This window comes from Hordeum vulgare, chromosome 3H, assembly GCF_904849725.1.
Source record: "Hordeum vulgare subsp. vulgare chromosome 3H, MorexV3_pseudomolecules_assembly, whole genome shotgun sequence".
Taxonomy (NCBI): domain Eukaryota; kingdom Viridiplantae; phylum Streptophyta; class Magnoliopsida; order Poales; family Poaceae; genus Hordeum; species Hordeum vulgare.
The window spans coordinates 349,516,435-349,588,523 of NC_058520.1; the positions used below are offsets into that span (position 1 = coordinate 349,516,435).

Here is a 72,089-nt window from a genome sequence, read left to right on the forward strand (position 1 = left end):
GAAATAGGTATACGGATACTGACGATCGAATCTCGGGCAAGTAACATACCGAAGGACAAAGGGAATGACATACGGGATTATATGAATCCTTGGCACTGAGGTTCAAACGATAAGATCTTCGTAGAATATGTAGGATCCAATATGGGCATCCAGGTCCCGCTATTGGATATTGACCGAGGAGTCTCTCGGGTCATGTCTACATAGTTCTCGAACCCGCAGGGTCTGCACACTTAAGGTTCGACGTTGTTTTATGCGTATTTGAGTTATATGGTTGGTTACCGAATGTTGTTCGGAGTCCCGGATGAGATCACGTATGTCACGAGGGTTTCCGGAATGGTCCGTAAACGAAGATTGATATATAGGATGACCTCATTTGGTTACCGGAAGGTTTTCGTGCATTACCGGAAAAGTTTCGGGCTCATCGGTAGTGTACCGGGAGTGCCGGGAGGGGTGCCGGGGACCATCGGGAGGGGTGTCACGCCCCAAGGGGTCTCATGGGCTATGGGAAGAGATAAACCAGCCCCTAGTGGGCTGGAATAAGTTCCCACTAAGGCCCATAAGGTTTGAGAAGGAAAAAACACAAGGTGGAAAGAGTTTCCAAGTGGGAAGGTGGAATCCTACTCCAAGTAGGATTGGAGTAGGACTCCTTCACCTCCAATTTCGGCCAAACCTTTAGGTTTTGAGGCTGCCTCCTCCCCTCCCTCCCTCCTATATATACTGAGGTATTAGGGCTGATTTGAGACAACTTTTGCCACGGCAGCCCGACCACATATCTCCACGGTTTCACCTCTAGATCGCGTTTCTGCGGAGCTCGGGCGGAGCCCTGCTGAGACAAGGTCATCACCAACCTCCGGAGCGCCGTCACGCTGCCGGAGAACTCTTCTACCTCTCCGTCTCTCTTGCTGGATCAAGAAGGCCGAGATCATCGTCGAGCTGTACGTGTGCTGAACGCGGAGGTGCCGTCCGTTCGGTACTAGATCGTGGGACTGATCGCGGGATTGTTCGCGGGGCGGATCGAGGGACGTGAGGACGTTCCACTACATCAACCGCGTTCTCTAACGCTTCTGCTGTACGGTCTACAAGGGTACGTAGATCACTCATCCCCTCTCGTAGATGGACATCACCATGATAGGTCTTCGTGCGCGTAGGAAAATTTTTGTTTCCCATGCGACGTTCCCCAACAGTGGCATCATGAGCTAGGTTCATGCGTAGATGTCTTCTCGAGTAGAACACAAAAGTTTTTGTGGGCGGTGATGTGCGTTTTGCTGCCCTCCTTAGTCTTTTCTTGATTCCGCGGTATTGTTGGATTGAAGCGGCTTGGACCGACATTACTCGTACGCTTACGAGAGACTGGTTTCATCGTTACGAGTAACCCCCTTTGCTCAAAGATGACTGGCAAGTGACTGTTTCTCCAACTTTAGTTGAATCGGATTTGACCGAGGAGGTCCTTGGATGAGGTTAAATAGCAACTCATATATCTCCGTTGTGGTGTTTGCGTAAGTAAGATGCGATCCTACTAGATACCCTCGGTCACCACGTAAAACATGCAACAACAAAATTAGAGGACGTCTAACTTGTTTTTGCAGGGTATGATTGTGATGTGATATGGCCAACGATGTGATGTGATATATTGGATGTATGAGATGATCATGTTGTAATAGAAATATCGACTTGCACGTCGATGGTACGGCAACCGGCAGGAGCCATAGGGTTGTCTTTATACTAACATATGTGCTTGCAGATGCGTTTACTATTTTGCTAGGCTGTAGCTTTAGTAGTGATAGCATAAGTAGCACGACAACCACGATGGCAACACGTTGATGGATGATCATGGTGTGGCGCCGGTGACAAGAAGATTGTGCCGGTGCTTTGGCGATGGAGATCAAGAAGCACGTGATGATGGCCATATCATGTCACTTATGAATTGCATGTGATGTTAATCCTTTTATGCACCTTATTTTGCTTAGTACGATGGTAGCATTATGAGGTGATCTCTCACTAAAATTTCAAGACGAAATTGTGTTCTCCCCGACTGTGCACCGTTGCGACAGTTCTTCGTTTCGAGACACCACGTGATGATCGGGTGTGATAGACTCAACGTTCACATACAACGGGTGCAAAACAGTTGCGCACGCGGAACACTCGGGTTAAGCTTGACGAGCCTAGCATGTGCAGACATGGCCTCGGAACACATGAGACCGAAAGGTCGAGCATGAATCGTATAGTTGATATGATTAGCATAGAGATGCTTACCACTGAAACTATTCTCGACCCACGTGATGATCGGACTTGAGATAGCGGATTTGGATCATGTACCACTCAAATGACTAGAGAGATGTACTTTTTGAGTGGGAGTTCTTAAGTAATATGATTAATTGAACTAATTGTCATGAACATAGTCTAATGGTCTTTGCGAATTACGATGTAGCTTGCGCTATAGCTCTACTGGTTTTATATGTTCCTAGAGTAAATTTAGTTGAAAGTTCATAGTAGCAAACTTTGCAGACTGAGTCTGTAAAACCGAGGATTGTCCTCGTTGCTGCGCAGAAGGCTTATGTCCTTAATGCACCACTCGGTGTGCTGCACCTCGAGCGTCGTCTGTGGATGTAGCGAACATCCGACATACACGTTTGTGATGACTACACGATAGTTCAGTGCAAAGTACTTAATGGCTTAGAAGCAAGGCACCGAAAACGTTTTAAAACGTCACGGAACATAAGTGATGTTCTAAAGAGATGAAATTGTGATTTCATGCTCGTGCCCTTTGTGAGAGGTAAGAGACCTCTGACAAGATTCTTCGTCCACAAAGTAAAGGAGAAAAGCTCAATCTTTGAGCGTGTGCTCAGATTGTCTGAGTACGACAATCACTTGAATCAAGTGGGAGTTAATCTTCCAGATGAGATAGTGATGGTTCTCCAAAGTCACTGCCACCAAGCTGTGAGAGCTTCGTGATGAACTATAACATATCAAGGATAGATACAATGATCCTTGAGCGTTTCGCAATGTTTGACACTGCGAAAGTAGAAATCACGAAGGAGCATCAATAGTTGATGGTTTGTAAAACCACTAAGTTTCAAGAAAGGCAAGGGCTAGAAGGGATACTTCGTGAAACGGCAAAACAGTTGCTGCACTAATGAAGAGACCCAAGATTAAACCCAAACCCGAGACTAAGTGCTTCTGTAATGAGGGGAACAGTCACTGAGGCGGAGCAACTCTAGATACTTGGTAGATAAGAAGGCTGGCAAAAGTCGAAAGAAGTATATTTGATATACATAATGTTGATGTGTACTTTACTAGTACTCCTAGTAGCATGAGGGTATTGGATACCGGTTCGGTTGCTAAGTGATTAGTAACGCGAAATGAAAGCTACGACATAAACGGAGACTAGCTAAAGGCGAGGTGACGATACGTGTTGGAAGTGTTTCCAAGGTTGATATGATCAAACGTCGCACGCTCCCTCTACCATCGGGATTGGTGTTGAACCTAAATAATTGTTATTTGGTGCTTGCGTTAGGCATGAACATGATTGGATCGTGTTTATTGCAATACGATTATTCATTCAAAGAGAATAATGGTTTCTCTATTTGCTTGAATAATCACCTTCAATGGTTTATTGAATCTCGATTGTAGTGTTACACATTGGTGCCAAAAGATACGAGTTAAATGATGATAGTACCACTTACTTGTGGCACTGCCGCTTGAGTCATGTTAGTATAAATTGCATGAAGAGGCTCCATGCTGATGGATCTTTACTCACCTGATTTCGAATCACTAGTGACATGCAAATCATACCACATGAGCAAGACCTTGTTTTCATTGAGATGAAATAAGATAGTAACTTGTTGGAAGTGATACATTTTGATGTATGCAGTCCAATGGGTGCTGAGGCACGCAGTGGATATCATTATGTTCTTACTTCAATGACGATTTGAGTAGATACTAGAGTATTTGCTTAATGAATCACAAGTCTGAAATATTGAAAAGTTCAATTTTGTTTCGGAGTGAAGTTCGTCGTAACAAGAGGATAAACTGTCTACGATATGATCACAGAAATGAGTATCTGAGTTACGAGTTTTGGTACGCAGTTAAGACAATGTGGAAATTGTTTCACGGTTCATGCCACCTAGAACATCATAGTGTGATGATGTGTCTGAACGTCATAGCTACACACTATTTGGTATGGTGCATGCTATGATGTCTCTTATCGGATTACCACTATCGTTTATGGGTTAAGCATTAGAGACAACCACATTCACTTTAAATAGGGCACCACGTATTTCCGTTGAGATGACACAGTATAGACTGAGGTTTAGAGAAATCTAAACTGTCGTTTCTTGAAAGTTTGGGGTTTCGACACTTATGTGAAAAAGTTTCAGTCTGATAAGCTCGAACCCAAAGCGGATAAATGCATCTTCATAGGATATCCAAAACAGTTGGGTACATCTCCTATCTCAGATCCGAAAGCAAGTGTTTGTTTCTAGAAACGGATCCTTTCTCGAGGAAAGGTTTCTCTCAAAAGAATTGAGTGGGAGGGTAGTAGAACTTGATGAGGTTATTGAACCATCACTTCAACCAGTGTGTAGCAGGGCGTTGGAAGTTGTTCCTGTGGCGCCTACACCAATTGAAGTGGAAGCTGATGATGGTGATCTTTGAGCTTCGAATCAAGTTACTACAAGCCTCGTAGGTTGACAAGGTCGCATACTACTACAGAGTGGTACGGTAACCCTGTCTTGGAGGTCATGTTGTTGAGCAACAGTGAACCTACGAGTTATGGAGAAAGCGATGGTGGGCCCAGATTCCGACAAATGGCTAGAAGCCATGAAATCCGAGAGAGGATCCATGTATGAAAACAAAGTGTAGACTTTGAAAGAACTACTTGATGGTCATAAGACTATTGAGTAAAGATGGATCTTTAAAAGAAGACAGATGATGATGGTGATAAATCACTATTAAGAAAAGCTCGACTTGTTGCAAAGAGGTTTTCGACAAGATCAAACAGTTGACTATGATGAGATTTTCTCACTCGTAGCGATGCTAAAGGTCTGTTAGAATTATGTTAGTTGTTGATGCATTATTTATGAAATATTGCACGTAGGATGTCAAAACATTGTTTTCTCAACGGTTTCCTTGAGCAAACATTGTATATGATACAACCAGAAGGTTTTGTCGATCCTAAAGATACTAGCAAGTATGCAAGCTCCAGCGATCCTTCAATGGACTGGTGCAAGCATCTCGGAGTTGGAATGTATATACTTTGATGAGATGATCAAAGATTTTGGGTTTGTACAAGGTTTATGAGAAACTTGAATTTCCAAAGAAGTGAGTGGGAGCACTATAGAATTTCTGATAGGTATATGTGGTTGACATATTGTGGATCAGAAGTAATGTAGAATTTCTGTAAAGCATACAAGGTTGTTTGAAAGAAGTTTTAAAAGGAGTACCTGGATTACGCTACTTGAACGTTGAGCATCAAAGATCTATGGAGATAGATCGAAAGCGCTTAATAGAAGTTTCAACAAGATGCATGCCTTGACAAGTTTTTGAAAGAGTTCAAAATAGACCAGCAAAGAAGGAGTTCTTGGTTGCGTTGTGAGGTGTGAATTTGAGTAAGACTCAAAACCCGACCACGGCAGAATAAAGAGAATAGACGAAGGTCGTCTTCTATGCCTTAGCCGTAGAATCTAAAGTATGCCATGCTGTGTACCGCACCTGAAGTGTGCCTTGACTCAAAGTATGTTGAGAGGTACAGAGAGTGATCCATGATTGAATCACTAGCAGCGGCCGAAATTTATCCTTAGTAACTAATGGACTAAGGAATTTTTCTCGATTATGGAGGTGGTTAAAGATTTTGTCGTAAAGGGTTACGTCAATGCAAGCTTTGACACTAATCCGGATAACTATGAGTAGTGAAACGGATTCGTATAGTAGAGTAGATATTTGGAGCATTTCCGAATAGCACGTAGTAGCAGCATCTATAAGATGACATAAAGATTTGGAAAGAACACACGAATCTGAAAGTTTCAGAACCGTTGACTAAAACCTCTCTCACGAGCAAGACGTGATCAGACCCCATAACTATATGGGTGTTGGATTCGTTGGAATCACATGGTGATGTGAACTAGATTATTGACTCTAGTGCAAGTGGGAGACTGTTGGAAATATGCCCTAGAGGCAATAATAAATTAGTTATTATTATATTTCTTAGTTCATGATAATCGTTTATTATCCATGCTATAATTGTATTGATTGGAAACACAATACTTGTGTGGATACATAGACAAAACACTGTCCCTAGTAAGCCTCTAGTTGACTAGCTCGTTAATCAAAGATGGTCAAGGTTTCCTGGCCATAGGCAAGTGTTGTCACTTGATAACGGGATCACATCATTAGGAGAATCATGTGATGGACTAGACCCAAACTAATAGACGTAGCATGTTGATCGTGTCATTTTGTTGCTACTGTTTTCTGCGTGTCAAGTATTTATTCCTATGACCATGAGATCATATAACTCACTGACACCGGAGGAATGCTTTGTGTGTATCAAACGTCGCAACGTAACTGGGTGACTATAAAGATGCTCTACAGGTATCTCCGAAGGTGTTAGTTGAGTTAGTATGGATCAAGACTGGGATTTGTCACTCCGTGTGAACGGAGAGGTATCTCGGGGCCCACTCGGTAATACAACATCACACACAAGCCTTGCAAGCAATGTAACTTAGTGTAAGTTGCGGGATCTTGTATTACGGAACGAGTAAAGAGACTTGCCAGTAAACGAGATTGAAATAGGTATACGGATACTGACGATCGAATCTCGGGCAAGTAACATACCGAAGGACAAAGGGAATGACATACGGGATTATATGAATCCTTGGCACTGAGATTCAAACGATAAGATCTTCGTAGAATATGTAGGATCCAATATGGGCATCCAGGTCCCGCTATTGGATATTGACCGAGGAGTCTCTCGGGTCATGTCTACATAGTTCTCGAACCCGCAGGGTCTGCACACTTAAGGTTCGACGTTGTTTTATGCGTATTTGAGTTATATGGTTGGTTACCGAATGTTGTTCGGAGTCCCGGATGAGATCACGGATGTCACGAGGGTTTCCGGAATGGTCCAGAAACGAAGATTGATATATAGGATGACCTCATTTGGTTACCGGAAGGTTTTCGTGCATTACCGGAAAAGTTTCGGGCTCATCGGTAGTGTACCGGGAGTGCCGGGAGGGGTGTCACGCCCCAAGGGGTCTCATGGGCTATGGGAAGAGATAAACCAGCCCCTAGTGGGCTGGAATAAGTTCCCACTAAGGCCCATAAGGTTTGAGAAGGAAAAAACACAAGGTGGAAAGAGTTTCCAAGTGGGAAGGTGGAATCCTACTCCAAGTAGGATTGGAGTAGGACTCCTCCACCTCCAATTTCGGCCAAACCTTTAGGTTTTGAGGCTGCCTCCTCCCCTCCCTCCCTCCTATATATACTGAGGTATTAGGGCTGATTTGAGACAACTTTTGCCACGGCAGCCCGACCACATATCTCCACGGTTTCACCTCTAGATCGCGTTTCTGCGGAGCTCGGGCGGAGCCCTGCTGAGACAAGGTCATCACCAACCTCCGGAGCGCCGTCACGCTGCCGGAGAACTCTTCTACCTCTCCGTCTCTCTTGCTGGATCAAGAAGGCCGAGATCATCGTCGAGCTGTACGTGTGCTGAACGCGGAGGTGCCGTCCGTTCGGTACTAGATCGTGGGACTGATCGCGGGATTGTTCGCGGGGCGGATCGAGGGACGTGAGGACGTTCCACTACATCAACCGCGTTCTCTAACGCTTCTGCTGTACGGTCTACAAGGGTACGTAGATCACTCATCCCCTCTCGTAGATGGACATCACCATGATAGGTCTTCGTGCGCGTAAGAAAATTTTTGTTTCCCATGCGACGTTCCCCAACAAGTGGTACTATCATTATCAACTCTACATCTTCTGGCATCAATGTTATGAACATGGGTGTCATCACTATCGAGATTCAATAAGAATAAACCCCTCACGTTAGGTGCATGACCATAAAATATATTACTCATATAAATAGAAGAACCATTATTCTCTGATTTAAATGAGTAATCGTCTCGCAATAAACAAGATCGAGTTATAATGTTCATGCTTAACGTTGGCACTAAATAACATTTATTCAGGTTCATCACTAATCCCGATGGTAATTGAAGTGACTGTGTGCCGACGGTGATCACATCAACCTTGGAACCATTTCCCATGCATATCATCACTTCATCCTTCGCCAACCTTCGCCTATTCCGTAGTTCCTGGTTTGAGTTGCAAATGTGAACAACCGAACCTGTATCAAATACCCACGCACTAGAACGAGAGTTGGTGAGGTACACATCAATAACATGTATATCAAATATACCTTGTTTGGTGTTGGCCGCCTTCTTGTCGGCCAGATACTTGGGGAAATTCCGCTTCTAGTGATCAGTCCCCTTGCAATGAAAGCACTCAGTTTCTAGCTGGGGTCCAGCCTTGGGTTTCTTCATGGGAGGGGCAATTGCTTTGCCACTCTTCTTGGAGTTACCCTTCTTCCCATTGCCATTTTTCTTGAAACTAGTGGTTTTTTTGACCATCAACACTTGATGTTCTTTCTGAATTTCCGACTCAACGACTTTCAACATCACAAGCAGCTTGGCGACTGATTTATTCATCCCTTGCATGTTGTAGTTCAACACAAAGCCTTTATATCTATGTGGTAGTGATTGAAGAACTCTGTCACTGATTGCTTGTGGTGGGAGAACAATTCCCAATTCAGCGAGACGGTTAGAATACCCAAACATTTTAAGTATGTATTCACTAACACACCCGTCCTCCTCCATTTTGCAAGCATGGAACTTTTCGGAGGTCTCATACCTCTCGATCTGGGCATTCTTTTAAAAATTAACTTCAACTCCTAGAACATCTCATATGCTCCATGACATTCAAAATGTCTTTGAAGTCACGGTTCTAAGCCATATAAAGTGCAGACTGAACTACTGAGTAGTCATCCAGCCGCGATTGCTAGATGTTCGCGACATCTTGAGTCGCTGGTTGGGGGACGCATCACCAAGAGGTGAATCAAGGACATAAGCCTTTTGGGAAACCATGAGGACAATCCTTAGATTTTGGGCCCAGTTTACAAAGTTACTTCCATCATCTTTCAACTTGGCTTTCTCTAGGAACGCACTAAAATTCAAGTGTGCTACTGCGCGAGCCATTGATCTACAACATAAATTTGCAAAGATTACTTAGACTATTGTTAAAGATAATGAGTTTAGTTAATCATATTACAAATAAACCCCCACTCAAATTGACATCCCTCTAGTCATTCAAGTGACACATGATCCATAATCACCAACCCAACTCCGATCATCACGTGAGATGAGTTGGCTTCAATGGTGAACATATCTATGTTGATCATATCTACTATATGACTCATGTTCGACCTTTCGGTCTCTTGTGTTCCGAGGCCATGTCTGTACATGCTAGGCTCGTTAAGTTTAACCCGAGTGTTTCGCTTGTGCAAAACTGTCTTGCACCTGTTGTATGTGAACGTAGAGTCTATCACACCCGATCATCACGTGGTGTCTCAAAACAACGAACTTTCACAACGGTGCACACTCGGTGAGAACACAATATTATCTTGAAATTTTAGTGAGGGATCACCTTATAATGCTACCGTCGTACTAAGCAAAACAAGGTGCATAAAAAGGATTAACATCACATGCAAATCATAAGTGACATGATATGGCCATGATCTTGTGCTTTCGATCTCCATCCCAAAGCATCGATATGATCTCCATCGTCACGGGCACAACACCATGATCTCCATCATTGTACTGCCATTGTGGTTGTCGCACAACTATGATTGTACTATTATAGCTACTCATTTAGCGATAAAGTAAAGCATCACCAAGCACCAAAATAAATTAAAGACAACCCTATGGCTCCTGCTGGTTGCCGTAGCATCGACATGCAAGTCGATATTTAACTATGACAACATGATCATCTCATACATCAAATACATAACATCATTTTCTTGGACATATCATATCACAACACACCCTGCAAAAACAAGTTAGACGTCCTCTAATTTGTTGTTGCATGTTTTATGTGGCTGCTATGGGTATCTAGCAAGAACGATTCTTACCGACGCAAAACCACAACGGTGATACACAAGTTGCTATTTAATCTTCTCCAAGGAGCGCCTCTGTCGAATCCGATTCAACTAAAGTAGGAGAAACAGACACCCGCCAGCCATCTTTATGCAACAAGTTGCATGTCAGTCGATGGAACCAGCCTCTCGTACGTGGACTAGTAAGGTTGGTCCGGGCCACTTCATCCAATAATACCGTCGAATCAAGAAAAAACTAAGGAGGGAAGCAATCTGAATACCAACGCCCACAAACTCCTTTGTGTTCTACTAGAGATGTCATCTACGCATAGACCTAGCTCATGATGCCACTGTTGGGGAACATTGCATGGGAAACAAAAAATTTCCTACGCACATACAAGACCTATCCATGGTGATCACCATCTATGAGAGGAGATATCAGATCAACATACCCTTGTAGATTGCTAAGCGGGAAGCGTTAAGAAACACAGTTTAGGTAGTCGAACGTCTTCGCGATCCAAATCGCAAGCCGTCCTGCGATCCAATCACGATCTAGTGCCGACCGGACGGCACCTCTACGTCCAGCACACGTACAGCTCAAAGACAGTCTCCGCCTTTTTGATCTAGCAAGAAGGGCAAAGAAGTAGATGAGTTCTCCGAGAGCACAACGGTGTGGTGGCGGTGTTGGAGGAGCTAATCCGACATGGCTGCACCATGCGTTGCCGAATCAATTCATGAGGTGGAACAAACTAGTGGAAGGAGAGGGAGCTGCGTCGTGGCATATGGTGCGGCTGCTCTCTCTCTTCTCCACTATATATAGGAGGGAGGGGAGGGGTGGCGCACTAGGGAAAACCCTAGGGTTGGTCGGCGGCTCCAAGGGGGAAAGAGTCCTTCTCCAATTCGGTTTGGTGGAGGAGGAGTCCTCCTCCTAGTAGGATTCCTCGCTACCTCCTCTATTCGGTGCATAGGCCCACGGGGCTTGCCGCCCATCCCACCAGGGGATGGTGCGCCACTTCTTGGGCCTATGTTGTCTCCTCCGGGTGGGTGTCCCCTCCCAGTGATCCCCCAGAACCCATTTGTCACTTCCGGTACTTTACCAACAATGCCCGAACTATTTTCGGAATACAAATACCTCTTTCCTATATATAAATCTTCATCTCCGGACCATTCCGGAACTCCTCGTGACATCAAGGATCTCATCCAGGACTTCGAACAACATTCGGTCACCAACATATATAACTCAACTATACCGAAACATCACCGAACCTTAAGTCTGTAGACCCTGCGAGTTCGAGAACTATGTAGAGATGACCGAGACACTCTTCGGTCAATAACCAATAGCGGGACCTAGATGCCCATATTTTCTCCTACATATTCTACGAAGATCTATATCAGTTGAACCTCTATGTCAAGGATTTAGTTAATCCCTTATGTTGTTCCCTTTGTCCATTGGTATGTTACTTGCCCGAGATTCTATCGTCGGTATCTTTATACCTAGTTCAATCTCGTTACCAGCAGATCTCTTTACTCATTCTGTAATACAAAATCCCGTGACTAACTCTTTAGTCACATTGCTTGCAAGGCTTGTTGTGATGTTCTATTACAGAGTGGGCCCTTAGATACCTCTCTGTCACACGGAGTGACAAATCCCAGTCTTGATCCATGCCAACTAAACGGACACCCTCGGAGATACCTGTAGTGCACCTTTATAGTCACCCAATGACGTTGCGACGTTTGATACACACAAGGTACTCCTCCGGTATTAGTGAGTTACATGATCTCTTGGTCATAGGAACAGATACTTGACACGCAGAAAAACAGTAGCAATAACCTGACACGATCACATGCTACATTCATATTTTGGGTCTCAGCCATCACATCATTCTCCTAATGACGTGATCTCGTTATCAAATGATAACTTTTCTCCATGGCCAGGAAACCTTGACCATCTTTGATTAACGAGGTAGTCTAGTTGAGGCTTACAAGGGACAGTGTGTTGTTTATGCATCCACACATGTATTTGAGTTCCCAATCAATACAATTCTATCATGGATAATAAACGATTATCTTGAACAACGAAATATAATAATAACTATTTTTTTATTGCCTATACGGCATATTTCCAACACCCCCGTCCATCAGTACCTTGTTGAGTGTGAAACCGTCGACTATGGGGGTTTAGGAGTAGGGCGGAAGGTGCTCGTCCTGTGCTGGTCGTCGGCTCGTCGTCCTCGTCGAATGTGATAGGTGTGTTCGACCATGGATTTGCCGCTGCTACGTGATGGATTTGATGGAGCTCCCTAAAGGCTCTCTTTCTCTTACCATTAGATGTGAACGTCTCTTAGATCGTTAAGATCTATTTGTTTGTATCCGGTGGTGACATTGACCGGCGCTCCGTGGGTGTCGCGATGAGGATAGTCTTTCCCCTTTTTGCGACCTTACTGAGGACCCAACATGCTCTAAGGGTGCATTTGGTTGCAGGGATAGCCTCCGAGGGACAGGGATATCCCTTCTATGCGAGAGATGCCACTTGTTTGGATGAGAGGCGAGGGAGGACAGGGGCAGCCAGATGCCAAGAATATTCCCTCAAAACGGGGATGGGGTCAATCGCCCAAAACAGGGGGGAGGGGTCACGACATCCACCCCGCGCGCTGTGTTCACTGGTCGGCCGCTCCTCTCCGCCCTCCACATCGCCGGCCGCTCCTCTCCTACCTCCGCGTCATCAGCCACTCATCTCCTTCCTCCGTGCCGCCGGCCACTCCTCTCATTCCTTCGCACCGTCGGCCACTCCTCTCTTACGTCCGCGCCGGCCGCCACTCCTCTCCTTCCTCTGTGCCGTCGGCCACTCCCGCACCGGCGGCGGCTCCTCTCCTTCCTCCGCACCACCGCTCCTCCCCTTCTGCTGTCACCAGTTGGTCGTCTCCTTCCTCCACGCTGTCGAGGTCGCACCCTTATCCTTCATTTATATCCCTCAAACCAAACAAAACATGGGATAACACCACCCTTTCAACTAAACAAAAAAATGGCTATCCCTAACCAGGTGGTCGGGGATGCCCTAAACCACCCTAGCATGTTCGTGCAACCAAACGCACCCTAAGGCTATGGGTGGAGCGTGACTCAGACAGGGCGGAATGTATGTGGCATGGCTCGTCCAGTAGTACGTCGAGGACCGACTTAGACTACGTCTGAGTTCTTTTTGCCGTGTTTCCAGTTATGACCGGCCTCGTAACCGAGGGTGTGCGTCTTGTCCAGATTGGTCTGGCGAGGCTAGGGTCGTTGCACATTTGCTGAATTTGTAAGGTACTTTCCCTGGTGCAGTATTTGAGCACTATGCTCAACAGATCGGAGAAGGATTGAATCTGGCGACGGGAAAAGGCGTTGAGGATGCCCTCATCATGGCAATGCTGCTGGAAAGCGTGAATAAGCTCCCGCTCGTCGCGGCCTCCGATCTTGTTGCCCAGGAGGAATGTGGCCCAAAAGTGGTGTATTGATTCACCTGGCTTCTGAGTGACTTCGTCCATGCACGGGGAGGTGTACTCTTCCGTTTTATTCTTGGTATGGGTGGTGGGTGGGGAAAGATTTTGGATTCCCGTGATTTTGCGGGCAGGAAACCTCAATAGATGTGCTCCCGACTAGGTCTCGTGTTGGGCCTGCCGCTGGCCCTAACGCGTTGTGAGGGCGTGATAGGTTTTCCGCACTTTGGGATGAGTCCGGAAGATCACTGGCCGGGACGTAGACATTCCTAAGCTCAGGCGATTGATGCGGGGAGCCCGTGCCCTGACACTCGACGATCTTTATCAAGTGCGTAATGGGTGGGTTATAAATTTCCCTGTCGTCGGGTCTAAGTCTAAGCTGGTCATAGACCGTAACTTGGTCGTTCATCATCCCCATGACATGCATATGATCGAGTAGCTTGCGTAACATGGGGATTTCAACGGGGCTCGCACCGCTTGATTGTACGGGTTCAACCCGTGTTGTTGATCCTCTGATGGCATTCGAAGTCGCTTGGAGAGTGTTCCCAGTCAAGCCGCGCCCCGGTGTATTCACCGCGCCTAACTCTAGGACCGAGGTGGGGACGAAGATCGTCCTGGTGGTAAGGTCTGCGGTTCCCGAGGCCGAAGTGTCGGGGGCCGCGAGTTCCTCGGGAGGAGCTAAAAGTCTTGTTAACGCAAGATCTTCCCAGGGGTCAGCGGTGAACTCTAGGTTCCCGAACCTGACTTCATGACCGGGGGAAAAGTTCTCGACCGGGCCGAGGTGGCCCACCGGATTGGCATGAAGAACCACGCTTCCAAAGGCGAAGATTTGTCCGAAGACGAAGACGTCACTGTTAATGATATTTTCACTGATGACTAGGCGCGCCATCGATCCTTCGGCGACCCAATCAGTGGAACTCTCAATGAAAGCACTAATGTCGACGTCAAAACCGGCCGATCCCGGGTAGGGGGGTCCCGAACTGTGGACCTTAGATCGATGGGTTGTAGGAGAGAGGGGGCGACGCTGTTTACCCAGGTTCGGGCCCTCTTAAGGAGGCAAAATCCTACGTCCTGCTTGATTATATTGATATAGATGATGATTACAGAGTCTACCTCGAGACCGTGTATTCTAAACCCTAGATGATATCTCCTCCCTACATGGACGAGGACCCCCGGTTTATATAGTCACCGGAAGGGCCTAGGGTTACATACCACCGACCTAGATTACTTTTACTTTGTTACCAAGCTAATCTTCGGGGTTCTCCTTCTTGAATACGAGACAATCGCACAGCCCGGCCCATCATAGGGTCAGCCCATCAGGCCGATCTCTTCGCAGTAAGCCGACTACGTGAGGACCCCTTAATTCCGGACTCCCTCAACGGCAGAACTGTAAGATTTTATTTTTGATGGTGCTGACTACATGAGGACCCCTTAATTCCGGACTCCCTCAACGACAGCACTGTAAGATTTTATTTTTGGTGGTGCTCTTTGGGTGCTGAATCATGATTTTCACGATGAAAACCTAAGGTCTGGTCTTAATTGATTGTGCGTGACAATTGCCTTTCTGAAGGTATTGTCTTGAGAGCTCGGACCTTTTTTATGGTGAAAAACTAAGATCTTGGATCAGGCAACGATGGTGCTTGTACACTGTTTTATTTTTGAAGGTGTCGCTTTTAAACACTTTTTATGTTTTCTGGGTGTTGTCTTTGATGGTGGTTTGAGTGATGTTGATGAGAAGAGTTGATCGCTATGACGAGGCCTTTTTTTCTGGGTTATGTGCATCTTAAATGTTTTTAAGACATTTTATTTATGCAGAGGCTGGATAAAATAGTATCTTCACAATATTAATATATTCTTCTATTTCTGATACCACATACATGTAGACTTTACAGAGATGCGACGATGGTAGATCTTCGTCTCAAAGGCTGCCGTGTGTGAGGGAAAACTGATCTGCAACATGCTGGGGGTTTCTTCACAAACGGTCTATACGCTGCAACGAACCAACCGCATTTGCGGCTGCTCTCTTGGCCTGCATGGATCAAGGAAAATCAGCAACGTCACTTTGCATGGTGAGAGCTGAGTCTGGTGGATGGATGTGCTAACCTCATATCTTGCCACTACAGGGTGCAAAGTGAAACCAAGTGGTAACCTTGAAGCGCTGGCTCACACTTTGCTTCAAATGATAAATACCTTCCAAGTTTACGCACTGATGGATGGATAACAAGAATATATTAGCAGTGACGTTGTAATTTTAGATGCTGGGGATACAAGGAGACACGCATCACCTTTATCATAGATGAGATCAGCTGCTCTAGGAGGCAAGTCGCTCCTCAAGACTCCCTCTCTCACTTTGGCGTGTGTCTCGGCCTCGTGCTGGAACATGGAGACTAGCTGCTGGAGCTCCAACTTTCTCACTTCGACCTGCTGATCACTGATCGGTTTCTGCAGTCCGAAATAGACGATTCCGACGATGATCAGCATGAACCCTATCAGGAACAGAAGCCCAGAGAACAATGCAAAAGCATATGGAGTGTCTTTAGCTCCTGGTATGCCGTCCACGTTGATTCCAAACAATCCGGTGATGATTGACAGAATGAGGCCACACCCACCAAAAATGGTCAGGTTATGCGTGATGCGAAGGCTCTTATCCTGCTAGCACAACAACCGATCGAGTTTATAGCTGATACTTCCATGCATCATACTGTAGAATAGTTACAGGTCTCGGTCATAATACTTGTTAGCAAATTACAGTTCATGTTGTCGCTTATCAATTACTCCCTTCGTTCCACAATATAAGATCGGTTTTTTTTAGCAATCTGATTTTTTTTTAACAATCATATAAGATCGTTCTTCAAGCTAACGTAGCTTGAAAAACAACCTTATATTATAGGACGAAGAGAGTAGTATAAAAATTCCAATCAGAACACTGATGAGTGAGTCTGCCAAAGTATTTACCTGCAACCAGGCACGCACAGTGCTCTGCATCACATCCTGGATGGTGAACAACCGGCCACGGACAGCCTCTTGCTCTTCAATCATTTGCCTCGTGTCTTTCCTGATAGCTTCGAGCAAGGACCTCGTGGCGGTTCCCCTCAAATACTCGAGCAGTTCAAATATTATCTCCTCTCTAGCATGTAGTGACCATTTCACCCTGATAACCTATTCCCAAAATACATTTAGTTCAAACAGATTCATTTCGGGCGTGTTTGGTTGCTAGCATAATAGCCGTACATGCTCTGGGTGGTCATATCTGAGCTGTTTGTTTTCTTTTTTCTTTTGGAAAAGGCGGTTAAACCCCGGCATCTGCATCAATCTATGCATACAGTCATCTTTATTAATTATTCAACATAGGTCTACAAAAACATACATCAAACTATCCGAAGCCACCACTCACACCTACAAAACTCGATAATGTGGAGTGCTCTCACTTCCCATATCTAAAACGGGAGCCGTCACCGATTCATCCACACAACGTATCGGAACACACACCCGGTGTAGCACACCTAAAGCGTATACCACATGCACATGTTTTAGACGCTGCCATCATCATTGGACCGTTGACCCATCTTCAGGAGAGAGATCGGTATCATCCTTGTCAGTCCGTCCATCCGTCAACGTCGCCATGGCGCCACCGCCCCGCGCTCGTCAGTCCACACGCGAAGATTCTGGAAGATCTGTCGTGCGTAGCACCTGCCGACCAGGCATGACACAGCGTAGCATCTGTCGGTCAGGCATGACTTGACATCTCCACCGAAAGCTCCGTGCAAGATGAAGCCGCTCCACCTCCTGCCTCTGGAGCTCTGCTCCACAAACGATGCTCCCAAGAAAGAAAACGACACCGCAATACCGCCATCGTCCGATCTGGAAGACCAGATCCTAGGGTTTCCCCCGGAGCAACATGAGTGGGTCGACAATAGTTACATGACGATGCCTTCATGAAGATAACGACACAGAACGCCGCCATCGTCTGCCATCGGCTCAGTTTTTCACCGGCAACTATGTCTCCCTGACTCATAGCCGGAACTAGATGGCGGATCTCGAGATCTGATCATCCAGCCTCAGACCGACCACCTTCGACGGAGGAGATGACCACCACCGCCGGCCGCATGCTTCAGCCAGAGAGGACCTTAGCAGGGAGGGCTGACCGCCACCCCATCCCAACTCACCGAACGAGCTGCCAGATCCGCAACCCGTCAGCCGAACCACCAGCTGATACCACCATGGCACCAAGCAGGAGGAACGCAGCAAAGGCCCCTCCAGGACGTGCAGCAGGGAGCCGAGCCTCCCTCCATCCCAACACCACCGTCCGCGCCGGCCGCATCGTTAGAGGGTCCAGATTGGGTCCGCATGGGCGCCACAACCATGACCACTCGCCCGCCGCGGTGCGCCCACCGCGGCGACCAGATCCTGCGCCACACGCCGTATCCCCATCTCACAAGCGAGCGGCAGCTAGAGAGCGCCCCGCCGCCGCCGGCTCCTGCCGGAGGCCACCGGCGACGGCGAGGGAAGATTTTTTTGATGAGTGGTTTTCACCACACGTCAAACTTGATCCTCAATAAATAGGAGAAAACTCCGTGTGCATCACCTGTCAATTCTAGGAATTGAACTCGGGTAGTTGTGCTGCACAACCGCATGCCCAACCACTGAGCCAAGGCTATCTTTGCATCACATCTGAGCTGTTTGGTTGCCTGAGCAATTCCTTTTTCCTTTCTAGAATTCATCCAATTAACCAGTTAACTTGCCGATTAATCCATACTCGTTGGGTCAGCGAGTAGCCGATTAACTGATAAATCGTCTGATTAATTGGTCAATTAACTTACCGATTAGCCTATTAATCTTCTACTCGCCAACCAACCGAGTAGCTACCAGTTAACGATTTCCTCGATATATATTTTGAGGGGTGGTTGCCTGAGCAATAGAGGGCTACAGAGAGAAACATGCCCGCCTGCTCCTCAAAGCAACCCATAGCCTAGCCCGGGAGGAGCGCTCAAATTGGCGGTTTCTAGCGATACAGGCCCGAACAAGTGCAAAAGGCTCTATTAGCTCAATGCGAGAAAAGGAAACGGGAGCAACCAAACGAACTGCCCAACTTGGCTCAGACCTCGTATTAAACCATACAGGGTCTACCGGGCCAGGTCCGAGGAAGCCAAAAAATGCAGCGAGTAACCAAACACGCCCTATATCCACTGTATATGTGTACAATTGTATATTCCTCTGAACTCAATCAGTCTGAATATACATACCTGAGTGGCTAACCTTCTAATGTCTTGGTTAAATATTATGCACAGCAGGTTTAGGTCTTCTTGATTTCTCCTGCAAATGCATGCTCATACTGTCACATAGTTCTAGCCAAAGAGGAAAGAGATTCATGGAAACCAAGGGTATCAAACTATATAACTTACCTGTTGACAAATTTAACTTCAATTTCATCGGCTGCACCAAACACGTATTTGCGCCACAATCTGTGAGGTAAATATGATGATGACCAGGTGTTAGAACACTGAATAGTTGTGCTTCTTAAAAATTCAGTACCACACCTGTCATCCCATCGAGCAAGGCGGGAAGCCAAATGCGCCACAACTTCATGGATACTTTTAGGAGCTGTACTTCCACATGCAGAAAGAAGCTCCTGCAGCGAGCAAGACTATGCAAGGTGAAGAGGAAAATTGACAGAATAGAGACGGTTCTTAACTGAAACTGTTCACTGCAAATTGGTACCTGAACCTCTGTAACCCCTATGACGTTAATGTTGGGTGCAGAAGCTTTCACATGAAGCGCTGTTATAAGAAAATTTTGAGCCTGCCATGCACGGAGCACGATCGGAATGTCATCTTCGTCGCCGGCCGGATCGCCCACGGACTGGCCCAATAGCTCGAACAGCAAGCCACCTGCAACTCTAACCGGGACCTGAACGGGCATATGGATCACCATGAATTATTTTGTCCACGATATCGAGATGGTACATAAAGAAAGAATTCATTCAGGCCGACACCTCATACAGCAGATGCTTCATCTTCTCACTGATGAGCATGCTCTCGTCCCTGAGCGCCACGCGGATCGCTGGGTGCAGCCATCGCGCGCTGGCAAGCCAGGTGTCGACCGCCGGGTGTCCCGCAGTCAAGTGGCACCACCAGGTCGGCCCCGCCGGCCTCTGCCAGTACGGCGCGGCGACGTCGGCCACGGTTATATCGCAGCACTGGTCGCCGCCGTCGTCCATGAGGCCGCTCATCCCTTGCCCGTCCCACGCCGCGTCCCCCTCCACCATCTCCGCCAGCTCCGCTATCCTCCTCCACCCGATCGGCACCCAGTAGCTCTCCGGCGACGCCTTCCCGTGCTTGCATGCTGGCCTCGGCTCCTCGCCGTCCTCCGAACCTACCGGTTGCCAATCTGTCAAGCCAAGCGGGCTTTCTACCGCGAAATGGAATCAAACCAAGAAACTTGTAGGAGTATTAACTTGCCTTGAGATGAAACGTCTCCCAACTTGGTGACAGGTAGTTTCGTGGGATCCATGGCTGAGTATTGGGAGGAATTGCTCCGTGAGAGATTGGCTGGGCTAGCGAAGCCGTGGCCGCGGACGAACTCGAAGGCGCAGACGAGGCCTCCGGTCCACAGGTCGGACGGCGGCGAGGTTTCCTTGCTGGAGGTGCCCAGGCTGTGAATGAGCTCTTTCCTGACGTTGCCGGGGAAGCTGTTGTGCCACCGTTGCTCGCCGTCCATCGTGTCGAGCAGCAGTAGCAGCCTGCGAACGCAACGGCGGCGGCGTACGGGATATTTCAAGTTTGAAGCGGTCGCCCATGTCAGCGGTCACATGTATCTGCTTTTCGGACGTGTCGGCACGCGTGTTAGAGGGGTGGGGGCGGCGCGACAGGAGCTGACGTGCCACGTGGCGTCCGTGGCGCTGTACCAGCTCGTTCTGTGGTTAGCTTTGACTTTTCTTGTCGTTTGCTTCAGTGAATTTTTGTCAAAAAATCACTTGCCAAGTAGAATTAAAAAAAAAGTAAACGACAAAAAAGACTAGTCACTCCAATGGGGCAACTCATTTCGTCCGTCGACGTTTGTTTGGATCGGCGCGGACAAAAGAGGAGGGCCAACCCAAACCCAAATCGAGTCTGCTTCGTGTCCGCACCGACACATTTGCGGTCCAAATTTGCGCTTCAAATGCGTCGGCGCGGACGCGGAACGGATGCCACGCGCGCCTTTTCGGTGTCCACCGCGTCCCCACCTAGCGATTGTCCAACTGCCCGAGGCCTACTGGTCAGCTTAATTTATGACCTCGGGCCCATGCTTCAGCGACGGCGGTCGTCCTTTTTTAAGCCAACCGTGCGGCGCTGACGTACTCACCCGCTTCTAGCCAGCCCCCGTCCCCATCTAGCCACACTCGCTCCCCCCGTCGTCGGCAAACCCTAGCCACCCCAGCCGTGCCAGATGGGGCTCTTCTCCGGCGCCGACAAGAGCAAGGCCAAGGGCAAGGCCGAGGCAGCGCGTCAACGTGCCAATGCACCAAGCAGAGTGGCACTCACAACACCACGTGCCTCTCCCATACCCCGACGCCACCGTGTCGCGACTGACACCTGGACTCGGAGAGGATCCCAGTGTCGGCGGCGCCGTAGTCGGCTAGGGCGCACACAGAGGAGGTGCGACGCCGGCGGGCACTCCTGATGCCGAAGCAACGCCGCGACCCCGCCTACGCAACCGAATCGCCCAACTGGGCTTACTGGTTTGCCTTCGAGCACGAGGAGGCGAGGTGACCCGGCGTTCGCGAAGTCGACCGCACCGTGCCACCGCCCCCGCTCGTCGTCCCCTGGCGGCCCTTGCGTCGGTCTACCGGGAGAGCGAGGAGGACGAGCGGCGCAGGGTGGCGGCGGTCGAGCAAGAGGAGGCGGCGTACGAGGCGGCCATGGCGCACGCCATGGCCCTCTCCGCGGCGGGTGACTGCGTCCTGCCCCCGGTGACCCTGTCGTCCCCTGTCAAAGCCGAGCCGGAGCCAGAGCCAGAGCCGTCCCCCATCGAGCGCTACTCCTAGATGCGAGTAGTGCGCGAGTGGGTCAGCGCGCCACGGGTCTGGGTTGGGGCGACGCCGGCACAGGAGGCGGCGTACCTCGAACATTGGCACCAGCGACGGCTCGCCAAGGAGCGTCGCCATTTTAAATATGCATGCATTCTTTTTTTCCCGAGCCGTCAAAATGGGTGGGGTCAGCGTTGGGCGCATAAGCCGACCCAAACGCGGAAGCGGGTTCGTGTCCGCCTGACCGACCCAAATGGACAAAAAACGGACAAAATCGTCGTTCGTTTGGGTCGGCCCGTTGGAGTTGCTCCGACGACAGTCGTGTGAGCTCATACGTGCCACCTGCCTCCACGGTGGGAGACGACATATGTACCCTGTCACTACGGGGAACGCGACACGCACCGCATAACATATTTTGCTGCCTGCGTGCAGTCCATGATGAAACGGGGGCAACAAGGTGGGCCATGCCACCACGAGGAGGGGCGGTAGCCTGTGCGCGTTTTGTCGCCTTTCGGTGGGCACTGATTTAGGTACATAGTGCATTGATTCCTATGCACGTTTGATAGTCGAGCACTATGTTATTCCCGCCTAAAATTTCGTCAATTCGCGTCCTATTTTTTGCTATCACATTTTCCATCTGAGCCAACAAAACCGGGCATTGAGGGTCTCTTCATCCTTCTTCAAGCATCCTTGAAATCATCACTGCTTTTAGTGTGTCACATTTTTTTAGTCGACATGAGTTTGCCTTGCTCGAATCAAAGCATTAGGCCAGGGAAAATGAAGAATGCGAGTTGGTGTGGTGATGTTTGCAAAGTAAAGGAGGTGACATATTCTTTCTAATTGATTGGGCATGAAGTTTTTCATGTGCGTCAACTATGAGGAAGATCCACCCGTAGCTAATTCACCATACAATCCACTAGTATGTTTTAACCATCATGAATACACTTATTGTCGGTGTTCTTGTTGATTTCTTACTAACATTCTTATTTTTAGTGTTGTCGTCTCCTCCGCCTTTCTACATGTACTATCGTTGGACTGACACAAAGATGTTGGCTTGGGCAGTGATTGAGATTCGTGAAATAGGTCATCGTACACCAGAAAGTTTGCATGCGGAAGAGTGAAACGAGAAGGCGATAACAGAGGAAAAAAGCAGAGCATGAGAAGGAGTTAAAAAAATACTATGCGAAGCAGAAGTGTTTCTATTAGGATTTAATGAAGTCAAATCGGGAAAAGGGATGTCACATGGAGGAGAGGGAACGGCACCGAAAGGAGGCCCATGAAGCGGAGAAAGAAAGGGCTCGTGAGGCCAAGGCACTAGAAGAAGCTGGTTATGGAAAAGGAGAATACCCATGTTGGACTAAGTAGATTTATGTGATAATATCATAAATCCCGCAACTAGTTGCATGTTAACTTTAGTAGCTCAATGTATCTCCATTTCAATAGTTTAATGCATCTTAGATTCAGTTGTATCGTGTTGTAATGGAAAAAATGTTGCTATGAAATAAAATTTGAGATCATAGAGAACTATTGTACCATCTTTGGCTTTACCAGCAGCCCAACCACCGGCAGAGACACCACCGACCATTCTATCCAGAAGAACGCCAGTTTGGAGAGCAACAACGCATGCCAGGGAAGGGAAGAAGGGTAGGAGAGGGTCGGATCTTGAAAGCACAACTTCTCCCTAGATGGTTTTGGTAATTAACAACAACATATGGTTCATTGAAATAATGAGCCCATCAAGTCTATTTTAGGAAAGTTCAATGGGTGAATTGGCTAGGAATTGTGAGAAGGATCCCGAAGATGCATGGAATACCCATTGGCAAAAGCGTCAAGACTCTACATTTTGTTTTTATGTGAACGATCATTATTGAGTCAATAGGAAAGCCAATACTATTAGAAGGGGATGACGTACTAACGATGATCTGGCCGCCCAAGTGCTCAGAGATATGCCACCAAAAACATTAGCCAAACTCTCACAAAAATATTCTATCCAAAACCCGAACTGCCAAATTCGGTGACACCAAAAATTCCGTATCGGTCCCACCGAGTTGTCCTTAGTCATATTCCAAGCCAAACCCCTGCACCTCGGTACCACCGAGATTTGGTTTGGTGTAGTCTAAAAGCAGTGACCAAGTTACTGGTATCTAATTATTAAAATTCAGAATTTATGAACTTCACTTTTCGGAGCCACCGAGATACTGGAGCTCCCTAGGCCAACCTAATTGGTCTCATCGAGTTGTTATCCTTTGGTCTCACCAAAAAGCCAAAAGGTAGGACCTTTTGCACTAGTCGATAGAACCGATTTTTTACTTCGGATTCACCAAGTTGGGCAATAATGTGGTAACGGTTGGATTTTTGGAGATGGCTAAAAATACCACTCGACCCCCTCTTTTCAAATAGAGAGGCATCAGAACATTTTCACACTTCCACCATTCATTTTATGAGAAATGATCCCCTACTCATGTGTTGAGATCAAGATATTCGAATCAAACCATATGAATCTTGATTCCTAGCCTCCCCAAGCTGCTTTCACCCAATCATCCTATTTTACCAAGCCAAATTCTGTGAGAGAGTAACTGAGTGTTGATGAGACTATCTTTTGAAGCACAAGAGCAGGGAGTTCATCATCCATACACCATATATTACCTTTTGGATAGTGGTGTCTCCTAGATTGGTTAGGTGTCGCTTGGGAGCCTCCAAATCATGTGGAGTTGAACCAAGAAGTTTGTGGCAAGGAGATCGCCTACTTCATGAAGATCTACCCTAAGTGAGGTTAGTCCTTTGTTGACGTAAGTCATGATGACATAGACAAGGTTGCTTCTTCTTGGTCCCTCTGTGGACTCGTGCATCTGTTACCCTCCGTGGGTTGAAGTCTCCATCAACGTGGACGTACGATAGCACCACCTATCGGAACCATGCCAAAAATCTATGTGTCTTCATTGCGTTTGATCTTCCTTACCCTCCTTTACTTGCAGTTGCAATGTCATTACTTTCCTCTGCTATACTCATGGACTTGCATGTGTAATGTGTGCTAGACTTGGTAAAATTGCTAAAACTTTCGAACCGGTAAAATTGGGAAAAGGTTAAGTTTTAATTTGGTCAACTAGTCCAATCACCTCCCCTCTAAACAAACTTTCGATCCTACAAGTGGTATTAGAGTTATGGCCTCCATTGCACTGGTTTCACAACCTATCAGAGTATGACGTCTAGTGTGGGAAATTACCACTGTAGAGGTCCATATTTTGTTGGTACAAACTATGCTAGTTGGAAGCATTAAATGAAAATGCATATTGTTGGTTATAATCTCGCGTTTGAGCTGTATTTGTGTTGGCTTGCAAGGTGAATTCTTTGGAGAAGGAAAGGAACAAGATCATGAAGCGACCGGGGACGAATTGAAGATGTTGCAATACAACACTCAAGCATGTGATATTCTATTCAACTACATTTGCCCCATACAATTCAACAAGATAAGTCATCTTGAGAATGCCAAGGAAATTTGGGATATTTTCGTTGATATGCACGAAGGAATCAAATCCGCCAGGGAATCCAAGTTGGATGTGCTCCATAGTCAACTTGATAAGTTCAAAATGAAGAATGGTGAAGGAGTCATCGAAATGTACTCTAGGCTTGTTCTCATCACCAATGATATTGCTGGCTTAGGAAGTGAAGAGTTGACCAAAAAATTCATCATCAAGAAGATACTTAGAGCCTTGGATGAAAAGTATGCACCATGTGCACAATAATCCAAATGGTGCCAAACTACAAAGTCCTCAAGCCCACAGAATTCATTGGTAGGATTGTTGCTCATGAAATGTCATTCAAGGACAAAGAAGAGCTTCACAACAAGTCAAGCGGTGCTTACAAAGCCACAAAAATGATACTCCCACAACTTCAAGTGAAAAAACTTGTTACAAATGAAGATATAAGCCTCATGGGCAAGAAATTCAACAAGTTCTATACGAATAGAGGTAAGGAAAAAAAATCTCTGGCACAAGATATGAAGATAAGTGTTCTTGTAGTCATGACCAAAATTGCTCCCATTGTAGAATACCCGAACATTTCTCAAATGAGTGCATGAACCCTTCTAAAAGGTGAGATGAGTCACCAAGGAGAAGAAGCTCAAGTGATGATATTACTCGAAGAGAGATGAGTTGAGATGATAAATATGAACGAAGACCCTTGTGGAGGAGTAAGTACTCAAAGAGGAATAACAAGTACACCAAGAGCTACACGAGAAGCATACATAAAGCACATGTTGGTGAATGGGTGTTCGGATCCGACTCCGATAACCAATCTGAAGGAAGTTACTTCACTCAAACTTTGACTATAGTGAAGATGAAGGTGTTGTCGGACTAGCAATCGTATCCTCCAACTCCTATGATTTAGTTGATTCACCGAATGAAGGGATTGGTAGTTTCTTCATGGATAAAGGATCCAAGGTATCACACCCGAATATACTAACTTTAACAGTGATGAGGGTGACTTTCTAGGAGATGATGATTTGCTATTTGATAAAAACTAGTGATATTAGTAAAAGTGAACTTGCTAATAATCATGTTAATCAATATGAATTGTTTGATGATGCTCAGAAGGAGATTGAGTGCTTAACTAAAGAACTAAATACTCTTAAGTTGGCTCATGAATCTACTCAAGAAGATCATACAAATATTTTAAGAACTCATGAGAATCTACGCTTCAAGAAGCTAAATGTAGAGCAAGAGCTTGAGTTTCTTAAAGCTATCAATTATGATCCTCAAAAGAAGAGTTCTTCTTATCTTGCCAAATGATTACTCTTGTCTACCTTTATGCCTCAAGTTAAATATAATAAAACTAGTAACAAAGGCAAGCAATGTTCTTCATGCATCTAGTAGCAACAATTAAAATGCTAATTTTAAAGATGTTGCTTCTAGTAGCTCTATTGTTTCCACTAATAATTCTGTTAGCCAAGTTGCACTCGAGCAAGAAAATGATTTACTGAAAGGAATTATAAAGAGAGGTGTGTAAAAAAGTCTTGTCGGATGCTAACAATTTGAGGAGATTTTACGCAAGCAAGGTTGGCACCGAAGGAACCAAGGTGTTGGTTGGCACCGAAGATCAACACCCCAAGACGAAGTTTGTTCCTATACAAGCTCAATAAGATCTTATACCACAAGACTACAAGCTAAAAGGAAAGAACAAGATTCAACAGGAGATTGACTGATTTGAATACCTACCTCAAGCCATGGTCAAGTGGGTTCCCAAGTCCACCACCAGCTCTACTTCATCAAGTTCTACATCAACTCCAAGGATACCCATCAAGTTGATGTGGGTACCAAAGAAGAAGAACTAGAGAGTTGTTGAGGGGTGACTCCGCCAAAAAAAATCGCTCATCTTTATTTCTTGGAAAGAACTTATGCAATCAACTCCAAACAGATGCACTAGTTAAAGGAGTCACAAAACCCCTCGTTGGTAAGCAAGGGACAAGGTACTCAATGCATTAATGGACATCATCATATGAGATATTCAATCCATGTCCATAGATATCCTTGTTATTGTTCTTTGTCTCGAACTAACCCGTGTAGGTGTGGAGAGTATTGGAACAACAAAGATTGATCCTGATGCTAGATGATATTCAGGAACGATGAACATCCACTACTACAACATCTACATGAAGTCCTTAACAACAAAACCCAAGGTTAGTTCATCCCTAATGCATTATGTAAAAGGGGCAACCCCACTCTTGAATGATGAGTATGACCTATGATGAAGTGTTCTCACTTGGCTCCTATGTCAATATACTCATATATAGATGAGTGTGTCATCGACAATTGCTTGATAGATGCTAAAGTGTTTGTGCATGTTTGATATATTTCATTTGCCATCTTATTGTGTGAGCATGTTGGTATACATAATTTCCCCCATTCGAGGACATCCAATTGTAGTTTATTTGGTTTTGATTTTTCTCGCCAATTGGAAGTACAAGAATGTCTAGGTACCCCATCTATCTATCTATTCTATCTTGTCTCAAGTTCTATTCCTGCTTCATCACAAAATTTTAACAAGCACATTTTCGGACCCTCTGGGTGAGGAGCACTCGGATCCATCAATTTAATATGGCTGACCTCCAAAACTTCCCAAGTGTTCTTCGGTGTGACTAACCCCCACATAGTCGGAACCACCAAAAACATTTAGGATGATCATGTTTTTTTTATCTCGGTGTAACCGATTAGAAAATCTCGGAGTCATTGAGTTCCTATGTCAATTGTCAGTTATGAACTTCACTGCCATCTATATTTTCTTCTCGGTGTCACCGAGAGCACATGAGTATATATATCCGCATAGCAGGGACTTTGAAAATTCCTTCAAAACCCTCGCTCCCACACCCGATTACTGCCGCACCCAAGGTCTACGAACGTCGCCCTCGGCGTCAGAACCCGCCGCCGTCAATGGAAATCACCTCCGCCAAGTTAGGGTAAAGCTTCGACCCCCTTTGCATTCTTCTTCCAATTCTGACGCAAAAGGTCCTGCAATACTTCTTGACATAGTATGAAATATTCCATCCTCAAGAAAATCAATTAGATTAGGGTTGAACGATAGGGTTTGGTCCCCACAATAAGAAAACTCAAACCCACCGAACCAAAACATCTAGGAGTCACCGATGTGGTTTCGGCCACAAAAATCGTATTGGTCTCACCGAAGTGGGATCTAGGAGATTAGTGAGCAGCTTCGGAGAGACTGGAGCACATCTCGGTGAAATCGAATGATGTTGCCAAGTATTTGTTGCTTGCCTTGGAGTCTCTGAAATCCAAAACTCGTTGTTCTGATTTGAATACTGTGAAAACCTAAAAGTAAAACTTTGAGTTCAAATCTTTGCAAAAACATCTGAATTTTGTTATCCTCATCTACTATACTCTTCAATATCTAATTCACAGGGTCAGTGGTCAGCATGTCAGGTTCACATGATAGTTAGAATAGGTTTCATAAGGCAAGTGTTGACTTGGATGTAGACACTAGTCATGAGAAAAGTTCTCAAGACTCAGAGACCCCTAGGTCCCATGGCTTGCCCAAGGCAGCTACCATGGCAAGATAGCAAAAAAACTCAGATGAATATGATGAATACTTTATGACTGATGAGGTAACCTCCAAGAAGCAACGAGAGAGGAAGGAAAGAGGTGTCATAAGGAAGATGCCAGAGTCAGTTGCTGCTAAGAGGGGTCTCTCTCTTTCTCTAGAGAACCCTGGAGGATCCAATAAGACCAAGTATATGGCTAAGAAGCCAGGCAAGAAGAGGTAAAGGAAGAGGATTGTTCATGTGGTTGGCAAACCAACTTCTACGTATGTTGATCCACAAAAGGAAGAAGAAGAGGAATGACCTGCTACTAGTGCTCCTGCCAAGCAGAGGAGATTGTTGGCTGTTGCTATGCCTAGGAAGCCTCCTCCTAGGGCCAAGCCTGCTGCTGCTCCCAAGGCCAAGCCAATTTCACCCAAGCCCAAGAGGACTACTAGAGACATGTTTGTTTCTCATAAGGACAAGGCCCTAGTGCCTAAGAGGAATAATGATGATGATGATGTTGTTGCAATTTTGAAGAAGCTTAGACAGAGTCTTCCACAACACAATGATACACATCGTGTTGCAGAGAACAGAGGAGAGGAAGGATCAAGGACTGAGGGGATGGAGAGTAGTGGATCCCTACTCTATCATCAAGAAGACAGTAGTGCATTATCGTTTCCACACCAAGGAGAAGCACGACTTCTATGAGCTAGTGCTCCTGGACAACAATCCTGCAGTTAGTGACATGATGTATGTTGACTGGAATTCACCAAGGTAAATGAAGACTATTTTTTGCATGTACATTAGAGCTTCGGACTGATGTGCATTGATAGGTTCGTTGGGACTGAGATGATTGCCTAGAATGATGAGCTTATCATGAAGTTCTACTCCACACCACACTTCTAACAACATGAGAGGATTATATGGATGACCGAGGGAACTAGATACTAGTCTACAGTGGATGAGTGGGATTTACTCATTGGTGCCCCCAAGGTGGAGGATGGAGATTTATACGTCTATTCTGACTAAAAGATGAACCACAACTCCATGACCAACATGTACACTGGCATTCCTCACAAGTATGTGAAGACACCCAATCTTGGATATGTATATCATCTGCTTGCTGGCTTACCTACCCCCTGATGCGGACATCAATACTTTACACCCACAACCCCTGCTACTATACATACTGGACCAATTACTAGAGCTCGCGCGCGCCAATTGAGTTATCATGTACTTTTGTTTCTTGGAAATCCTTCTAGTGTTCATGAGCATATGATGCTACCTAAATTAGATACTTTTGTTTTACTTATGAATGAAGGACCTAGCATGGATAGGAAGGATGGACAATGGAGTGGGATAAAGCATGGAGAAGAAGGTGCGCGCACGGGGAAGAACAACGGAGTTTCTAGTGGTGATTTTTGCACTTTGAAGTCACCATAAGGAGAGCATGAAGGCTTGGACAAAATATACAAGATGGCACTTCATAAATTTCGTCCATAGGCTATTATGGGTGTTGTGTCGCCTTATTTTTGGGCTAGGCCCATGTAATTTTGAAATACCACATTATAGCTGTTTTTAGAGTCTGTATGTGTGGGAAAACTGAGTTAGGGTTGGTTTCAGACCCCTCGTCCAAGGGGTCATGAAATTCTGCTCTATTCCCCCATATATACAACCCTTAGGGCGCCGTTTAAACTTGAGTTTTTTTAGATTACAAGTTTGCCATAGCTGCAACTTCGCGTTCTTCGTTTATGTTCTACGACTAGACCAAGACATCACACAACCCCACTTCATCAATAAAGTTTTCCTCTTATATTCGCAATATCCAGATTGCAATTTCAGTTTCTTGCTTGTTCTTCATTTGCGTGTAGGAAATAGACCTTTGTGGTCAGGTTGATCATGCTCCGGCATGGTCACTAACCTCATGGAGTTGGTTTAGAGATTTCTAAGGCGCGACGTCCTCACACATTCGTAGTCAGATCACATCTATTCTTCCCACCTACAGTCCATGCAAAAGCCAAAAAACAAATTCAAGGTTGGGTCCTTGTATTCAAACCAATCCGAGCCTTTGCTTCAAAGACTTCATGACCAGCCTTGGAGAGGCCATGGAGAAGCTAGATGGTTCAGAGAAGACATTCACCACCAAGCTATACGCCAAGTTCAATGAGGTGCTTGCACGTATACCACAACCAACTGCAGCTACCATCCTTCTCCAACAACACCAACAAGGCCCAAATTTTGTGGGATGAGCGCGACGTGTGCCTATCGACCAAGGCTAGAATTCTGGTGCCGTTGCTACTGTTGCAATTTTTGTGGCTGTTGCTACTACTGTCATTGAGCATAATGAGGATTATGATGGTGATTACGATGATGAGGGAGAGGTTGCTCCAAATCAGCACCCGACGCAACCAGCACCACAAGCACCGGGTCTTCCACATGGGTACAATCGTAACGGTAGGGCTGCATGACCCCCTTAGGTACGGGATCATGACCATCTCCCTAAACTTAAATTGAGTATTATGACATTTTATGTTAGATACGTTCCTGATATATGTCTTACTTGGGAATTAGAAACAGAACAACATTTTACATGCTTACAATTTCCTCGGGATAGACGTGTTGCTACTCTTGTTTGTGCTTTCACTAGTTTTGCTTGTGTTTGGTGGTCTGAACATTGTAGAAAACATCATTTTAATATCTCAACTAGTTGGGCTGCTTTCAAAACTGCTATCCATACTCATTGGGTTCCACCATATTATCAACGTGTATTACTTCAAAAATTACAACGTTTAAGACAAGGAAAAAATCGGTAAAATAATATTTTTAGGAATTACAAATTGGCATGATTAGATGTCATATTGTTGAGGATAATGAATCTATGCTTGCATGTTTTATGGGTGCATTAAATAGAGATATTCAGACTATTTTAGAGTATAACGAGTATAACACTATCACTCGGTTATTCCATCTTTCTTGCAAAGTTGAAGGTCAAGTGCAGGATCGACATGCATTGGCCAGAACTATTTTTTTTCTAGGTAGCACTTCATCATGGAAGCCACATACCTTATCTATGCCCACACGTCCTGCTGTAGCACCGCCTACTTCAGCCACCAACTCCAACCAAGGTACCAGGAAACATGACTCTGCCCCACCCTCTGCCATGAGCACACCTTCCGGGCCTGCATAGAGATCTTCATCATCCATATCATCCACAGGGCGAACACATCATGTTATAGGTCATCGTTGCCAGGGTGGAGGTCACTGTGCGAGAGATTGCCCATCCAAACGTGTGTTGATTGTTACTAATGATGGTGGATATGACTCTGCTAGTGACTATGATGAGAAGACTCTGGATCTTATTGCAAGTGAAGAACATGGTATAAATGATATTGAACAAGAGACACAACACATGGCTGCTGACTATGTCGACATGTATGAAAGTTTAGTTTCTCAACATGTTTTGAGTGTGCACGTAACACAGAATGAGCAAACATAGGCACAATTTATTCCATACCAAGGGAGTTGTGAAGGAACGTTCTATTCGTGTCAACATCAATGGAGGGAGTTGCAACAACTTGGCAAGCATGGAGATGGTGGAGAAGTTGTTTCTCACCACCATACCACAACCACATCCTTATTACATCCAATGGTTCAACAACAGTGGCAAGGTTAAGGTAACATTTATTGTTTGTGTGCATTTTAGCATTGCTACATATTCTGGTTAGGTTGACTCTGATGTGGTACCCATGCAATCATGCTCTGTTTTACTGGGTAGACCATGTCAATTTGATTAAAAAAATCCGTACACCATGGTAGGACAAATCAGTATGCTCTTGTTCATAAGGATCAAAATATAACTTTGCTTCCTATGTCTCCTAAACATATTATGAAAGATGTCATTGCTAGAGCTAGCAAAGCAAAACAGGAGCTAAGTAAGAGTGAAAATCAGATTGTGGCAAAGGAATTTGAGCAACACAATAAGCCTAATAAATCATCATATAGTGTTGCATCTGAAATGAAATTGAAGAGTGGTTGTTTACTTGCTACTAAATATGATATTACTCATCTGGATTTTACTACATTTGTTTGCTATGCATTTGTGTGCAAAGAGGTATTATTTTCATTCAAGGACGTGCCTCCCTCTTTGCCTCCTGCTGTCACTAACATTTTGCTGGAGTTCACCACGTCTTTCCACAAGACATGCCACCGTAATTACCACCTATTAGAGGGATTGAGCATCACATTCACTTAATTCCCGGTGCATCGCTACCCAACCGTGCACCATACTGTACCAATCTAGAGGAGATGAAGGATATTATGCGTCAAGTACAGGAGTTGTTCGACAAAGGTTATATACGCGAATCCCTTAGTCCTCGTGTTGTTCCTATTATTCTAGTGCCAAAAAAGGATGGTACATTGCGCATGTGTGTTGATTGTAGAGCCATTAATAATATTACTATTCGTTATTGTCATCCTATTCCTAGGCTAGATGATATGCTTGATAAATTAAGTGGCTCTACAATTTTCTCCAAAGTTGACTTGCGTAGTGGATACCGTCAAATTCATATGAAATTTGGAGATGAATGTAAAGAAACATTTAAAACTAAGTTTGGATTATGTGAGTGGTTAGTCATGCCTTTTGGGTTAACTAATGCACTTAGTACTTTCATGAGATTAATGAACGAGGTTTTACGTGATTTCATTGGATGATTTGTGGTAGTCTATTTTGATGATATAATGATTTGTAGTAGATCCTTGGAGGAACAATTAAAACATTTACATGTTTTTATTGCTCTATGTGATGCACGTTTGTTTGGTAACCTTAGCAAGTGCACCTTTTGCACCGACAGGCTTTTCTTGGCTATCTTTTTACTCCACGGGGAATTGAAGTTGATAAAGCCAAGATTAAAGCTATTGAGAGTTGGCCACGGCCCAAAACGGTCACACAAGTTAGGAGTTTTGTTGGCCTAGCTAGTTTCTATAGGCGTTTTGTGAGAGATTTCAGCACCATTTTTGCACCTCTCAATGAGCTTGCAAATAAGGATGTTCCTTTTGTTTGGGGTACCGCACAAGAAGAAGCCTTGATGGTATTGAAATATGATTTAACGCATGCTCCTTTAATCCAATTTCCTAATTTTAATAAAACTTTCGAGCTTGAATGTGATGATATTGGAATTGGATTAGGAGGTGTGTTATTACAACATGGTAAACCTGTTGCTTACTTTTCTGAAAAATTGAGGTGAGCCTAGTCTGAATTATTCGACTTATGATAAGGAATTATATGCTCTTCTTCGGACTTTCGAAACATGGCAACATTATCTATGGCCCAAAGAAAATTTTATACATTCTGGTCATGAATCTTTGAATATATTAAAATTAAAGAAAAAATGAACCAGAGACATGCTACATGGGTTGAATTCAATGGAACTTTCACTTATGTCATTAAACACAACAAGTGAAAAGAAAATGTTATTGTTGATGCATTGCCTCATTGTTATACTATGCTTTCACAACTTGACTTTAAAATATTTGGTTTGGAGACCATCAAGGATCAATATGGTCATGATACTGAATTTAAATATGTGTTGCATAATTGTAGAGAAGAGAGAACATGGAATTCGTCATTAATGATGGATTTGTGTTCCGTGATAACAAACTGTGCATTCTAGCTAGCTCCATTTGTCTTTTGTTGTTACAGGAGACGCGTGGAGGGGGTTAATTTAACACTCTGGCATGAAGAAGACGGAGGATGTACTTGCTACACATTTTGTTTGGCCAAATATAAGATGGGATGTTGAGAATTTTGTTGCTCGCTGCACTACATGTCAAAAAGCTAAGTCGCGACTCAATCCTCATGGTTTATATATGCCTTTGCGTGTACCCGGTGTTCCTTGGGTGGATATATCTATGGACTTTGTTTTAGTTTTACCTTGAACAAAGAAGGGGAAGGATATCATATTTTTTGTCGTGGATAGATTTTCAAAAATGGCACACTTTATACCGTCTCATAAAAGTAATGCTGCTACTAATGTTGCTGATTTGCTCTTTCGTGAAATTATTCACTTGCATGGTGTTCCCAATACAATTGTTTCATATCATGATGCTAAATATCTAAGCCACTTTTGGAGATGTTTATGGGCTAAGTTGGGGACTAAATTTCTTTTTAGTACTACATGTCACCCCCAAACTGATGGACAAACCGAAGTAGTCAATAGATCATTATCTACTATGCTTAGGGCTGTTTTGAAAAATAACTTCGAAACGTGGGAAGAATGCTTGCCTCATATTGAATTTGTTTATAATCGTTCATTGAATTCTACTACTAAGATGTTCCCTTTTGAAATTTTGTATGGTTTAATACCTCCTGCACCTACTGATTTGTTGCCTGTTCCATCTTCAGAGAAGGTTCATTTTGATGCTAAACAACATGCTAAATTGATCTTAAAAAATGCATGAGGTAACTAAATAAAAAATTGAGTGTATCAATGCTAAATACAAACTTGTTGGAGATAAGGGTAGAAAACTTGTTGTCTTTGCACCTGGAGATCTTATTTGGTTACATTTGCGTAAGGATATATTTCCTCATTTGCACAAGTCAAAGCTAATACCACGTGTTGATGGTCCTTTTAAGGTGTTAGAATAAATAAATGATAATCCATATTAACTGGAGTTGCTTGCAGAGTTTGGGGTTAGTCCCACTTTTAACATTGTAGATTTGTAGACTTATTTGGGTGAGGAAGATGAGCTTCCGTCGAGGACGACTTCATTTCAAGAACGGGAGGATGATGAGGACATCAATACCATTGTTACACCCACAACCCCTGCTATTATACATACTGGACCAATTACAAGAGCTCGCGCCCGCCAATTGAGTTACCAAATACTTCCGTTTCTTGGAAATCCTTCTAATGTTCATGAACATATGATGTTTCCTAAATTAGATACTTATGTTTTACTTATGAATGAAGGGCCTAGATTGGACAGGAAGGATGTCCATTGGAGCGGGACCAAGCATGGAGAAGAAGGTGCATGCGCGGGAAAGAACAACCGAGTTTATAGCCATAATTTTCGCACTTTGAAGCCACCATAAGGAGATCATGAAGTCTTTGAATCCTTAGGGTGCCGTTTAGACTTGGGTTTTTCTTAGATTACAAGTTCACCATAGCTGCAACTTCACGTTCTTCATTTGTGTTCTATGACCATACCAAGATGTCACATAACCCCACTTCATCAATAAAGCTTTCCACTTACACTACAAGAATCGGGCATTTTGCCGTCAAGACGCTACAGACGGCAAAGAGCGAATTACAGACGGCAAAAAAATTGCCATCATCCCATGACGGCAAACAATGTCGTCATCCCATGTGCCCGCAAAGGGTGTCTTTGCCGTCAGCGGCCGAAAGAGAAGACGGCAAAAAATTTGCCGTTAGTAAAATTATGTTGCCGTCTTCTGGACTGGTAGACGGCAAATATTTGGTAGGAAGACGGAACAGCCTAGCTAACGGACGACGTTAGTCATTTTTGCCGTCTGACAGCAAAATAGTCTGTTGTTTGCCGTCTTCTTCATATGTACAAGACGGCAAACCACCTCAAAAATTTGCCGTCTGTCCACCGTGTACAAGACGGCAAAACCACATCATATCTTTGTCGTCTGTTGATGTTGTTCAAGACGGCAAATTAATAGACAGTATAACAATATAAATAAACAATATAATAGCAGAAATAGACAATATAACATAAATAGACAATATAACAATATAGTCCATAACACATTCATATATATATATATACACATAAAGCACACACCATACCACATCAATATAACAAGTGTCGACAAATAAGATCACAAAGGTTGGCCTCCACGTAAGGCAAAACACATCATTGAATCTAGAAACAACAACACCTAACCTACTGCATGGACACTATAGTACATACCCCAACTCCAGAAGCGCACTACATACTGATTCGCGATGCCGCCGATGATGCAGCAACCACAAGCAAAACCAAAAAGGCAAGGGAGGCTGGTGGTCCAGGTTGCTATCTGCGCGTCGCCTCTGTTTGCCACCTCTAAATGCCAACAAGTCTAGGTTGTGGTCATGTCATAAGCATCATTACCATTGCCTCCCGCCCCCCTCCATCATCAGGCTTATTCACTACAAGAAATATGCTCATACATGACGTTTTTTAAGATGTCGTTAATGAATTCGTCATAAATCTATGACGATTTCATCCGAGATCGTCATAAACCATTTGAGGGGATCAAATCTACATATAAATTACGACGATGTGAGTCAAAAACGTCGTAACCACATAAGATGAGATCGTCATAACTTTTATGATGATTATAAAAATGTTGTAACATGTTCTAACTATGTTAACATGTCACTCATGGGTCCATTCTATCCCACCTCATGCTAGTTTGTGAAGTAACCTACTATTCTGTCATTTCAAAAATTCTCGAAAAATTCTCATAAATACTTTGGATCATATATTTCTCAAATATGTGAAAACCTTTTCTTCCATAGTTCAAAAACAATTCAACAATATTCATTTTCCTATTCTGTTTAGAATAGCACTTTGTGAAGGAAGTGCTATTTCTATTTCTTTGATTACCCTCATATTTTGAGGGCACTCTTTCCTATCCAAATCATTGTCTCATGAAAACTTTCTTAAGGATTTGCCTAGTAAATCTTTCTCATCAAATTTCCAAAGTTTGTATTCAGCTAATAGCTTTGTGAAGGAGGTACTAGATAGGAATATCTTGATGAGTTGAATTTTTTCCACATCATCTATGTGCCCAAAACATAGATTCCTCTATTTTTAGTATTTGCAAACTACCCCCTCCATCCCAAAATAAGTGTCTCAAGCTTAGTACAAGTTTGTACTAGAGCTTGTACAAAGTTGAGACAGTTATTTTGGGACGAAGGGAGTATTTTAAATCGCTGATTTTCCGAACCAATCAAAACCCTTCCCACGGATCGATGACATGGCGCCCATCCATCCATCCATCCATCTCTTTATCCCACATCCATCCATCCATCTATCTACAGAAAAAAAAACTAAAAAAAGCAACCCAAACCCTAGGTCAGATCCCCCCATCCCACCCTTCCTCCCTAGTCCCCATCTCCTCGCCGTCGCTGCCACCTCCTCCCCGTCCCCGCCCCCCTCCCGATCCCCACCACCTCGTTTCAGGACAGGGACCGCGGGTTGTCCTCGTCGGAGGCGGCAGCGCGACGGCGCGCGCACGGGCCCAACGAGCTGCTCGACCACCCGGGGCACTCGGTGCTGCAGCTCGTGGCGCAGCAGTTCGAGGACACGCTGGTGTGCATCCCTCTCACCGCCGACGCCGTCTCGTTCGCGCTCGCGCTCTCCTCGTCGGCCGGCGCGCTCACGCTCTCGGCCTTCGTCGAGCCGCTCGTCATCTTCCTCATCCTCGTCGTCAACGCCGCCGTCGGGGTCATGCAGGAGACCAACGCCGAGAAGGCGCTCGAGGCACTGTGCCAGATCCAGTCCGACCACGCCGCCGTGCTCCGCGACGCCGAGTGGGCGCCCGCCCTCCCCGCGCGCGACCTCGTCCTGGGGGACGTCGTCATGGTCCGCGTAGGGGACAAGGTCCCCGCCGACATGCGCGTCCTCAGGCTCATCTCGTCGAACCTCCGCGTCGAGCAGGGGTAGCTCACCGGCGAGACCAACTCCGTCAACAAGACGGCCCACGCCGTGCCGGCCGACGATGCCGACATCCAGGCCAAGGACTGCATGGTGTTCGCGGGCACCATCGTCGTCAATGGCAGCGCCGTCTGCCTCGTCGTGCATACCGGGATGGCCACCGAGATTGGCAAGATCCACTCGCAGATCCACGAGGCCTTGCAGGAGGACGACGACACGCCGCTCAAAAAGAAGCTCAACAAGTTCGGCGAGGCGCTCACCATGATCATCGGCCTCATATGCATCCTCGTGTGGCTCATTAAGGTCAAGTACTTCTTGACCTTCGAGCTCGACGGATGGGTGCCCAGGAACATCCATCCATCAATCTACATCCATCCATGCATCCATCTACATCTAAGCAATCGTTTTTGTTTGCTAATGTGATAGGTAATACTTGGTGTGGACCGGCTAGACATGATTAAAGGATTCCTGCAAAAGGTGTTGGCCTTTGATAAATTTCTTGTAGAAAACAAGGAATTGGATTATGAATACAAAGTAGTTCTACTGCAGATTGCAGTGCCAACCAGAAGTGACGTACCTGAATGTAGGATTCATTTCTATGGTTTATAATTTGTTCGTGCCTTCTATGCAAATAACTCGTATAATGGACATGCAGAATATTTACTTACTTGAATGGGTTTATAATTTAGTACAATGTGATATCATGCTTCAGAAATAATATACCTTCTAGGCTTCTACTAGCTGAAGTAATGGAACTCCCAAATTTGTTGCTGACACTTCTTGTGAATGAAATAGAAGATGCGGTAATGCTTGAAGTGTTTTGTCCAGAACATAAATTTCTGCATGATTGGGTTCCTTAGAATATTTCAGAGTACTGTTTTTAGTAATCATTGAACGCATATTACTATTGGTAATTCTCTACTTTTAATTTGCAAAATAAAAATGCCTCATTAAGATTTAAGGGTCCAAGTCCCAAGAGTCTAATACCACACACACAGTCGGCCATTCTTAAATTTTGCATCCTAATGAACTTCTTTTCTGACAGAAAATAATGCTACTCTGATACTGATGACATAATTACAATCAATTCCCTCACACCCTTAGCTCTTCAAATTATATATGTTTTGGGTTTTCACACATTTGGTACCTCTGCCCGGCGAAAACATAGGGGTTAATCATGTTGTCCAATTCTATTCAGGCCTGGTTCAGGGAACTACCCGAAGGCGTGCTTGATAGCCTCTCACCGGAGCAAGTCCTGAACTGCAGCAGCCTCTCCTTCCAACGGCGACCAAGGTAACCTAGACCTCTTTCATCTCTTCTGCTTTGATTTGTTGTTGAGTTGCTGGCCTGTTGTTGCTCGTCAAGTGCTGCTGCTGCTGTGCTCTGCCTCTGCTGATTGCTTACGTTGTTCATGTGCTGCTGCTGCTGATTGATGTTTATGTGATGCTGCTGCTAATTGCTTATTGTTGCTGCTGCTGCTGTGCTCTGCCTCTGCTGATTGCTTATGTTGTTCATGTGCTGCTGCTGATTGATGTTCGAGGGGTTCGTGGACGAGGAGTCCGATGGCGAGGTCAAGCCCTTCCCCGCCGGCAGGAGCGGCCTCTCCGGAGGTAAAGAAAGGGCCCCTGTCAGCCTCGCGTCGGTTTGGGTGCTTCTGTTTGCCCTGCTCCTCTGACCTCTGAGGTGAATAGACGGTTTCTTGGGCCCGTCGTGCGATGGATGGATCCGGCGTCTAGGCCGCCTCTTCGGAGATCCGTTGGATTTCCTGCTCTGTTCAGGATTTGGGGTGGTAGATTTGAGTCGTTTGGTGGGTTGGTGGTCGGATTCCCAGCAGTAGCTAGATGTAATGTCGATTTGTGCTAATTTGTGTTAATTGTCGTTGTTCAACAGTGGTGAAGTGAGAAACAGGTGTTCTAACTTCCAAATCCTGACTGGCTTAAGTTAATGTATATGGCACATTTACAGTTTCTCATTTGCAAGTATATTTATGGATCGCTGTTTATTAGTCAAGGTTCTACTTGGTGCTAGTTTCCCGATCCCCACACTGATTATTGTGATGATGATCATGGTATTTATTGCGGATCAGTTGCTGGTTCTGTCAACTTTTTTTCATGGGTGTGGATATCAAGATTTTGATGTACTCACATCTGTCTTTAGTTCTGCATTATGTGATAGTGAATTATAATGCGATCCTTTTGTTTGAGTAATTATTTCATCTTAATGAGATTGAAGCCTATTACTAGTTTCAATGCTCTTTAAAATATCCTAAGTGATAAGGATAAGATGAATAAATCTCATTGATCTAAACATTGTCCTCTTTACCCGTTCATTTTGCTTGGAGCTGTTCCATTCCCTAGGGACGTTCCATTTTTGACATCCAAATGGACTGATCGTCTCTTTACTTAGAAAATACAGTTACTTATGGCTCTTTGGTACATGTACAGACGAAACCACCCTGTTTGCCACTTTACCTTCATCTGAACTGATCGTCTTACCTCTCCTTCCTCATTAATTTAAAGATGGTAGTTTAAAAGATCAAGAAAATAGGCAAAGGCTTTTTTATCTTTGATCTTGTACTTTACAAGAGATCTTCCATATCTGAGCAAGCCTGGTTAACTGGTTAACTTGTGTAAATAATTAAAAAAAATACATGTAAATTTGACGGTTTTATGACTTCAAATGCTTATTGTTTATGACAAACCTAGGGTTAGGAGTCCTTAGTTCGCTTTCAGTTTTTGGTGGAGGTTTCGGTCTTGCTTTTTTGCTCAAGTTCTGGCGTCTAGGTTGGATTTACACTTCCTTCTATGCTGCTGCCACTACAAGCTGTTTGATTTTTTATAACAAGTACATTCCATCTTGACTCCCCAGATCATTACTCATAACTCAGATTAAAGCTGACGCTAGCTACTGGCTCCTCCCTGGGCTGTTTTTGTTTTGTCTAGTTTTAGCCCTAGTGGTGTTTGTCAGTGCTCGGTTCAGGTTATGTTTGGTTGGTTGTGACTTGTATTTTCTTGTCAGCCGTTCGGTCGATGGTTTGATATACTAAACGCTCTTTCTTCTTCTATAAACTTTGAATGGTGTTTTTTTCGGCAGGTGGTTGCTATAACAGTGTTCTTCTTGCTGTGTATAGCAGTCTATGCTTTCTTGTCTCCGTTTCTTGGAAAGAACTTGTATCAGTATATTGCAATCGATGTTTATAGTTTCCTGGTAAGGTTCCACTTCCTCTATTTTCATGCCTCTAGTATATTTCATTTAATATGCCTCTGGTATCTATTTCTTTTTATCAGGCCTTAACGGTACTGATTCTATATGCTTATCGGTACTGATTCTATATGCTAGATGTACTGCTATTAATCCTGCTGACCCTCACATCCTGATTACTGTCAATGGTGCACTAATCTATAAATCAGAAGGTATGTCCTGATACCTGATTAAACTGCTATTGAAGTTTGAGTGCTATTGCAGCATATCATTTTAATTAAAGATTAATAGTAGGCAATGTAAACTGTAGTTAATAATTGAGGTAAAAACTTAAAGATTCATAGTAGGCTATGTAAACAGTAGTCCACAGAAAAAGTATGTCGTTGTTTCCATGGTATTTTTGCTTTGTAGGCAATATTACGGTCTAATGTTTTTTTGTTTTGTCTCTTTCTGTGTTGCTAGGAAAGTGGTGAGAAGATGTCGATGATGCCTACTTGAGACATTCAAATCAACACAACATAAAAATTTCTGAACCTATGTCTCATAGAAGAATGGAATGAACTACATTGTTAACAGATGTGCCATTGTTTTATTGTAAAATTCTGTCTGTTCTTACTATATTTCTGTGTAAGGAAATGTATTCATGAGATGAGTTATTGTGTTATGTAAACTTGGAAAATGTATTATGTGATGTTATATGATGGATGATTTTAATTTAACTTGAAGTTTTCTTGATTTGAATATAAAATAGTATTGGATTTAATATTGAACAAATAATTAGGTTGAAAAGGCCCAACAAATAGAAAAAAACCAAGTTCTGGAACGAAAAGTTGTTGAATTTAAAAATGAAAAAAGGCCAAAATTGAAACTGGACCAAATGTATTTGAGCAATAAAAGGCCGGGACCCAAATTATAAGGATACAAAAAGAATTTAAAAAATATATATTAAAGTGGTTGTAAATAGGTTAAGGGCCAAAAAGAAGCCCAATAAAAAAAAGCTCAAGAAAATAAAATCAGCCCATGTGATCAATTGAAATGGGTTGGACTGATTTCAACCTTGACGTTTTGATTTCATCGTAATTTTGCCACGTAGGACTGGGTTAGATTGCCAATGATAATTTAAGATCGTCGTAAAGGTTACGACGATCCAGGAATCATCGTAAAAGTTACGACGATTTCGATCAAAACGTCGATGTTGTTCATTTCTGACGCTCTGTTTTCGACGCTTGGTTTTTCGTCGTAAGATCGTTGTAAACTAAAAACCGTGACGATGTAGCGACGAAAATATAACGTTGTGTATTAGCATATTCCTTGTAGTGATTTACAGCAGCTGCTCGTCCTCCTACTTCATGTCTCCATCCGCATGGAAAAGGGCAAGTTAGTTGAATGGCATGCACATGATAAAACTGCAAGGCATATATATTTATCTACATAAACTGCATGTGAACACATGTGATGAATTAATGACTGAAATCTGTACTGTACTGGTAGGTGTTTATGCACCAATATGTACATGTAAACACTTCACCGGATATTTCCTTCCAAACATTGTAAGGCAAAGATAGATAGTGATACTACACATACTGAAGGTAAACCGTATTGACTTGAAAGCAATAAATTGATTGTATATGTTTGCCAACATAAAATTCTACTCAAGTTTTCACGCACATTTACATGTTCTGAGATACGGAATGCAACTGGTTTGTAGAAGAAAGAGATTATTTCCTATGAAATGCACACCTTATAATTAAATAAAATCATTGTTGAGCAATAGATAAAAATAGTATCTCCTGAGTTGTGACAATCCTAGATTGATATTATAGCTTTTCAACTCATGTTAAATAAACATAGCAGATTACAACACTTGGAAAGGATAGAGATTTCTATTTATAAATAGATAGGAGTAGAGAAAGAAGCACCTCTGAGTGGTACGCTCATTGCTTGTATACTTTTATCTGATGGGTTGTGCAGCAAGATGAACCATTTTCTTTATCTGATGGGTTGTGCAGCAAGATGAACCATTTTCTTCAGACTCCTCCAAATAGAGTATGCAACACCTCCTACTAAATGTAATGTAAAAATGAGATGCAACTAAAGAGAAGATACACAAGTAATGTAATCAATTTAAAAACAAAATTAGCACATGTGTGCGCCCATCAAAAGCACATTCAAATATGTACAGACTGGTAATATATAACAGAGCTCATTCACATTGATTTGTACGGCTTCGGTACAACCGTGTCATTGAATATCAAGGAAATAGTAAAATATTGCACAAAGGGATGATGCAATACATATCATGTTTGTAAACAAGTTCACTCTTCCAGATGCTCAAGTCCTACGCATGAGATAACATGGCAAAGAATCAACGCGAACATTCATTGCGGACCATGAGAAACAACAGTATAAAAAAGAGTTCACTTTTTTTTCTTACAGTATAGGATAAATTTAATAGCTTGTTCAACGGCACCAACCTAAAAGTGCTACCAAATCTGTGATGAAATGAATAGTAAAAGGAACGCTTCCTTAGAAAGCAAGTCACCAATTTTTATCTGTTGTAAAGAGAAAAAAGAACGCTTTCTTAGAAAAATGAACAAACCCAAAAACAAGCTTTGCACAACCAACTCTTGGTGCCCCTGGAGCGTAACAAGTTCTATGGGCCTGTAATGACCATGATTTCCATCGAGTTTTTTCTCTTCTGTAGATATGCTCTCCTGTAATAATATTGAAAGAACCAAGTCAGTTTCTCACTAATAATCACAAGACAAAGATGCTGGGAAACTAATCCTTACTGCTACAGGATCAAAAATAGTACCCCCTGTGTAAAGAAATATGAGGACGTTTAGATCACTAGAGGGAGTAGTTTCTAACATAAATATTAGTGTCAACTGAACTCTCACAAGTAAGACACCTGCTTGGTAAGCTCGATTACCACAAATTGAATATTAATTCTGTATAGGATTACACTAAAGAAAAACAGGAAATCATTTATAAGTTGACTATTTGTGGGGCCTCATTGGGGTTTTATATTTTGAAGGGACAGACACACAGGATAGTAGTTCCATCGTGATGAGTACTTTTCTACTAACAACCATCACCATTAATAGCATACCCAAGACTGGACCTGGAGCATTTGGTACATCTCACTCATATCTAGCAAAGGCAGCAATAGGTATTATATAACAACCTACAAGCTCAACAATTAAGACATGTTTATATCTTGCAAAAGAAACATGTGACGTTTTACCAATCAAGATAAAATTAAGCGGCCCAAGTAAACATGCTCAAACAATAATTATCTGGAAAAAATTATTTGTCCCTGCTACATGTAAATCCAATACCCATTCAATACTTGGCATCACTAAACGAGAAATCTAAATGACAAAATTAGTAATCTCTGCTCCTACTTGAATGAACTCAACAAATATGACAGCATGCACTCTGCATCATAAACACTAGAAATCACCATGGCCAGCACATAATTTCTCAAGCAATAGGGCTCCATGGTCGTGGACACGCGCAGAGCACAAGCGTTAGCATGAGCGAACAGTTGGTTGCTTACCATATATGCCTGAGAGGAAGAAGAACGACTGGATTCATCGGAGTGGAAGAAGAATCACAAGGTGGCTGTGTCCTGCACCGCCACCTGCACGCATTAGAAAGTGCATGAGGGAACCAAGCCATGATCGCTTATGCATCAGGGCTACCAAATCGAACAAAGCAGGGGAGGGGGAGCAAAACATTGACCTATTGGTAATATAACACATACACCCTCTTTACACTATTAAAAGACGTTTTGTGCATACCTAATAACATATCACACACTTGACTATTTAAGCAAAAAACATGAGCTGCGCCTTCAGATCTGGTGCTACTACAAGTGTTGATTTCTGAATTTGTACCTAAGTACAAGTTCAGTTCATATACACAAATATATTATGTATGTTTGTGCATGACCATGCAGAACTGAAGTGAATAATGTGGACGGTGACATATACTGATTGACATGGAACAATATACTATGATGGTAGATTTTCAATCACGTGTCTAGAGGAGAATTCATAGTTGTGTAATTGCACATGGTCGGAAATGCTTTACCTCCACTAATAATGCATATTGCACACTTAACTATTTTTAGCTAAACATGAGGCGCACCTTCAGACCTGCTACTACAAGTGTTCGAGTCTGAATTTCTTTTGTACCACAACATAGGATGAGCAGAGAGAGAGATGACAGACCCAAGCTGCTGCTGATTTGATGGACCTGGACGACGGTTGCACCATAGATTTGCTCTCTAAGAAAGCGTTCCTCTTTTCTCTGGTCAAACCCAAGTCACCATAGAAAAATGAACATGCCCAAATCTATTCAACATGCTGTAAAGCAATCTACTCTAAAATCAGAGAGCATGCAACATAAAAAAGGATTAAACAAGAAACATTTAGATCTCCATAGGCATGCAGATCGCCCCACCTCCCTTGCCCGTTTCTCGTCTTTCTCGTCCTTTTACACCTTCTACTCCATCCTCATCCCCTTCTACTCATTTTGTCTGGTCACGGAATAGACCAAACTGATGCCCCTAAAAACAAACCATTCAGTTCAGAAATTGTACAATGGAAAAATGAAATTTTCTTCCCAAATCAAGCGACGTAGAAGACCGCCGGTGGCGGAGACGAGGCCGTGCCCCAAACCCTAACTGCGGATGGATTGGGCATGAGCGTTGGAGGCGTGGAGGGATGGATCTGCTCGGATGGATCAACACAGCACGACGAGGTGACCTCGGCAGCGTCCTGCGCGTCGGCCATGGCCAACGGAGCTCGCCAGAGGCACGCAGGTGGCGGAGACGAGGTCGCACCCCAAACCCTAACCGCGGGGAGTGGATTGGGCACGAGCATTGTAGGCAGGGATGGACGGATCTGGGCGGAGGGATCAACGCAGCATGTCTACGTGAGCTCGGCAACGTCCCGTGCGCAGGCCATGGCTGCCGGAGCTCACCGATAGAGTCATCGGCGGCGACGGCTAACCCTAGGTCGTGGGAGGGGGCAGAGCAGATGTGGCTGCGGGGAGAGTGTCTTCGACGCGGCCGGGTGGAAGTTTTCCTTTGTTTATTTACTTCCTTTTTTATTCTCTCGTGAGAGCGTGGAGGTTTTCTTTAATTGTTCACAGGGTCTTTGCCGTGAGCTGGGACACGTGAGACGGCAAAGAAGATGTCTTTGCCGTGAGGTGCGTGGACGACAAACGGCAAAAGTCTTGCCCCGTTTAGTTTCCGTCTATAGCTCATGTTTGCCGTCAACGGCTAGGAAAGCAGACGGCAAACCATTATTTTTGCCGTCAGCGTACCTAAATCATGACGTCAAAGAAGTCTTTGTCGTCAAGCCTCTTTTGCCGTCTGTCTTTTGAAATCTTTGCCGAGAGTTTCGTTTTGCCGTCAGTTGGTAGACGGCAAAAAGACCTTTGCCGTCTGCCCCGATAAAAGGCTGACGGCAAAGAGGATTCATGTCGGCAAAATAGCTGATTCCTGTAGTGTTATATTCGCAATATCCAGATTGCAATTGCAGTTTATTGCGTGTTCTTCGTTTGCGTGCAGGAAATATAACTTTATGGTTAGGTTGATCATGCTCCAGCATGGTTAAGAACCTCTCGGAGTTGGTTTAACGATTGCTAAGGCGCGATATCCTCACACGTTCGTAGTCGGGTCGTCAAAGTCTACGCCACCAAAAATGATAATCACCACCTCAATGAAAGACATGGACAACTTCGCCTCTACCACCTCCAGTGCCATTCTGAGGTACATATTCATGCTCAAATCACGATATGACAAGATGATCCGAGGATAATCCATAAATATGTTGCACCATGTTTATAGACACACCAGGATCAGTGCGATGGATCTCATTGTTGAGACCATCAAGAGGACAACTACTGGCTAGAAGAGGTCCTATGGAGATGCCCCATACATTTAGATGCTGGTCAACTCCAAGCTTGGGAGTAAGGTATATATTCTTGATCACCCACACCTCAATGTCTGCACCAGTTGTGACTTCTTCAGCTCCTCCTTCAACACCTCCAGTTTTGAATCCACCAGCATAGAGGACATGTGCAGAAGCATTCGTTGACACTCTTCTTTCGACTCCTTCGACCACCACCGGAGCGGCTACTTCATCGCCACGTGGAGGAGATCCACCCCAGAGCAACCTTTAGTTATGTATGGTTTGTTCTTGTTGGTAACTTGTTACCAAAGTGGGGTAATTATATATATCATAGGGCTTAGAGAGATAGAGAGTTGCTTCTTTGAGTTGCTCTTTTGATAATTTTGGTCTTGCACTTTTTCTCGTATCATATTTTATAACTATGTTGTTATTGATAATGCGTTTTATGGTTGATCCTACCATTTCCTATCACTTTGATATATGTTATGATAAATCACTTGTATGCTTGTGTTGTGCATTGTATTTAACTCAAATCTTTTATGCGCTCCACAAATATGTATATGACATGGAAAAGTGACCCATGATCCTCAAAATAGTGCACAAATTTAGGGGGATCTCTTGATTATCCCATACTTCACTAGTAGAAAAGAGGGCTTTGGTCCAGGTCCTGAAATCCTATTAGCCCCGGTTCACATACGAACCGGGACCTATGGTGACATTGGTCCCGGTTCATGAGGCCATGGCACCGACCGAGCATCGTAGGCCATTGGTCCCAGTTCGTCTCACCCCTTTTGTCTCGGTTCCAGTCAAGAACCGGGAATAATAGGCCGGCAACCGTTCGTATCCCATTTTTTCCCGGCTGGTGGATCAAACCGGGACTAAGGTGTGGTGGCGGACGTTCGTACAACCATTCATATCCTCCTTTAGTCCCGGTTGGTGGATCAAACTAGGGTGGCGGCCCTTCGAATCACCCCTTTAGTGCCAGTTTTTCGTCCAACCCGGTACTAAAGGTCCAAATGGTTTGCCCTCCCGCATCGTTTTCAGCGATGAAAACTGTAACCGAAGCAGAGTCTATCGCCATTCTCTGTTCTTCTCCTCTAGCGTTATCCTTTGTTCTTCTTCTTCCTCTCTTCTTCCCCTATCTTCTTCCATTCTTCTTCCACCATGACATATGAAACCGGAATGGTGCGCGCACATGGCATGACCGAACTTAGGGTCGGTACACGAACGAGAGCACGACGGTGCCAATTTCTTGGACGGTTCAAGGCGTGGGTTGACGCCGCGCCGGAGCATGAGGCGTTCTTGGGGCTTGATTTGGAGTACACGGCCGACCAACAAGGTGTTGTCGTCATCCAACTGTGTTTCAAACAACATGTCTTGATCTTCCAATGGGCGAGGTAAGTTTTGAGTCTTTCTTTGATCCAAGGTTATGAAAATTGCATGTATTGATCTTCTCTAGGTTCCATTTGATAGAAATATGGAGTTTCTATATACGTTCCATTGGATAATTAATTTAGGGTTTCTTAATCAATTCATAGGATATGAAAATTGCATAGGATAGCAATATGTGTTACAACATTGGAATCCTATAAAGACCAACTTCTCTTTAGTTAGTTGTAGTGAAACAATTTTCTACTGGTAAGTTTTGAGGCTTTCTTTGATCCAAGGTTATGAAAATTGCATATATTGATCTCCCTAGCTTCCATTGGATAGCAATATGCAGTTTCTATATATGTTCCATTTGATATATAGTTAATTGAGGGTTTCTTGATCAATTCATAGGATATGAAAATTGCATAGGATAGCAATATGTTACAATATTGGAATCCTATAAAGATTAATTTCTCTTTAGTTGTAGTGAAACAATTTTTCATTGGTAAGTTTTGAGGCTTTCTTTGATCCAAAGGTTATGAAAATTGCATATACTGATCTCTCTAGGTTCCATTGGATAGCAATATGAAGTTTATTTATATGTTCCATTGGATAGTTAATTGAGGGTTTCTTAATCAATTCATAGGATATGAAAATTGCATCGGATAGCAATATGTTACAATACTGGAATCCTATAAAGATCAATTCATAGGATATGAAAATTGCATAGAATAGCAATATGTTCCATTTGAATCGTTATGATAAATTTCTCTTTAGTTGTAGTGAAACATTTTTCCTTGTTGCAGCAGTATGTAACATTTGTTCCATTTTAATTTGTTGATGTTGCAATAGTGACAAGCATCATCCAGAACTCATGGACTTCCTTCGCAGCGGCATACGTTTCGCTAGCGTTGACATAATGAATGACAGGCCGAATATGAGGCACAGCTTTGGTATTGAGATACCAGCTGAGTGCCACATTGATATCCAAGGCCTATTCCAGCTTCAATCTGAGAGGACTTCGATGGCTGATATGGCAGTCGCCTTGATCGACGAGAAGTACCATGATATGAAGACTTCATTCCAGAAGTCTCAACACAGAAATTGGGGGAAGACCCCACTTGACCCTATCAACATTCGGTATGCAGCAAAGAGATGCATACATTGCATACGAGTTGTACCGCAAGATTAGAATCGTGAACTATGGCCAGCGTCACCTCGCACCACTAGCTTTGGGACATTCAGATTCAGATTCAGATTCAGACGACTAGTGTTCACAACGGCGAACACTTATATATATATATGTATGCTAGCTATTATTATGTACTGCTTGCATGTATTATTATGTACTGCTTGGACCAATTTATATATATCTAGTTTCTGTTTGTGCCATTATATAGTTTCCAAATTTGAATGGTTTAGACCTTTCTTTATTCATCATCACTTTAGGTATTGTTGTGAACTAATTCTTTATTCATATTGGTGTAATATTTACAATATTCAAACTTCTCCATGGTTCATACCCCCCCCCCCGATACAACCCATAGATACATCGATATAAGCAAGCAACACAAAGAAAACAGAATCTGTCAAAAACAGAATAGTCGGAAGTAATCTGTATAATTCGAATACTTATGTAACTCCAAAAATTATGAAAAATTAAGACAATATGGGCAAATTGTATACGAATCTTGTGTAAAACATTGAGATCAAAAGCACGTTCCAGTGAATTTAAAAAATTCCTGGACTCAGGTTGAAAGTTTCTGTTTTTTCAGCAAAATTAAATTGCGAACACCGTAGACCATCCCAAAGGTCTTATTTGGCGCAAACACAAAATTCTATGTGGGTGAAATGATCATACCATGCCAACTTTCAATCTATTCAGAGTTCATTTGTAGTGCTTTTCAATTTATGGGTCATTTAGCTCCAAAAATCAGTAAAAGCATGAAAACAGTTAGAAATAGTTGAAAATTGATGATGTGGCTTTGAATGGTTGCATTTTGAACACACAAAAAGTCCTTAGTTAAAATAAGTTCAAAAATGAAATCCCTTTGTAACACATGAGTTTTTGTATGAAACCATGATATTTCGAAAGAGATTGTCCGATTTGTACACGAAGTGCATCCAGTTTTTGCCGCAACCCACTCAACTTTTTAGCACATGCTATGTGGGTGAAATGATGATACCATGCCAACTTTCAACCTATCCAGAGTTCATTTGTAGTGCTTTTCAATTTAAGGGTCATTTAGCTCAAAAAATCAATAAATGCATGAAAAATACCAAATGAAGTCAGAAATAGTTGAAAATTGATAATGTGTCTTTGAATGGTGCATTTTGAACACACAAAAAGTCTTTAGTTCAAATAATTTTAAAAAAATGAAATCCCTTTGTAACACATGAGTTTTCGTATGAAACCATGGTACTTCAAAAGAGATTGTCCGATTTGTACACGAAGTGCATCCAGTTTTTTCCGCAACCCTCTCAACTTTTTAGCACATGCTATGTGGGTGAAATGATGATACCATGCCAAATTTCAACCGATTCAGAGTTCATTTGTTATTGCTTTTCAATTTCTATGTCATTTAGCTCAAAAAATCAATAAATGCATGAAAAATACCAAATGAAGTCAGAAATAGTTGAAAATTAATGATGTGGCTTTGAATGGTGCATTTTGAACATACAAAAAGTCTGGAGTTCAAATAATTCCAAAAAATGATATCGTGTTGTAAGAGATGAGTTTTCGTATGAAACCCTCATACTTCGAAAGAGATTGTCCGATTTGTACACGAAGTGCATCCAGTTTTTCCCGCAACCCTCTCAACTTTTTAGCACATGCTATGTGGGTGAAATGATGATACCATGCCAACTTTCGTCCTACTCAGAGTTCATTTGTAGTGCTTTTCAATTTAAAGGTCGTTTAGCTAAAAAAAATCAGTAAATGCATGAAAAATACCAAATGAAGTTAGAAATAGTTGAAAATTGATGATGTGGCCTTGAATGGTGCATTTTGAACACACAAATAGTCTGGAGTTCAAATAAGTTTTAAAAAATGAAATCCCTTTTGTAACGGAAAAGTTTTCGTAAGAAACCATGATACTTCGAAAGAGATTGCCCGATTTGTAACAGATGAGTTCTTGAACCGGGATTAAATGGTCGGGACTAAAGCCCAAAACCTTTAGTCTCGGTTGGCTTGCGAACCGGGACCGAAAGATCTCCACGTGGCCGCTGCGGGGAGCCCGGACAGCAGGGCCTTTATTCCCGGTTGGCCATACCAGCCGGGACAACATGGCATCCACGCGTCAGAATCTAGCCGGAGCTGGGGTTTTTTTTGAACGCGGGGGGGGGGGGGGGGGGTGGAGGGTTAAGTTAATGGTTTCATATTGTATTAGCTACCTAATATAGAGAAGTGTCCTCTCTTTCTTCGTGCTTGGTCGAAGCTAGCTACTATACATATAGAGAGAACATGACGCTAGCTAATAAGAAAATGAAGGAAACCATGTACAATACTTAACATCTTTTACAATGCCTAACATCATCTACCTAAGATCCATTCACAAATAGCTCACATGGTATTCTCCGTCTTTAGGTATGACGTGGTCAAGAAAGAATCCCGCCAATTCCTCTTGAATTGCTCGTATGCCATCATCTGATAGGGGTTCATCCCGCTTCTTCCAGATCTAATTTAAAGAAGGGGGTCAATACATGCATATATATGAATAAAACTCAACACAATTGATGGTAATATATAAAATAAAATTGTGAATATTATTTACGTACTTCAAATTGTTCGTCAGAGATGCCCCGCCCAGAGGTCAAGAGGCGAATGAACACGCATACGTAGTATGAACATTTTTCAGTCCCAACTACCTGGTACAAGCACTTTACGAGAAGGTATAGAGTTCAATCAAACTGATAAGCAAGCATGGTAATGATATATTGATGAAAATTTGAATCAATTAGAGATGCGCGAAACTAGCTAGTACTACTTACTAGGGGGGTGCGTAAATTGCAACTCTTTGGGTATACCACGAACCTTATTCGTGAACTTCTTCCAAACCCTGCCAGGCAAATAAATTGATTACTTGATATCAGGAAATTAACGAAAGTTGCATGCCGGTATGGTCCCGGTATTGAGTGAACTTACTTCTTGAGCATTGCTGTCATGTCCGCATAATCCTCAGGATCTTTACGTCTCGAGTCTAAGACAATTACTTTTGCCACGTCAAGCTTAAGGATAGCAGAATAAAGTGGTAACTGTGCACACATATATAACTCATCAATTACATTTACTAATTAACCTCGAGTAAGAGAAACCGAGTATACAGAGAAGACAACAACACTCACTTGAAGTTGTAAGGAAAGAGTATTTTCCTTTTGTTTTGATTGGCAAGCAACAAATTTAGCAACTTAACATCGGTCTCTTTGGTTTCATTTCGTACCGACAATATATTTACCGATTCTAGGCTAATGAACCCAACGTCGAAGATTCCTGCTTTCTTTAATTCGACGATCTTCAATCTACATAATATATATAGTGAGGATAATTATAGATACATGCAATGAACGAGCTGAGCTAGAGACTTGACTATAGAAGTAATACTTACAAACAGCAGGAAGTCAGGAGTTGTTTGTCGAGGGCCAGTTCATTGTATAACTGAAATAACTCCTCAAATTCAACAAGCAGCACTTTAGCTCCAATGAAACCGTGATATTTTTTCACTCTCATATACATAGACGTTTTCTCCCTGAAGATGTTCATGTACCACTCATGCAATTCGTGCATCCTCGGTGTTAGAGGGGGATGACCAGGTTTGACGAGAGGCTTCCCGAGCACGTATTCATATGTTTATTCATTTGTTACCTCAACTATCTCAAAAATCACTGAATCGTTCACGTAATCACCAGGATTGGTACCGGGCAACAACCCCGAATCATTAGCGACGATGATATCGCTAGACACCTTGAGCGGGGGGCACGATTGCTTCTTCTGTTGGCCGAGCTAGGGAATTGTTTTCCCACTTATTCGTTTTGCTAAGATTGCATCACTGCTAGCCGCCAGAGCGGCGGCAGAGTCTGTCTTCCGCTTGAGAGAAGGAGGAGGAGGCGTCATCTTTCTTACTTGTGTAATTTTTGGCGGAGCAGCGACGACGTCTGTCTTCTGCCGTTGCGTAGGAGGCGGACTGCTCCGACGCGCTTGAGGAGGAGCCTAAGGAGGAGGACTGCTCCGACACACCTGAGGAGGAGCCGAAGGAGGAGGACTGCTATGACGCACCTGAGGAGGAGCCGGAGGAGGAGGACTGCTCCGACGCGCTGGAGGAGGAGCCGAAGAAGGAGGCGAAGTGCTCCGACGCACCGGAGGAGGAGCCGAAGAAGGAGGCGGACTGCTCCGACGTGCCGGAGGAGGAGTCGAAGAAGGAGGCGGACTGCTCTGACGCATCGGAGGAGGAGTCGAAGGAGGCGGACTGCTCCGACGCGCCGGAAGAGGAGCCGAAGAAGGAGGCGGACTGATTCGTCGCGCCGGAGGAGGAGTCGAAGAAGGAGGCGGAGTGCCCTCATGCGCCGGAGGAGGAGCCGAAGAAGAGCGCGGAGTCCCCTCACGCGTCGGAGGAGCCGGAGTGCCCTGATCATTCACCGAAGGAGGATGAGGAGTGCCCTAATCAGCCGCCGGAGGAGGATGAGGAGTGCCCTGATCACTCGCGAGAGGAGGAGGAGGAGGCGTCTAGTTTGGAAGCTTGATGTACTCCTTCGACCATAGACATGTACGCCTCAAAGCATGCACTAGCTTATTCTCATCTTCACCTATAGCGTGGTCAAGCTCGAGCTGCTCAAAATCCTCCTTTAGTTCATCCACCATCACAATAGCATAGCCACGTGGAATCGGACAACAATGAAAAGTTCTGTTGGATTGAGGAGGTGCAACAACGCCGATAGCAGCCTTGAAAGTGAGGTTCCGGCATTTTGTCAAAAGCTCGCAAGGTTGAGACTCCGTGATAGTATCCACGGGGTAGCTAGGAGCCGTGAAGTCAGGCTGAACGACCTCCGTGGAAGCCACGCTGCTTCTTCGCTGAGATGGCGGGGTAAATTCTCGGGTAGTTTCGTGCCGCTGAGATGGTTGTTCGACAGCTCGCTGGCTCTCAAGTTCCTCTAGAATTTGTAGTCTTGCATTGATCTTCTACATGTCGCTCAGCTCCGCTTTCCTATTTCTCGCTTGGCTTCTGTAACCGGCTGCGTCGGGAAACCCAACCTTCCACGGAACGGAGCCTGGTGTGCCTCGTGTTCGTCCAGGGTGCTCAACATTCCCTAGGGCCTCAGTCAGCTCGTCCTTCTCTCTTTCGGGAAAGAACGCCCCTTCCTGCGATGCGGTGATACACTCCTGAAGCTTGTTGATGGGTGTTGCAAGTTGCTCGTCCGTCCAACGACACTCCCCTATTTCAGGGTCCAAAGTTCCGCCAACTCCGAAGAACCAATTCCTGTAACGGTCGGGCCAGTTCCATGTCTATGGTTGGGCCCCTTTAGCAATGAGGTCATTCTCAGCTTTGTCCCACAACGGACGGCCTTTGAGGTAGCCACCTGACCTCGTGTGATGGTGATACTGCTTTTTTGAAGCATTGTTCTTGTTTCTCTCTGACATTTCCTTACTCTTGTCCGATGACTTGTAGGCCACAAATGCGGGCCAGTGATCTCTCATCTTCTCAAATCGGCCAACGAATTCTGGAGTCTTCCCTTTGTTGACATACTTTGATTTCAACTCTTTCTTCCACCTCCTGAATAGTTTGCCATCTTCTTAAGAGCACACGCCTTGACTAGTGGCTCTATAACTGGCTTATTCGGATCTTCTTCTGGTGGTAGGGTGAAATTTTCCTTCAACGCGGTCCAAAGATCATCTTTTAGCCTATCGGTGACATAATCACCTTCAGGGACGTTGTCGCCCTTAGGCTTATTCCATTGCTTCATGCTTATCGGGATGCTGTCTCTGACAATAGCTCCGCGCTGAGTAGAAAATGCGTCCCTGATCCGCTTGGGTTCAATTGGTCGGCCATCGTTCGACAGGTTTGTGATCGTGAACTTTTGATCCTTGCCCAACTTTCTTGTCGGGCCTCGTCTCGTTACCGAAGTTTGGCTCGATCCGGACTTTTCAATAGCTCCCTCCTCCATTCGGTCACCGGAGCCGTCATCATGGTCTCCTTCCTCCGGGATTCGGTAGTCACCAAAGCCATCATGATAATGTCCTTCCTCCTCCATTATTTGATCACCGAAACCATCATGATAATGTCCTTCCTCCGGGATTCGGTAGTCACCGTTGTCGCTGAGCAAAAATTCGACATTACTACCGTCGCCGTGGATTATATCCCCCAAAATTTGTTCTTTTTCCATGTCTCTTGGAATATCCATTGTTGTTGTAAATATTACGAAGTGGGGGAAGCCCTTTATACATAATCCCAAATATTAAAATAAAACTTAATTTGTAACTTAATTTAATCTAAATATTTTTATATTTTTTATAACTCTATTTGCTATTGAAACTGAATCTAATCAAAATATTTTTATAATTTTTATAACTTGTGTCACATTGGGGAGTTCAGAAATGTACCCAACATATTCTAATATGACTGTAATACACACACATGGATTCGCAATTATACTACGCCTTCTCACACACAAGGATTCACAAATAGGGAGATGGAGAGATCGATAGACGTGCTACCGGTGCGTCGACGGGCGACGACAGCGGGCTTCGGAACGACGACGGGCAACGACGACGACGACGATGGGCTCGGGGGCTACAGCGACGGCGACAACGGGCGGCGATGCACGACGACGACAATGGGCTCGGTGGCGACGACAATAGCGATGGGCTCGGGGATGACGACGACGATGATGTTCTCGGGGACGAGGATGGGCTCGAGGACGATGACGACGATGATGGGCTTGGGGATGACGATGGGCTCGGGGACGACGGCGACGACGATGGGCTCGGGGGCGACGATGAGGGTGATGGGATCGGGGCAACGACGGGCTCGTGGAGGAGGTGTGGGCCGGCGGCGACGGGCGCGGGTGCGACGGCGACAAAGAGAGAACGGGGGGATGGAAGTTGGTGGAAATTTGGACAACTCCCGCAATATACGATCACCTTTGTTCTGGTTGGTGGCTCAAACCGGGACCAAAGCATACCTTTAGTCCCGGGTTGTACAGCAACCGGGACTAAAGGTCAATTTGGACAACTCCCACACTATATGCGAAACCTTTGGTTTCGGTTGGTGGCACTAACCGGGACCAAATCCGCACTTCCGGTTGCCCAAAAGGGCGGGAAGAAGAGTACTTTCGTACCGCTTGGTGGCTAGAACCGGGACAAAGGTCCGTCGGCCCATTTGATATTTTTCATACATTTACTGATTTTTGTTTTGAGCTAAATGACCCTTAAATTGAAATGCACTACAAATGAACTCTGAAAATGTTGGAAGTTGGCATGGTATAATCATTTCACGCACATAGCATGTGCTAAAAAGTAGAGAGGGTTGCGGCAAAAACTGGATGCACATCGTGTACAAAACAAACAATCTCTTTCGAAGTATTAGGGTTTCATACGAAAACTCATCAGTTACAAAGGGATTTCATTTTTTTGAATTTATTTGAACTCCAGACTTTTTGTGTGTTCAAAATGCACCATTCAAAAACACATCATCAATTTTCAACTATTTATGACTGCATTAGGTATGTTTCATGTATTTACTAAAAAAACATTGAGCTAAATGACCCTTAAATTGAAAAGCACTGCAAATGAACTTTGAAAATGTTGAAAGTTGGCATGGTATCATCATTTCACCCACATAGCATGTGCTAAAAAGTTGAGAGGATTGCAGCAAAAACTGGATGCACTTCGTGTACAAAACGGACAATCTCCTTCGAAGTATCACTATTTCATACGAAAACTCATCTGTTACAATGGGATTTCATTTTTTTTGAACTTATTTGAACTCCAGATTTTTTGTGTGTTCAAAATGCACCATTCAAAGACACATCATCAATTTTCAACTATTTCTGACTTCATTTGGTATTTTTCATGCATTTACTGATTTTTGTGAGCTAAATGACCCTTAAATTGAAAAGCACTGCAAATGAACTTTGAAAATGTTGAAAGTTGGCATGGTATCATCATTTCACCCACATAGCATGTGCTAAAAAGTTGAGAGGGTTGCGTCAAAAACTAGATGCACTTCAGGTACAAAACGGACAATCTCTTTTGAAGTATCACGGTTTCATACGAAAACTCATCTGTTACAAAGGGTTTTCTTTTTTTGAACTTATTTAAACTCTAGACTTTTTGTGTGTTCAAAATGCACCATTCAAAGACACATCATCAATTTTTAACTATTTCTAACTTCATTTGGTATTTTTCATGCATGTAGTGATTTTTTTGAGCTAAATGACCCTTAAATTGAAAAGCACTACAAATGAACCGTGAAAAGGTTGAAAGTTGGCATGGTATCATCATTTCACCCACATAACATGTTCTAAAAAGTTGAGAGGGTTGTGGCAAAAACTGGATGCACTTCGTGTACAAAATGGACAATCTCTTTCGAAGCATCACGATTTCATACGAAAACTCATCTATTACAAAGGGGTTCCATTTTTTTAACTTATTTGAACTCCAGACTTTTTGTGTGTTCTAAATGCACCATTCAAAGCAACATCATCAATTTTCAAGGGTCAATTACATTTCTCCCCCTAACTTGAGCCACCACGTGGGATTTGCCCCTAATTTTCAGGTATGCTAAAAAAAACCCTCTTCCGTTTGTGGACCTTATAGAAATCCCCCTCCGGTCTGTTTTCGTCGGGTCAATGGCCTTTGACCGCTAACTGGGCGTCTGTTGGACATTTTGGCCCCTGGTTCTTACATGTGGGCCCGCATCAAAACATTATCCACTCGCTCACTCTGTTTCTTCTACGTTGCGACCACGCACGGGTTGGAGGAAGTTGATTCACTGGTGACGCACAAACGGCATCGTTCTGTCGCCATGGAGGTAAGTTATTCTTCTCTGATTTGTGTGCGCCCGCGGATTTCTCGTTAGGGTTTAAGCTAAAATTGGGGATTTGCTCTCTCGTAGGTCGATGGGGTCGGCATAGTGTAGTTCTCCTCCGAGTTGTACATGTCGGATCCGAGTTATTGCGGCCTTGAGAAGCTTTCCAAGCATCGGTGCCCGAGGCACGGGCTCGTTCCTGCTCGTCGTGTCGCCTGGGGAGCAGCAAGCATGGGGAGACGTTTTCTTGGATGCCCACTTGATGTAATTTGGTAGATTGTATCTGCTTTGCAACTAATTGGTGCCAAGATCACATTTTGATGATATTTTTTATGTTGCAGCTTCCTGATGTATGTGAATGGGCTGTTTGGTTGACCCTACTCCTCCAGATCTTGTTGGGCGTGCATTTGAGACACTACATGATGGACTAGAAGCAAGTTGGATCAAAGCTCATCATTTAGAGAACAGGGTGACACATCTAAGAGAGAAAAAGAAGAAGTTAAAGTTACAGTTGCAGAAGAAGAATGATCAGATGGAAACATGGGTATTTCTGACGATAATTGTTGGCATATGCATTCTATCATATTTGTTTGGTTCAAAGAATGCATATTAGTCAGTGAGAATAAGCTAGTTTGGCACTGAGTAGAAATTAGCTTGATGTTGTGAACTTTTTCATGATGTGAGCTGTTCCTGGTTGTGTAACTTTGATGCTATGCATATTTTGGAAGACAAAGTAATTGAAAAGCATTAGTTGGATCTTGTGATCTCTCTCTATCTTGTTGTTTTTGTTTGTACCTCTCCAATCCATATTACTCGCTGATCAAATGGTCCCAACGAAACATGATCAATGATACGTGCCGGATGAAGTGATTGACAACATCAATGATCAATGATAATGCATCATTGTGGTCACTCAAGATACCAACAGTGTATAATAGGATCAACATCAATGATGAACAACAAGAAGTTATGACCAGGATCAATTCCAAATAATACCAACAAAATGCCAAGATCAACAACAAGGTATGACTACGAGCAACATCACTTAAGATACTTGTACATAGGTTCAACAGTAACATGACAAAACATGATCCATTACATAGTTCACACAACAACATCAACTAAATAGTTCAAACAAACAGATGGTTCAAAGCTTCTACTGCATAGTTCGAACATGACGCAAATGACATGACCACAACAAGTTTCCCCTCTTGCTCCTAGTGTTGCATGCAGGATTAGAAGAGAGCCTGGACTTGCTCCTAGTGCTCCTAGCATCAGCTGCCACCTTCTTAGGAGAGGCATACCTGCTAAGCTGGTTACTTCGAGTTACAGAACCACCTGTCGTGAGCGTATCGCCTTTCAACTTATTCTTTGCTGAAAGTGGGTTGTCACCTCTTTTTGCTGGCCTTTTGTAATTTTTCCTTGGGCTAAAAAGTAACAACACAAGCTTTTATTAGTTAATAATGAAGTAATTTGATAGATAAATCAATTAGTTGTAGTTATAATAGCAGGTTACCTCACAGTAGTTCCTGCAACACTTGCTATAGTTGGTGCATCACTTACAGGAACTGGTGCATCATCTTTAGGATCTGCTTGTTCTTCTGTTTCTTCTACTGCATCATCCTCATTTGTTGCTGCATGTTCATATGTATCAGATAGTACATCATTGTGTTGAGGTGCATTGTCAGCACCCCAGTGCTCATCCTCTTCTCCAAAAGCTGGGTCAATTGACTCTTTGCACTTATTGCCATGGTGATCAAGTCTGCCACATCTAGGACATTTCTTTCTCCTACCCCCAAGTCCTTTTCCTTCTGACTTTGCCCTAATCTTGGTTTTTCTAGGTCTACCAGGGGGCCTGTTTTGAACTGGAGCACACAGTTTGAACCCAGGATCAACTACATCCCACTGTTGCTTCCCATCCATCGCAGGAAAGTTGTCAGCATATGTTGCATTGAACATTTGTACTGAGTAATATGGGTGCACATACTGGTCAATCTCACCGGCTGGACCTCTCATTGATGTAATGAAGTATAGTGCATGTATGCAAGGTTGGCCTGTAATTTGCCACTTTCTGTAGCTACAAGCCCTAGCTTTCAAGTCTACAGGATATCTCCACTCCCTCTTTTCTTTGTCAACTGCAGTGACCTCTGCCTCATGTGTACTTCTTTTCACTACAGTCATGTCCAACCCTTTTTATTTTGAAAGCAACATTTTCATAACTTTTGGTATTATTACATGACCAACATATGTTGCTGCAGCAATGCTTTGCCTAATGTCAAATTTCTCCATTATGTATTGTCTTATTCTGTTAAGCAGATCAACAATGTGTAGCCCTTTCCACTTTCTAATCTTTGAATTAAAAGACTCTGCAAGATTATTGTTAACATAGTCTAGCTTGCAAGTTCCATTGAAAAGATCCCTTGCCCATAACTTAGTGTGGTGCTCCTCTATGTAGTGTTGCACACCTGGCTTGCTGTACAACTGAGTGAGATGGTACTTGTGCTTTTTCAAGCTGTAGGTCAAAGAACAGGGCCACAAGTTTTCACCAAAGAATTTTCCTCTAAAGTTTTTACTAAAATTAGTTGCAAGATGCCTCATGCACTCCATGTGCTCTACACCTGGGAACACATCTTCTATGATTGGATATGTTGTTGCTTTGCTATACTCAGGACATGGTTGACTAGGAAAGTTGGCACTTGGGGTTCCTGGTTGATGTACTATGTTGTGAGTTCCATTTCCTCTTCTAGCCTGACTGCTATCAGGCTATGAAGTTGCAGCTGCTGATTTCCTTCCTCTAGATTCACACCTTTGAGACTGTGAACTACTAGCTGCTGCTTTCCTTCTACTAGCTATTGCTTTTGTTCTACTAGTTTGATTGCTTCTAGACTGTGAAGGATTGGGTGCAGATCTTGCTACTCTGCTCTCTGTTTCCCCTCTTTTCCTTTGTATGACATTAACTTCCAGCTGCACTGAATTGCTGTCAGCATTTGTGGCAAACATAACCCCTAACTCATCATCATTTTGAACTGGCACCCATACAGTATTCTGCATGTACCATTATTTAAATTCTACAACATCAAAAATACCCCATGGATATTTATCACTTATAACACCTCTAAATTGGACAAATGTTGATGTTTTGTCCACCACAAAAGGAAATGTGAAGCCTGTACCGGCTCCTTTTGTGCCACCATTGCCTATGATAGTGGTCTCCATTCTACAGTTGAGACGAAAATCTCTCTCTGGTTTCATCCTACGATACAAGCATGTAGTAACCACTAAGAGCGCATTCAATCGGGGTAAATCTATGTACAGTAACATAACATAGATCCAGGTCAAGATTCAAAGAAACTTACCCTGCTGGAATTTGCATTCCTGTCGTCTGCGTCGTCTGCCTGGATGCCTCTTTGGCACCACCGCAATCACCGGCAGCCGCCATCTCTTGTCGACACCGCCTCCTTTAGCGCCGTAGCAGAGGGAAATAGACGGTGGATAATAACCTCCACTCCCACTGCATCCCGACGCCCGCAGTCCTACAGATCCGCCGCAGCTAGTAGACCGCCGGTGAGGGATTTAGGGTGGCCTAGGTTTAGGGTTTCGATCGCCAAGAGGGGAACGAGAGAAGAGGTGTGTCGCGAGGGAGAAGAGAGTGAGCGAGTGGATAACGTTTTGATTCGGGCCCACATGTAAGAACCGGGGGCCAAAATGTCCAACAGATGCCCAGTTACCGGTCAAAGACCATTGACCCGACGGAAACAGCCCGGAGGGGGATCTCTGTAAGGGACATAGACGGAAGAGGGGTATTTTTGAGCATACCTGAAAACTAGGGGCAAATCCCAGGTGGTGGCTCAAGTTAGGGGGAGAAGTGTAATTTTCCCAATTTTCAACTATTCAATTGCACCATTCAAAGCCACATTGCGGATGAAAAGCACTAGGAAAACTCATCTGTTACAAAGGGCATCTCATTTCTTCATTTTTTCTTCGCTTGTGTTCCTTGCTTATTGCACCATAACCATGGATAATCTTCATCATTTAACAGGGTGCTTGGGTCAGCCTTGACTTTGAAGGGAGGAATTTCATGAAACTTTTCTTAATCTTCATACATGTCTGTCTTGCCCTCCAATCCCACGATGTCTCTTTTTCCTGAAAGAACTACGTGGTGCTTTGGCTCATCGTATGATGTATTCGCTTCCTTATATTTTCTTTTTCTCGGTTTGGTAGACATGTCCTTCATATAGAAAACCTGCGCCACATCATTGGCTAGGACGAATGGTTCCTCTGCGTGTGCAAGATTGTTTAGATCCACTTGTGTCATTCCGTACTGTGGGTCTATCTGTACTCCGCCTCCTGATAGATTGACCCATTTGCAATGAAACAAAGGGACCTTCTAATCATGTCCATAGTCAAGTTCCCATATGTCCACTATGTAACCATAATATGTGTCCTTTCCCCTCTTAGTTGCTGCATCAAAGCAGACACCGTTGTTTTGGTTGGTGCTCTTTTGATCTTGGATGATTGTGTAAAATGTATTCCCATTTATCTCGTACCCTTGGTAAGTCAATACAGTCGAAGATGGTCCCCTGGCCAACGAGTACAGCTCATCAGAAACAGTGTTGTCACACATGAGACATTTTTGCAACCAACTGCCGAAAGTCCTGATGTGTTCAAATGTAATCCAGTCGTCACACTGCTCCGGGTGTATGGAGCTCAGAATATTCTTGTCTTCATCGACATACGGGGTCACCAAGGTTGAATTCTGTAGAACTGTTAGTGTTCTTGAGACCAAGAATGTCCGTCCGTACATATTATTGAGTCCGCTCCTAGTGTGCCTTTTCGAGTCAGTCTCCCCTCATACCGCGATTGAGGGAGACCAATCTTCTTAAGGTCAGGAATGAAGTCAACAAAAAATCCAATGACATCCTCTGTTTGATGGCCCATGGAGATGCTTCCTTCTGGCTTAGCGCAGTTACGAACATATTTCTTTAAGACTACCACGAACCTCTCAAAGGGGAACATATTGTGTAGAAATACAGGGCCCAGAACGAGAATCTCGTTGACTAGATGAACTAGGACGTGCGTCATGATATTGAAGAAGGATGGTGGGAACACCAGCTCGAAACTAACAAGATATTGCACCAAATCACTCCTTAACCTTGGCAGGATTACTGTATCGATCACCTTCTCAGAGATTGCATTGAGGAATGCACATAGCTTCACAATGGCTAATCGAACGTTTTCCGGTAGAAGCCCCCTCAATGCAACTGGAAGCAGTTGTGTCCTAATCACGTGGCAGTCATGAGACTTTAGGTTTTGGAACTTTTTCTCTGCCATATTTATTATTCCCTTTATATTCGACGAGAAGCGAGACGGGACCTTCATACTGAGCAGGCATTCAAAGAAGATTTCCTTCTCTTCTTTGGTAAGAGCGTAGCTGGAAGGACCTTCATACTGCTCTGGATGCATGCCGTCTTTTTCAGGCACACATTGATGTTCCTCCCGTGCCTCTGGTGTATCTTTTTTCTTCCCATACATTCCCAAGAAGCCTAGCAGGTTCACGCAAAGATTCTTCTTCACGTGCATCACGTCGATTGCAGAGCGGACCTCTAGGTCTTTCCAATAGGGTAGGTCCCAAAATATAGATTTCTTCTTCCACATGGGTGCGTGTCCTGCATCGCCATTCGGAACAGATAGTTCGCAAGGACCGTTTCGAAAGATTACTTGTAAATCATTGACCATATAAGGTGTGTGATCACCAGTATGGATGGCGGGCTTCTTACGGTGATCTGCCTCACCTTTGAAATGCTTTCCTTTCTTTCGACATTGATGGTTGGTCGGAAGAAATCGACGATGCCCCATGTACACATTCTTCCTGCATTTGCCCAAATATATATTGTCGGTGTCATCTAAACAGTGTGTGCATGCGTTGTATCCCTTGGTTGTCTATCCTGAAAGGTTACTAAGAGTAGGCCAATCGTTGATGGTTACAAACAGCAATGCATGTAGGTCAAATTCCTCCTGTTCGTTCTCATCCCACGCACGTACACCATTTCCATTCAATAGCTGTAAAAGTTCATCAACTAATGGCCTTAGGTACACATCAATGTCATTGCCAGGTTGCCTAGGGCCTTGGATGAGCACTAGCATCATAATGAACTTCCGCTTCATGCACAACCAAGGAGGAAGGTTATACATACATAGAGCCACAAGGCATGTGCTATGCTTGCTGCTCTGCTCCCCAAAAGGGTTAACGCCATCTGCACTTAAACCAAATCATACGTTCCTTGGGTCACGTGTAAAGTCGCTCCACTTTCTCTCGATCTATCTCCACTACGACCCGTCAGCGGGTGCTCTCAACTTCCTGTATTTCTTACGGTCTTTTGTGTGCTATTGCATAAACTCGGCAAGCCTTTTGTTTCTGAACAGAGGTTTCAACCGTGGTATTATAGGAGGATACCACATCACCTTGGTAGGAACCATCTTCCCGGTGCGCTGGACCTCAACATCAACATGGTCATCTCTTCTGATCTTATACCGCAATGCGCCGCATACCGGGCATGCGTTCAAATCCTTGTACACACCACGGTAGAGGATGCAGTCATTAGGGCATGCATGTATCTTCTGCACCTCCAATCCTAGAGGGCATAGAACCTTCTTTGCTTCGTACGTACAACCGGGCAATTCGTTATCCTTTGGAAGTTTCTTCTTCATTAATTTCAGTAACAAACTAAATGCCTTGTGAGATACACCATTGTCTGTCTTCCATTGCAGCAATTCCAGTTTGGTACCGAGCTTTGTGTTGTCATCTTTGCAATTTTGATAAAACCCTTTTTTGTGATCCTCTAACATGAGATAGAACTTCAACTTCTCCCTTGCACTTTTGCATTCTCTATGTGCATCAACAATGACCCGACGAAGATCATCATCGGGCACATCGTCTGGTTCCTCTTGATCTTCAGCTTCCCCCACTGCAGCATCACCGTATTCAGGGGGCGGGTAGTTGTCATCATCCTCTTCTTCTACGTTGTTTTCTATCATAATCCCTCTTTCTCCGTTCTTGGTCCAAACATTATAGTGTGGCATAAAACCCTTCTGAAGCGGGTGGAAGTGAAGGGTTCTATAGTCGGAGAATTCCTTCGTATTCCCACAGACAGTACATGGACAATGCATAAAACCATTCTGCTTGTTTGCCTTAGCCACTTCGAGAAAATTATGCAAGCCATTAATATACTCGGAGGTGCGTCGGTCACCGTACATCCATTGACGGTTCATCTGTGTGCGTTATATAATAAAGTGTATTAAAAACTACACAAATCTTGATGAAATTGGAGCTTGGACAAGGAGCTTCTAAAGGAGAAAGCTTAAGTGTGGCTCGGGCATTTCATCGAACACCTAATGTGCATAGGAGGTGAGCTAGAGCACCACAAAGCTCTCCCACGGCCGGCCGAAAAAAGAGAGCAGTGCACTGCTCTGCTCGCGGGGGTATATGTAGGCCAACCGTTGGTCCCGGTTTGTGGCTGGAACCGAGACCAAAGGACAACCTGAGGTCCCGGTTCCAGCCACACACCGAGACTACTGGTTGTGGGCCAGGAGCAAGGCACATTGGTCCATGTTTGTGTCTAGAACCGCGACCGAAGGTGACAAACGATCCGGGACAAATGGCCCACGAGGCCCGACCGGCGCCCTAGCCTCACGAACTGGGACCTATGCCCACATGGGTCCCGGTTCATGAGTGAACCGGGACTAATGGGATTTCATCAAGTGGACCAAAGACCTCTTTTCTACTAGTGAGGGTCATTTAGCTCAAAACAAATCAGTAAATGCATGAAAAATACCAAATGATGTCAGAAATAGTTGAAAATTGATGATGTGGCCTTGAACGGTGCATTTTGAACACACAAATAGTGTGGAGTTCAAATAAGTTCAAAAAAATGAAATCCCTTTTGTAACACATGACTTTTCATAAGAAACCATGATACTTCGAAAGAGATTGTTTGATTTGTACACGACGTGCGTCCAGTTTTTGCCGCAACCCTCTCAACATTTTAGCACATGCTATGTGGGTGAAATGATGATACCACGCCAACTTTCAACCTATTGAGAGTTCATTTGTAGTGCTTTTCAATTTCTTGGTCATTTATCTCAAAAAAAAATGCATGAAAAATACCAAATGAAGTCACAAATAGTTGAAAATTGATGATGTGAATTTGAATGGTGCATTTTGAACACACAAAAAGTCTGGAGTTCAAATAATTCCAAAAAATGGAATCCCTTTGTAACACATGAGTTTTCGTATGAAACCCTGATAATAATTTTTCTGACCTAAAAGCAAAAAGAATCACTAAAAAATAGTAAGTCGGAACAAAATAAAATAAATAAAGTAACAAACGAAACAAAAAATATATAAAGAATCATTGAAAAACAGTAAGTATGAACAAAAACTATATTCTTTAAAAAGAAATGTCAACTAATGGGCCACCACGGCGTGAATACGACTAGAAACCCAACTAGATAGTTGGGCCAGGATTCAGGCCCGCAGAAGGCCCAACACGTAGTGACAGTTTAGACCCGGAAGCCTGCATATGAGAGGATCTCGAAACTGTGTGCGCACAAGCGCTTATAAACCACTCCACTTCTCCCTCGGCTAGCGAGGTGGGACTAAACATCTAACCGCACCGCGGCTGTGCCACGCACAAGCCTTTCGTGTCGGTTTGTGGTACAAACCGGGACCAGAGACAGACTCTAGTGTCGGTTGGTGGCACAAACTGGGAAAAATGGCCCCCTTTCGTCCCGGTTGGTTCCACAAACCGGGAGTACATGTATCTTCTTCCCTGCCATTTGGGCTGCTAAAAATTGACCTGTAGTCCCGGTTTGCTGAGTCAACCGGGACGAAAGGGTGGAATTGGTGTCGGTTCGGGCCACCAACTAGGACAGAAGGTTTTCGCATATAGGAGGGAGTTGTGAAATTTCCCCCAAAACTCTCCCATTGCTCGCCGCCGCCCCCCGAGCCAGTCCTCGCCGTCGCCACCCCCGATCCAGTCCTCCTCCTCGTCGCCGCCGTCCCCGAGCCCATCGCCGTCGCCCGGAGCACGTTGTCGTCGTCGCCGCCCCCGATCTAGTCCTCCTCGCCGTCGTCGACGCCCTGAGCACGTCGCCGTCGCTGTCCCCGAGCTCGTCGCCGTTGCCCCGAGCCCGTCATTGTCGTCGCCCCGAGCCCGTCGGCCCCGGTGAGCTCCTCCTCCGCATGCTCTGCATGTCGCTGCCGCCGCCCCTGCATATTGCTGTTCATACAAATTTTGTTGATATATAGATTATACTAGAGATGTATTCGAGATTAAATGCAAGATGTATTAAGTTGATTATTGGTTCTAACTGAAAGAAAACCTTTTTGCCTCTTGAGATCTATTGCATTATATATCATAACGTACATCTATGAACTATTCAACATTTGGAAATGAAATATAAAAAAGTTTGTGCATGTTTAAAACATAGAAGTTTGTGTAATTCGGTTATTCATACAAGGAGCTGAAATATTTGCAGAAACTATATGGACCAAAGAGAACAGTTGTTGGGGGAGATAATGCTCGGTGATTATTTTTCGTATCTCAACGACACCGATGGTCTAGAAGTAGAGGATGACGGCTCGGATGATCGAACAATGGAGGAGGAAGGACATGATTATGATGGCTCCGGCGACCGAAGGCCGGAGGAAGAAGGAGACCATCATGACGGCTCCAGTGACCGAATAGAGGAGGGAGATGTTGCAAAATCTGACGAGGTATATATATTAATTAAGCCCGAAGGTATGTACATATATTAACTCTTCTTTCTTCTTTTACAACCCTCCGTATCGGCCCAAACTTCAGTAAAGAGACGAGGCCCGAAGAGAAGGTTGCACATGGATGAAAAGTTCACAATCACAGTACTTGCGGCCGATGGCCTACCGATTGAACCCAAGCTGACCAAGGGCGCATTTTCTACTCAGTGCGGAGCTATTGTTAGGGACAACATTCCGATCTGCGTCAAGCAATCGAAAAATCCTAAGGGCGACGACGTCCCTAAAGGTGATTATGTCACCGATAGGCACAAAGATGATCTTTGGACTGCGCTGAAGGCAAATTTCACCCTACCGCCAGAGGAAGATTCGAATAAGCCAATTATAGAGCCACTTGTCAAGGTGTGTGCTCTTAAGAAGATGGCACATCTATTCGGGAAGTGGAAGAATGATTTGAAATCAATGTTTCTCGACAAAAGGAAGACTCCAGACGGCTGATTTGAGAAGGTAAGAGATCACTCGCCCGCATTTGTGGCCTACAAGTCATCGGAGAAGAGTAAGAAAATGTCAGAGACAAACAAGAACAATGCCGCAAAGAAGCAGTATCATCATCACACGGGGTCAGGTGGCTACCTCAAAGCCCGGTCGTTCTCGGACAAAGCTGAGAATGACCTGATTCCTAAAGGGGTCCAACCACAGACATTGCACAGGCCAGACCGTTCAAGGACTTGGTTCTTCGGGGTTGGGGGAACTTTGGATGTGGGGACTCCGACTGGTAAGTCGAGATCGCCGTGCCTAGTGATCCCAAGGATCAATGGTCACTGAACACAAATACTAAATAATATAGTCTTACATCCAAATACCGAATATTACATCATATGACCGAAGGGTCAGGTCCACAAATAGGGCCTAAAGCCAAATAAAACGGGTACAACGGGTAGCGAAAACTCATAAGGGCTAAGCGGGTGCCCATGCCATCAAGCCTCCACCGACAGGCATTCTGACTTGGAAGCGTCCTAGATCGCAGGTCCGTCTCCGAAGACGTACTCATCGCCAAACTCCGGTCCTTCCTTGTCTGGTCAATAATATAACCAGTGGCAAGCCGATGAGTACTTTGAATGTACTCGCAAACAGCCCATGATGCGAACAATGAAAGTGAAGGATAACAATATCATGCATTTTCTAGTATAACTCATCGGGGTGGAATGATCATGAATATGCATCAAGTTAAAGAATTACTTTTGAAGAGCAGGTTACAGATATCAACATATCTGCTAAAGGCTGAACCATCCGGGTTCACCCTATATGCCAAGTCATCAAACTTGGTCATAACCTCAATGCATCAGCTGAGGGCTAAACCATCCGGGTTCACCCTATATGCCAAGTCACCGAACTTGGTTATATTATTATTTCCATATCAACACCTTCTTTAACACCACACACACAACTCACTCACACTTGGTTTATGCGGAAATGCTGGACGTAGTTTAAGCAGGATTACCCAGTTGTCCTTGACCGTGGACACGACTATTCGAATAGTTTGACACTCTGCAGAGGTAGTACGCTGGACCCACGGGATCCGGGAAATTTCCGTGTCATCCACGACTCGCGGTATATCACATATACCCGAGGTAAGTACCCGATCATTATCTTTCCCGTGACGATACTAGACAAAGAGGTCCACTCGATTGGTACCTAGCCCACATGTTGTACGTCTTACGAGCACCGACTCACGATAGTATCAACCATGCGGGGACCAACGGTGTGCCCGGAACTCATAAAAATGGCATAGTCGCCCTTCCTGGCACGACCCCATCACGAGACTGACGACAATCACTCCCGCCACTAGTAATGTGGATCTTTGCTAGTACCGACCAGAGTAATCAACAAAGCCCCGTCCCATAAAGGGGTAACGTGGTCGCACAGGTAAGGTTGGGACGGTCGACAGATCATAAATCTAATCCCATTTTCGAAACCATACTCACACAAAACACCGGTGCACCACTTCACCAAAAGTGGCCACCCATCTCATCATCACCCTCGGGCATTAGTTGCTCCCGACGGGTTTTTTCATAAACCTTTGATTTAACTCATCATCATGTTCATGCAATGGTTCTCTAACTCTACTAGTCAACATGATAGTAGCATGATCCTCATAGATGGTAGGATCAAACTCAACATGCTTGTGCTCCGAGGAGCCATATGTATAACATCACCATCATGCAAGTGCTTCGAAGAAGCCTTCGGTACCATCACACCAATGATGAACCGACACTATGATCACATGCAACAGAAAAGTACTTGCTATTCTAGCATGCATCAATTCATATGCTTAAGTCATGGTCAAAGGGATGCTTGCCTTGGTCAGCTAGGTATCCGGGGTCTTCGAGGTCTTCCGCTCCAAATACTTCGTCACTCGGTAATTCTATCGTCGAGAATAGAATAAATAAGAAATAGCTCACCCAAAAACAGATCACAAATCACTAAATGTTGCAAAACTTGGTTAAATTCAGGTTGTTTCTTTGAAAAATATCTTCTCTTAGTTTTTACTAGCTAAGAATTTTTAATAATTACTAAACAGGGGCAAACTATTGCCTATAATGCCTTTATATTATTATAAAACAGATTCTGTTTTTGAAAAATGTCAACAATGGCAGAATCAAATACTACTCATTTTTAGAAAAATATCAGTGGAAGAATTATATTTTTCCACTTGGTAATTATTTTTACAAAAATCATTTTAGTCTCTGTTTTTACAAAAAAATAAAATGGCCAAAGCCTAGCCTCGGAAGCAGGCCGGCCCAGCCAGCCAGCAGGCTGCCACGCATGCGCGCGCGCAAGGTTTGAACCTGACGTGCGGGCCCGTGGGGTCAGCGGCTGTGGCTACGCGCGGGGTTGCTCCAGGACGCCGACAGGTGGAGCCCACCTATCGGGTTCTTCCCCTACCTCCGGCCAGGGAGGAGGAGAAGAACTCCGGCGAGGCTACCATTGTCCTTGCGCCTAGCTAAGGGCAGGAATGGGTTCATCGTGCCTCCGCCTACCTGCAGGTGGTCGGGACAGCGCCGGAGAGGCTTGGAGTCGCCGACGACGAGGTGGCCGCGGCCTGAGGGGTTTCGGGACGTGGTTGAACTGGTAGCTAGGGGCACGGAATCGCTCGGGGTAGTTGAGGGAAAGGTTCCTGGTGTCGAGGGGAGTGCTCTGGTGGGTCGAGTGTCGCAGGAGCCGGCGTGTAGCCGGAGATCGACCGGAGCTCCGAGGCGGAGGGGCCTCGGTCGATCTCGAGCACCGGGGCTCTGCGAGCTTGATTGGGTGGCTAGGGGGGAGCTAGTGGTCGTGTAGAGGCTGCTGGAGGGGTGATGAGGTGCCGGGGAGGCCTATTTATAGGCTCGCGATGGTGAGCCGACTCGGTGCGCCGGTGACTCACCGTGGCGCGCGTGCGTGCACAGTGGGGAGCTGGTGCGAAACCACGGTCTACGGACATGGT

General features: G+C 44.3%; 3 protein-coding genes and 1 long non-coding RNA gene across 10 annotated transcripts; 2 read left to right on the forward strand and 2 right to left on the reverse strand.

Annotated features, from left to right (window-relative positions):
* Positions 1 to 15,405: 15,405 nt before the first annotated feature.
* Positions 15,406 to 20,406, reverse strand: LOC123439940 (zinc transport protein ZntB-like). The gene is made up of 10 exons (XM_045116552.1): positions 20,073 to 20,406; positions 19,607 to 19,986; positions 19,333 to 19,521; positions 19,152 to 19,243; positions 19,017 to 19,076; positions 18,858 to 18,927; positions 16,570 to 16,773; positions 15,900 to 16,263; positions 15,718 to 15,820; positions 15,406 to 15,643 (listed from the first exon to the last, which is right to left on the reverse strand). Exons 1-9 carry the CDS (start codon positions 20,329 to 20,331, stop codon positions 15,732 to 15,734), a joined length of 1,707 nt encoding a protein of 568 aa, XP_044972487.1. The 5' UTR covers positions 20,332 to 20,406; the 3' UTR covers positions 15,406 to 15,643; positions 15,718 to 15,731.
* A 16,213-nt stretch (positions 20,407 to 36,619) lies between these two features.
* On the forward strand, positions 36,620 to 38,324 carry LOC123441753 (calcium-transporting ATPase 1, endoplasmic reticulum-type-like). Its single transcript, XM_045118008.1, has 2 exons — positions 36,620 to 36,682; positions 37,842 to 38,324. Exons 1-2 carry the CDS (start codon positions 36,620 to 36,622, stop codon positions 38,322 to 38,324), a joined length of 546 nt encoding a protein of 181 aa, XP_044973943.1.
* Positions 38,325 to 38,405: 81 nt separating this feature from the next.
* Positions 38,406 to 38,738, forward strand: LOC123439941 (calcium-transporting ATPase 1, endoplasmic reticulum-type-like). Its single transcript, XM_045116553.1, has one exon. The coding sequence runs from the start codon at positions 38,406 to 38,408 to the stop codon at positions 38,736 to 38,738; it is 333 nt and encodes a 110-aa protein (XP_044972488.1).
* Positions 38,739 to 42,381: 3,643 nt separating this feature from the next.
* On the reverse strand, positions 42,382 to 46,636 carry LOC123443836. Of its 7 annotated transcripts, none has more exons than XR_006630837.1 (5): positions 45,755 to 46,629; positions 45,079 to 45,162; positions 43,991 to 44,230; positions 43,436 to 43,576; positions 42,798 to 42,858 (listed from the first exon to the last, which is right to left on the reverse strand). It is a non-coding gene; the product is annotated as an uncharacterized LOC123443836 (long non-coding RNA). The 7 variants fall into 7 exon arrangements; XR_006630834.1 differs by having other exon boundaries at positions 42,798 to 42,861; XR_006630832.1 differs by having other exon boundaries at positions 42,382 to 42,869; positions 43,436 to 44,230; positions 45,079 to 45,679; positions 45,755 to 46,636.
* Positions 46,637 to 72,089: the final 25,453 nt, after the last annotated feature.

Coding starts and splice junctions, on each gene's coding strand:
- LOC123439940 (XM_045116552.1), bottom strand. CDS start 20,331: ATGGACGGCGAGCAACGGTGGCACAACAGCTTCCCCGGCAACGTCAGG. Junction 18,928..19,016: donor GAAGTTAAATTTGTCAACAG/GTAAGTTATATA, acceptor ATGCATTTGCAG/GAGAAATCAAGAAGACCTAA. Junction 15,821..15,899: donor TGATCTCATCTATGATAAAG/GTGATGCGTGTC, acceptor TCCATCCATCAG/TGCGTAAACTTGGAAGGTAT.
- LOC123441753 (XM_045118008.1), top strand. CDS start 36,620: ATGCCGCCGATGATGCAGCAACCACAAGCAAAACCAAAAAGGCAAGGG. Junction 36,683..37,841: donor AAGGGAGGCTGGTGGTCCAG/GTTGCTATCTGC, acceptor ACCTCGTTTCAG/GACAGGGACCGCGGGTTGTC.
- LOC123439941 (XM_045116553.1), top strand. CDS start 38,406: ATGGTGTTCGCGGGCACCATCGTCGTCAATGGCAGCGCCGTCTGCCTC.